The sequence below is a fragment of the Vitis riparia genome, chromosome 5 (assembly GCF_004353265.1).
Source record: "Vitis riparia cultivar Riparia Gloire de Montpellier isolate 1030 chromosome 5, EGFV_Vit.rip_1.0, whole genome shotgun sequence".
Taxonomy (NCBI): Eukaryota; Viridiplantae; Streptophyta; class Magnoliopsida; order Vitales; family Vitaceae; genus Vitis; species Vitis riparia.
Genome location: NC_048435.1, coordinates 24,376,571 through 24,447,104, shown reverse-complemented (window position 1 = coordinate 24,447,104; position 70,534 = coordinate 24,376,571). Strand labels below are relative to the sequence as shown.

General features: G+C 35.4%; 3 protein-coding genes and 2 pseudogenes across 3 annotated transcripts; 1 reads left to right on the top strand and 4 right to left on the bottom strand.

Annotated features, from left to right (window-relative positions):
- Positions 1–8,675: 8,675 nt before the first annotated feature.
- Positions 8,676–13,427, bottom strand: LOC117915328 (annotated as a pseudogene).
- Positions 13,428–23,790: 10,363 nt separating this feature from the next.
- LOC117914816 (apyrase 2-like) lies at positions 23,791–29,094 on the bottom strand. The gene is made up of 9 exons (XM_034830302.1): positions 28,273–29,094; positions 28,048–28,176; positions 27,887–27,943; positions 27,706–27,798; positions 25,907–26,112; positions 25,429–25,517; positions 24,775–24,992; positions 24,483–24,672; positions 23,791–24,356 (listed from the first exon to the last, which is right to left on the bottom strand). The coding sequence occupies exons 1-9, from the start codon at positions 28,588–28,590 to the stop codon at positions 24,241–24,243; spliced, it is 1,416 nt and encodes a 471-aa protein (XP_034686193.1). The 5' UTR covers positions 28,591–29,094; the 3' UTR covers positions 23,791–24,240.
- A 6,580-nt stretch (positions 29,095–35,674) lies between these two features.
- LOC117915399 (aminoacyl tRNA synthase complex-interacting multifunctional protein 1) lies at positions 35,675–44,420 on the top strand. The gene is made up of 3 exons (XM_034830976.1): positions 35,675–36,226; positions 37,062–37,268; positions 44,099–44,420. Exons 1-3 carry the CDS (start codon positions 35,795–35,797, stop codon positions 44,240–44,242), a joined length of 783 nt encoding a protein of 260 aa, XP_034686867.1. The 5' UTR covers positions 35,675–35,794; the 3' UTR covers positions 44,243–44,420.
- Positions 44,421–45,063: 643 nt separating this feature from the next.
- On the bottom strand, positions 45,064–66,687 carry LOC117915327 (annotated as a pseudogene).
- Positions 66,688–67,901: 1,214 nt separating this feature from the next.
- On the bottom strand, positions 67,902–69,614 carry LOC117914537 (F-box/kelch-repeat protein SKIP20-like). The gene has a single exon (XM_034829886.1). It carries the CDS (start codon positions 69,369–69,371, stop codon positions 68,067–68,069), a length of 1,305 nt encoding a protein of 434 aa, XP_034685777.1. The 5' UTR covers positions 69,372–69,614; the 3' UTR covers positions 67,902–68,066.
- Positions 69,615–70,534: the final 920 nt, after the last annotated feature.

Genomic DNA, 70,534 nt, shown 5'->3' with positions numbered 1-70,534 from the left:
GACATGAGATGGGGTTAGAGAAGGCAGAAGCTTTCTGAGAGAAGGGTGTTTCTGCCAATTTGGGCGAGAGAGAATAGAGAGGAGTTGGGCAGAGAGATCCACTGGTTCGGAATCGAGGGATAGTATTTGAGGGAGAGAAGCGATTGAGGAGTAGGGTTTGAGAAGAATAAGAAGGTACTCACCTGGTTTGATAATGGCCGCGGATTTTCTCATTGCGGAGAATCCGAGGATAGTGAGGGATCCATGCATGAATGTTTGTTGGGATTTTGGATGAATGAAGCAACTCCACCCGAACACCAGATGCCTTCTTCTGGAAGTGAGCCTTGGGAATGGGCTGCGTTTGAGGAAGGGTTGTGTTAGCTAACGTTTTTCAGCAAAAATTGCCTACATATATTTTCTGGGATTAATAAATTTATCATTTTTTTTAAATATCATATTCAAAACTTTTATTGTTTAAAATATTTTAAGTAGTCACATTTATCATATCCTCCATTATTTTCAATTGCAATTAATTTTTTTTTTAAATATTATTTATTTATTTATTTCTATTAATATTTAATAAATAAAATAATTATTTCTATACTTTTCATATTCATCCTAAAGAGGCTTTCATTTTATTTATATATAAAATAGTTCTAATGGTTAAGATGGGTGGACTAGAACCTAATTATAATGAAAACTTTTTTTTATTACTCTAGATCAACTTACTGCACTATGTTGCATGCAATAATGAAAATATCGGTTTTGATAAATATATAGATAACTTGATTTTACAGATAGATCGAAAAATATTAGTGGATATTTTAACAAAAAATATCGATAAAATAAAAATTAATCAAAACTCTAAAATATATGGAAAAACAACTCTAAAAAAATTATAAATAAGAAATAATATATATGTATTCAAGTTCTAAAAATATATATATGTATCATATATTTTGATTATTTTGTGTATAATATATTTTGTGATATTCTTTAATAATATGCCGAATTTAAAAACACATTAAATTTAAAATTGTAATATATTTGGTTTGAATAAGTTTTTTTACTATAATTATTGATATATTTTTTTTTGTATTTAAATATTATATAGAAGACATAGTAAGATAATTAAAATTTATTTGTCTCTATAGCAGACTTTGGCCTGGTGGTGGTTGTGCACCTTGATTTTATTTCTTAGCTTTAGCTTAAAAGCTATCCCACGTCGGAAATAGGAAGGGAAAAAATAGTAAATTTATTGAGAAACCCACCTTAATGGGCCATAAAGCTTCTATCAAGAGGAAATGGATTCCTCTTAATATAAGGACTCTTTTTAAGAAACATTTTGTTCTGATATGACATTAATTTGCCTGTGTAGGGAAAAATAATGGAGAGATGATTATTGTACAGCATATTTCATCCTTTACGGCACTAATTTGCCTGTGTAGGAAAAAATAAAAGAGAGACGATTATTCTAAGGCATATTTCATACTCGCTTACATGTGGGTTGCACTTCCAATGCACATTCATTGCATGTGTGTTAAATTGATGGTTTTTATGGAGTATTTTAAGTATTCTATACATATATTAGTCCAACCTAATTTTCATATTATAAAGGAGACTATTAGGACAATCATTTTTTTGTGTAGGGAAAAATAAATGAAAGGCATGTTTCATCCTTGGTTGCATACGGGTTGTACTTCTATTGCATATTCATTGCATGTGTGTGTTGAATTGATAGTTTTTTAAAGAGTATTTTAGGTATTCTATACGTATATTAGTTGGGCCTAATTTTCATCTTAAATATGAGATGAGTAGGACAAACATTTTACTATGTAGGAAAAAACAAAGGAGAGACAATTATTGTAAGGCATGTGATAACTCAGTATTTTTTTCTTTTTTTATCATAGTGGAAATTTTACAAAGGCAAAATGGACATAGTTCTTATATTGAGAGTAAACCACTATAAATCCTATTTGTGTTCTATTTATTTTCTATTTCTTGTGTGTTCTTGCTCTCATAAATAAGAATTTTCTCCTAAAAAGTGATATCAAAGTCACGTTTCAGTAAGAGCAATAGCTAGAGAAAGTGGATATCGGCTTACAATCAACATCTTTGATGGTATTGATTTCGCATTCTAAAGAATGCAAAGCAAATATTATCTCTATGGTAAAAGGTTGCATATGTCTCTCCTCGAATAGAAACCATAACTAATGTTAGGAATCATCTTATTGGCATTATCAAAGAATGTGTCACATCATGTGGTGAAGGAGAAAACCATAAAGGTGCTAATGGAGGTTTTGTCTCACATATATGAGAAGCCTTCTACAGATAACAAGGTCCAAAAAAATTATTTAATTTGAAGATGGGAGAAGATGCTCTAACGACAAAGCATCTAAATGAATTTAATAGTATTGTTAATCAGCTCTCCTTAGTTGAAATCAACTTCGATGATGAAGCATGTCCCTTAATTCTTCTGGCTCCACTACCAAATAGTTGGGAGCCAATGAGAACAAAAAATGGCATGGCCAATGTTATGACTGAGGAAGTGTAAAATGCATTACTCTTATCTATCCACAAAATTATGGAAAATTATGTTGCTATTAGCGGATGGAAAACCTTAAGACATTGTTGGTGTTGATGATGTTAGTATGAAGATGTCAAAAGGGTTCGTGTGGAGAATCCAGAGGGTGATATATGTATCAAAGTTAATGCATAATTTGATCTCAGTAAGATAACTTGATGATGAAGGCCATAATATGACATTTACTGGTACTACATGGAAAGTCAATAAGGGAATCATGGTTGTTGCTTAAAGAAATAAAACTGAAACATTGTATATGACTTCTAGTTGCAGGTATAGTTGTTGTTGTTGATGCTAGTGTTAATTCAGATCTACGGTATCATAGGCATGGGATATGAGCAAGATTGGAATGAAAGTGCTTTTTCAAAGAGAAAAATATTAAGGGAATGAAAGTGTTTTTGTGAAAGGGAAAACTACTAGGGTTCAAATCTATTAAGCATATCTTGTGTGATAGTTGCATATTTAGCCAACATAAAAGGATCAAATTTTCTAAAGTCAGAAGGGAATCAAAAACATAAAAATTGGAGTTGGTTCAAGGGGCTTCTCTTATTACATCCCTCGAAGACTCAAGTTGCTATGTGACATTCATTAATGACTTGAGTATAAAGGTGTGGGTTTATTTCTTAAAGAATGAATATAATATCTTTAACACCTTCAAAAAGTGGAGAGTCATGGTTGAAGTCGAGTTCAATTCAAAGGTGAAGTGCTTACTGTCTAATAATGGGTGAGAATATATTGATGAAGAATTCAAGCATATTATCCTGATAAAGAGATCAAGATGAGAAAAACCATTATAAGAAAACCTCAATAAAATTCTATGGTAGAAAGGATGAACAAGACCTTAAATGAATGTGCTAGGAGCATGAGATTTCATGTAGGGTTGTTGAAAATGTTATGAGTTGAAATAGTTAGCACTACAACTTATTTGATTAATTAGGGATTCTCGGCAGTGTTGAATTGCAGAATCCCAAAGGAGGTTTAAAGCAATAAAAAAAAAAAACAAAACCTTTCTTTCTCAAAAATGTTTGGTTGTGTATCCTATATTCATACTAACTCCGTTACTAGAAGTAAATTTCATGCATCCCAAAACTAAGAAGTTTGGTTTTTTTTATTGGTATGGTGATATAGAGTTTGGTAATCACTTCTAGGATGACCAAAATTATAAGATTATCAAGAATAGAGATGTTATTTTCAATGAACAAACGGTTTAAAAGGACAAGTTGTGCACAAAATTTGAAAGTGCATGTCTTAAAGTTAAAAAAAAAATTAGAAAATAGTTTAGTTGAAAGATTTCTTAATGAATTATTTATAGAATACTAATCAAGAAAATGAAACTTTAAAGGTAAACCCACATACTTTTGTGAATGAACTCGGGATATCTTCTAGGAACATCATTGTAACATCCCTAGTTTTTAATATTAATATTTTTGAAGTTTCATTTCAATTACCTCATTGCTAAGCAAGAACACCACCTTCTTGTCTATCCCTTACCAAGCATGAGGCGTTAATAAGGTAAGCAACCAAGCATAAGGTGTCTAAGGTAAGCAACCAAGCATAAGGTGTCTAAGGTAAGCAACCAAGCATGAGATATCTAAGGCAAGTAACCAAGCACAAGGTGTCTAAGATAGGCAACCAAGCACGAGGAGTTTAAGCTACTACACCTGCCAAGCAGCTATAATAATTAAGCATGTGCCACATGTCGTACCTGTTAGACAGGTACAAGGATTAAGCACATGCCACGTGTCACACCTACCAAGCAGTTGCAAGGATTATGCCAGTGACACATGTCGCACCTGCCAAACAATTGTAAGGATTAAGCATGTGCCACATGTCACCTCCATGCAATAAAATGGACACTAATCACTTCCCTTTGCTCAACACCCAACGACAAGTCACCTATGTGTTTACTTGCTTAGGTTCCTATAAATAAGGGCATTCACCTACCAAAAAAAAGGAAACTAGAGAAGTATGAAAAACTCCTATGGTGGTACTATTCCAAAGGTTGGATCTTTAAGTCCTCGTAACAGATGTAGTGCAACAATTCTGGTTTAAAAAGTGAATGATCTTATAATATATGATTTTATATGGTTTTAGAATTATGTATCTCATGTTTCAAATGTTATATATGTATTTATTAGTTTTCTTAAATATAATAAGATATGCTTTGAAAATGTGTTGGTAAAATGCTACATTTATGTTAAATATGTGTTCCTTGTATCCTTGATATGTATGTATATAAATAATTATGATGGTTCGGTGGTCATGAAGGGATGGGTACAGTTTAGGGAAGCTCTGTCTAAGAAGGTTGGATTTTAAGCAAAACCATTATGACCCCTCAAGTTTTTCTTAGGAGCCTCCCTAGTACATACTATTCATTGAATATCACTGGTACTATCATTGTGGTACTTTACATTATTATTATGGATGTGACTATGATATGCCTTGGACCTATATCGTGTCGTAAAGATAGGAGGCACACCATAGCTGATTGACCTAGTGATCTTTTGTGTCGTGAGATGAAAGGGCACTGGAACAGTTTATATGAGAAGCATGCTGAGAGATATAAGGGCACTATGTCTATAAGGCACCATGATAAGTGAGACATATGTTGTCTGCGGACGTATATGTGAGACATACATCATCTGTGGATGCATATGTGATATATGCCAATGGAGGAAAGAACAATGCTTGTAGTTATATTGCATGATATTGGGATGTGCCAAGAGTTGAGTGGCATCGTAGCCATGGATTATACATGTGTTTGATTGATTATACATCCGGTTGTCGATGTTGCATGCTTACTTGATTATTATGTTATATTATCTACGTTGAGTGTTACATGCATGATAAAACTCTTTTTCTATCTTGGACTGATCATCCTAAAACCTGCATTATATGATCATTCACTAAGCTATACTCACTTTGTAGTTCCTTAAATTTTTTAGATGAGGACCTAGTAGAACTAGATACTGAGCAAGTTCCAAAAGACGAACAACAAGGCATATAGCCATTGTTGCCATTTTCTCTTTGCTTCTTTTGGATAAACTACTAGCATGTAGCCATTTCCTTAGGTATGTACAAGTTTTGGTCCCTTAAGCCTCACTTTGGTGTACTAAAAGCTTTGTATCACGAAAGAATAATGATTGTATAGTTCCTTGAATATGCTTCTTTGTGCTACTCTGACACAGTTTATTAGATCATAAGTTAAATTCCCTTCGTAGGATAGTATCTCCATCTCAATTTTTAGACTAGAGAGGAGACACTATCTTGCAAGGATGGCGCCTACAAGGGCGAGTCGTCATAATCATACATTCATAAAGATATTATCTTTCATTATACTATGTTTTGTTAACTAATAGAAGTGAACCAAAAAGTTATGAGGGAGCAATGCAAGTTGATGAATCAATCGAGTGAGAGCTAGCCATGAAGGATGAGATGGACTCTTTATTATTGCACATTCATTGTATGTGTGTTGAGTAGTAGGACTATCATAAGTATTCTATATGTGTATTTGTTTATCCTAATTTTCCAGTATATAAGGGATTACTAGTGAAACTGTTTTTCTATGTGGGGTACAATAATTGAGAGGCTATTATTATAAGACATGAGATCACACTACATTTTCCTTTTTGTCATAGTGGAAAGCCTACATGAGGAAAGTGTACATAGCTCTCATATTAAGAACAAACCACTATAAATCTTATGTAGGCTACATTTTTTTTTTTTCTTTTATGTTATTGCATGCCCTTGTAAATAGAGATTTTTTTTCAACACTAATGATATTTACATAGATATTTCAAATGAATCTATTCACTCTCCATTATTTGTCATTGCAACTTTAAAATGATTATGTAATAGAAACCATCCTATTAGTTGTTTGGGAACATTTTTGAAAATTATTATTCAAATTTTATTTATTTTTAAATAATTTTTAAAAAACAGTTCTAATGCTTTCTAGAACAAAAGTTTGTTTGGAAACTTAAAATATTTTCAACTTACTCTTTTATATTTCCAAATATTTTTTTCAAAATAAATTACATGTAGGACTTTATTTTCAATTATTCTTTGTATTTACCCCATTGTTTTTTAAATTGACCTTAGAACAATAACTAAAAACAATTAAAATATATTTTTAGAAAAACACCATGTTTTCTATTTTCTAATTGTCAAACATGTTTTCTATTTTTTCTTCTTCAAAACATAAAACTATTTTTAAATAGGTGCTAAGATTTCCCATTTTTTGTTTTAATTTCATAAGAATATATAAAATATTATTTACCAAGAGCTTTTGTTAAAAGATATATTAAATGATTCTATTGGTGAAAAGTATTAGTCACTACTCGCCCTTTCCCTCGAATATCAAAGAAATGTGGGTCAACTTGTGATAGGATTGCTTAACCAAATATGATATACATAATATGGTAAATACAAAATCGGAAGTCTTACCACTGATGAGTGCCTCTTGTGCTTTCTCTAATCCTAGATTCCCTTTAATTCTTATTACCTAATCATGTCAAAACCTTGTGCAAGATTCAATTCTCATGGATATATAATTCACATTTTATTGTAGTTATTTTCCATTCAGTAACATCTCATATGGGGCCCATCGAGCTTTGTATATTCTCAATTAGGTTTATTATTTCCTTGCAAAGGGAAAAACGCTATGTTTGTTGGACGCGCAAGTTCTGCTTCTTGCTTGACATTGATTTCGGTTTATTCCTAATGCTTGAAGTTTGTGTCCTACTAAAAAATGTCATTAAATGTAGAATAATCTAACACTAACTGAAGATGGGCTTAAGCATAGAATTGCTATTTGGTACATGATGTCACACCATGCTCCAAATGACCCTTTCCATGAGCTTATATAGGGGGTAGGAAGCTTCTGGAACCTCTTGGAGACGTCCACTAGTGGAGGAGTGTGGATGGTTTTAAAGAAGCTTAGAGATGTCCACATATCTCTACACTAAGGTGGAATACATGGGAAATGTCTAAGGCATTCTAGAGAGTTCCAAAGATATCATGTAAATACTTGTACATAAGCTTGTACATAGTCTTTATCTAGAATGTTCTAGGGAATTCTTGATTTGTAAATAACCATCCAAGGTTCTAAAGAGTTTTAAAGGTGCCTATAAATAGGTGAGGGCCTCATTTGGCCAAGGTACCAAGCAAATGAGCTTCCAAGAGCATTGTTGCCTACGTGTGCCTTCTAAGCTTCCAAGTCATGTGCATACTTAGCCTAACTAGCTAAGTGAGTAGGTAAGGCTAATGTAGCAATGTCAAATGTCTTGACTTGCCTAAGTGTCACACATAAACTTAGGAAAAGCCTAAGTACGTGACAATGGGCTCTGGCTAGGAGCAAACTGATTCCAAATGTATGGAGTTTGGGTTGATCTTTACCAAACCTAGCACAATTAACTGGCACCCTTCCAAGATTATACTGCCTTTTGGTTGACAAGATCTGGACACAAAACGTAATCTGGGTTTAGATGTATATACTCATGCGTAAGGCTTACCTAATATGCTCTTAGCTGTTGCTATATGCTCAAAGATGAAAAACCATAACACCCAAAAGGGGTGAATGGGTATATTTTAAAATTTTATTAATAGAGAGTTAAGATTTTAACCCAAATTAAACCTGCGAGATATCTGGGATAATCAGCATAATCAAAATACTCAAATGATCAAACCTATGAGATTTTAACCCCATGTTCTCTGCATGCAACCAGAATATGAAGTGGAGAAGCAAGGCACAAATTTCGCAGAATTCCATCATGTCTACTAAGAAACAAAAGAACACTAAAAAGTAGAGTTGGGGAAAAGGGGAAAAAAGAAGAAAAGATTGATCAAGGTTACACATGAACATCTGATATTGAGTCCAGTCTGCTAGAAAATTTGACACAAGTTGGTATTTTACAAGGGCAATGTTTTTTGCAAGACTGTAATGTGTGGGAAAGCTCACCAATACAACATCTCTTGGAGTGGTCTTACCACACCTCAAGTAAAAGGGTGACTAACAGCTTTCAAAGAAAAACATGACTCCTGTTTTGGTGTTTGTTTTATATCCACTGCCCTTTCTCTCCTTTTGATACACTTCTCTAAAAGAGTGCAAGGTCTATGTATCAGTTTCTTCCATCTCACCATGATGACCAGAATCTGGAACAGATGAAGAAGCAATGTCCTTTCCCTTGCCAGTTGATGATGCACTGGGGGCCATGTCAATGCTTTCCTTTGGTTTCAGCAATTTTTGTGGAAGTTGGAGCTGGCTTTGCAGGACCTGTTGAAGAAATTTAATGGAAAAGAATAAAAACCTAGAACCAAAGAAAGTAATCCTCTTCTTTAAAGTATAAATGTTCAGAAATAAATTAATAAATAATTTGAAAATGGTGGTTTACATTGTTAGAAAACATAATCCGCAATACATAGACCTCAATTTAGTTGGTGACGAGACATGTATCACTGTAAAATCCTGTGGCTAAGAATGTGTCGTTGGAGCATATTCAATTATATTTCAACTACGAGGCGGTATGATCAACGTCTGAATGTAGATATTTCAACATTTCCGTTCCCAAGGGAAATAAATATTAGCCAAAATTTGGACACTCTTAAGAACCATGTCATGTCATTTGGCTAACCCAGAATCCACATATAATACAATCTAACCAGCACACAAGTCTTCATAAAACCCCCAACGAAACACAAAATACACAGAAAAATCATTGTGTCTTATCTAAAACGTATCAAAAACTCACAAATGCCTAAAGAAGAGCATTTGAATAACAACCAACATTGCCAATGGCCTTGATTGACCATAGCCACCCCCTTTCCCACAAAAATAGAAAAAGTAATAAAAATTGAAAACAAACTTCCAAATGAGCTCCTTACTGCAGAGTACCTTATGATTTGACCATTGCTTTTTTTGCTTTCAGTTTATTCCTTTTCAACTTATTAATCTTCAAACATGAGAACCCAACATAGGTGCTCACCTAGAAGCTTTTTTGCAATTCACATAACTTCGATACCAGCAATTCAAGATCATTTCTCTACATCTATACATATATCTGAACTTGATATCCAAAACCCAAAATGTGGGAGCAACATAAGGGAACTATATCCAAGACAGAACAAAGAGTATGTGCAAAGGAATATTGCAAGGAATGCAAAGCTAGAAAAGTATCTGATCTATGATGCATGTAGCAATACAGAGTAATCCATATATGTACCTGTGCAGGTGTATATAACTACATATTAACTAGTGAATATTAATAAGAGAAGCTCAGCAAGGTGGCATCATGTGGGTACATTCATAATGTTCTATGATCCAGAATGATGATGATGATAATAATATTAGTACATGTAGTTGGTAAATTTAAAAAACGAATCAATAATACCAGATGATGGTACATGGAATCACTACACCTCAATCTGGTGTTCAAGAAATTTCTTCTGAGCTTCCAACTCAAAGGCTGGTATACTTAATCACCACTGAGTCTCTCTCCAAAGTTCATAGTGGCACCAGATGCCTGAAAAGGGTCAAAAGCACAGTTCTGAAGCTGAAGAAAAAGATAAAGCAGGCTCACCAGGAAATGAATACTATTGACATTGGGGAAGTCAACTGGAAGCTTGTTCTACCCAGAATTTGTATTATAAATACAGAAAAAGGTTTATATACCTGATAAAGTAATGCATATGCATGGGACCTGCAAGTAAGAGGAACTACTCTGTTAAATTCTTGCTTTGTTGCAATCCTATACAATGACTCGAACAATATGGAAAGTTTAACACTATTGCATGTCAGAGACACTACCAAAGTTGTATTTAAATAGCATGTCAAAGTTTTTTTTTTTTTAATTGCCACTTTGATCACTTCATCATTCTAAACCACCAACATTCCTGGACCAACATTTATCAAAGAGTGCATAAAAATATTGGTAAACAATTCAGTATAAGGAGAGATCTAAAAAACAAAAGTCGAAGACTTTGGAACTGGTAATTGATGTCAATTTGGTGCATTGCCAATCAAAGATATTATTTTCTGTAAGTAGGCAATTCAACCAACAAAGTGAAAATGGGCTACATCCCAAGTGCCAAGCAAAGATATATCTTAGTCATCACCTCCTTGCTCTGTACAAATATTTTCACCCGGCCAGAAAAGGCAATTCTACACACCGAGGACCAGGCTCTCAGTGATCGATCTCACATTTAGCTATAAGTTATAATGCCAACAAATTGAATAGATAACATGAACATGCCATCCACAGAGAAATAGACATTTTAACTGCCAAGAAACTGCATGCCACACCAGTGTACTTGCAAAAGGATAGACATAAGACTTTTCATATACTGCGGAACTGCAGCAGCAGCTTGGAGTCTGGCCCAGATTGGATTATCATCTGTTACATCAGCACCAACTGAACCCTGTGTGAATGTACTGGCTGCACAAGTCCATGTGGCCAATCAAATGGTTAGCCAGTATTATTAAATGGATCAAGTCAACTTGGAAGTGCATCCTCTCACCTTTTGTTTTAATTCTATTTTTTCAAAAAATATATTCAGTCAGAAACAAGTTTGAATATACATCCTCATTCATATTAGGAATCACTTCATATTAGCATAAGAGAAACTCATCTCATAAAACTACTTATTCCAAGTCCTAAACTGAGCATAATTTCACACAACCTTGTTTTATTAAAGTTAGATGGAAGCAAAGAAAAAGATGTCAATCAACTCCATTTCCAAAAACACATGCACTTACAATTTGGAGGTAAATAACTGATATTATATGTAATGCAGGTATCAACATTTTGACACTCCTTTATGACTTGTAGAAAAATTGGATAAGCATCAATATTCTAGTGAAAGTTTACTTAGGACAACAAAGCTAATCCCAGGCCTTAAGTGGTTTCCTTTGTCTATTAAAAGGGGAGTACAAAACTGCACAGGCATGTTAGAATTATTGCTTCTGAACTTCACTCCTACAAGTAATTCACAATAAACAACATGTGGAATAGAATGGCGTTTAAATTTCAAAATGGATGAAGTAAATATATTTGAAACATAATCTCTTTCAAAATGGATGAAGTGAATATATTTGAAATATGATCTCAAGTCTAAATACCAAAGCCCACAGTTGTCAACAATGATCTGAAACCCAATACAAATAACAAGTACTGAGAACAACTAGCTCTTATAATGGAAAATAAAATATCACCATTACCTTGTTGATGAAAATCATACCATGATCCATGTTCCCCTCCAGCTGTACTTGTCCCGTTCTCAGGGGGTACAACTAGGGCTTTACAAGTAGGACAATTATGTTGTCGCTCTAACCATGAACGGAGGCAATGCACATGAAAAAGATGTCCACAAATGATTTTCTTGGCTGTAGTCATCTCCTCATGACAAATAATGCAGGTTGCATCACTTCTGCACACCAAACAGAAACTATTAAACACACCACTACAACAGAATATTTAGAAATAAAACAACATAGCAAAAGATGGATCAAGTACTCACGCATTGAGTTCTTCAGGTGTTGCATATGGAAAACCAACATTCATGTTGGAAGTAATCTTTCTATAACGAATGTAATCAGCAACATGGACCTTGAAGTTACGAAATGTTTCATAGAGCTCCCGAATCAAATGCAAAGTCAAACCATAGTTCCTAAGGATGCCAAACAAACATTGACATAAAAGGATAATGCTAAGCCAAAAAAAGTTGACAAATGAAATAAAATAAGACAGAAAAAATCAATAAAAGTCACTAATGATATAAAATAAGACAACATTCATTCACAGAACAGACAAAAACCACCAATTAACTCCAAGGCAATGAAAAGCACAGGAATAGAAAGCATACCATGCCACATGGAATCTATTTTAGCCTTTTCCATATAGAAACATATTGTATGATCAAGTAAATCAACACTAGTAGTCTAGACACTCTGGAATTTGGAGAACACCTTTTGGTCATGATCAAGAGTGCCAGTCAATGTCAAAATCCTCATTATATAGCAGAAAGTGATCCTTCTTGAAATAAACAAGAAGATGGTATTTGGCTACCAGGAGCAACATAAAAAGGTACCAACCCAAACTCATCCACCATCATCATCTTTAATCAATAGTATAACTTATATGAAATGCAAGATGACAGTTGTATGGACCATCAGCCTGTAGATTATTGGTAGGCGCTATGTCAGAAACAAACATGAACTTAATTATCCAACCAAAACTTCATATAAACACCACATTTTGATACTTTCAGTTTTGTGCTTCCCATTAAACAACTAGTTGCCCATGAAAGAGCCTTACATGCATTCACTAATTCCAAATTCAATTGAAATATTATAGTTTAGCCCCAGGGTGCAGCCTGTAGGAATTTTAAGAACGGTACATGTTTAAAACATTATTTGATCCAAATACTGACTAAATGTATCAATTAGCGCAATTCAGCATATATGGTTGCTGAACTACCTGTTTGAACTTATTTTGAGACTTTAGGAGACCCACACCATATAACTGGAAATAAATGATACATTAGTTTATACATACATGTGAGAACATGTTAGACATACATATATAAAACCTACACGCATACACACACACAAATATATATATACAAATATAACAAAGTTCATGCCATGCACATCGCTTGACATCCATATCTATGCATATGAATGTGCATGACACTTCACCAATAGAAAACAGGGGTGAATGAATTACTTACGATAAAAATCACAAGAAAGAAGCACAAATACATAGACAAGTGAAGCAAGTCTCGTATAAGTTCCAAGTAGAAAGTGTAGACAACCTTTTTCTCCCACTGTCCTTCCATAAGCATGTCACTAACATAGAAGACCATATTTTACGAATTAAGGTTGATACGGTTGTCGTTGGAGTATCATGTATCTGAGATAAAAAAAAATTGCAAACATTATTGCAAAAAGAAACACCCCGTCTGACTAGAGAAACTACATCCAGCTATACTTTTGGTCTAACCATAAAAATAGGAGAGAAATAAATAACTTTCCTAATGCATACATCAAAATAAACAATATTTTTGGTTTTTTCACTGAACAGTAAAACATCCGTGGTTAAACTGCAGTATTATAGAAATGCTATAGACATTTTGAGAAGTGAGAATCAAGGAAATGCTTATCTAGAATCTTTAGTGCTAAATATTAGAGAATTCATTACAATAGATTTATTTCTATTTTTAAATTCTTCTAATTAGTTGTAATTTTCTATTTTTGTGTTTTGGGCTAATTCTATGATTGTTCCCTATTTTTGTGTTTTGGGTAGATTGTTTCTTATTTTTGTGTTTTATGTTTGTGTATATATATTCATTCTTAATCAATGAAAAAGTCAAGTCATTGTTTCTCAATAATCCTCTCTCTACTTCAACATGATATCAGAGCCTCTTGGGTGTATTTTCTCTTTTTTTTCCCCAAAAATACCATAAGAACTCTACAACACTATCCTCAATGGCTTCACTCTCAAGATTCTCATCATCCCCTCCTTACAATCAATCTCTCCAATATCACCAAATTGTCATCCACCAATTATCTCACATGGAGCCTTCAAATCCAATCTCTTCTTGAAGGTTATGATCTTCATCACTTCATTGATGGCACTCATACTCCACCACCACCCACCGTTACGATCACTAGTGTTGCATCTCCAAATCCGACATACACAACCTGGAAGCGTCAAGATTGTCTCATCTTTAGCGCTCTCCTTGGTGCTATCTCCGTTTCACTACAACCGTATGCCCACACCCACACTACATATCTCATCTCCTTTTGACAAACTCTTTGATTCTCTACCCAACTACACTAAACTTTGGGTGTTCGGTTGCTTATGTTATTCGTGGTTTCATCATTATTCTCAACATAAACTTGACTCTTGTTCCACTTACCATTCAAGCATCACGTGAATGCAAGAAATAATAAGAACAAGAAGGGTGTAAAACATCAAGGCTCAAATGGAGAATATATAACCAACAATAACAAGAGCAAAGCTGGAAACAAAAAGGAACCCCATCCTCCCTGTCAACATTGTGGTGGAAAATCTCATCCTCATTTCAAATGTTGGAGAAGACCTAATGCCAAGTGCACTAAATGCAACAGGATGAGGCATGAAGTTGTCATCCGCAAAAACAAAAATCAGCAACATGGTGAAGATGCACAAGTTGATGATCAAGAGGGTGATCAACTGTTCGTGGCTACATGTTTCTCTGGCATGGAATTAAGTGAGAGTTGGCTCATTGACAGTGTTTGCACTAACCACATGACACAAGACAAAGATCTATTTAGGGAACTAAGAAACACAAACACGTTAACAGTTCGAATTGGAAATGACCAGTACATAACCCTAGAAGATAAGAGAACAATTGCAATTTCAAGTTGTTCAGGTACAAAGCTCATTTCTGATGTGTTGTATGTCTTCAAAATATATCAAAATTTGTTAAGTGTTGGACAACTAATTGAAAAGGATTATAAAGTTGTGCTTGAAGACAAAAGTTGTTTGATTAAAGATGTGGTTAGCCAAGATATTTTCAAGGTAAAAATGAGAAGGAAAAGTGATTACTACTCAAAAAGTGTTTTTTGATAGCTTGTAATTAACTCTTTTAAGCACTTTTGAGTAGTAGTTATTGTCTTTTAACCCAATTAACATGTTAAGGACCCTTGCAATCAATTCTAATCAAATTGTGTTAAGTTTTGGTGTTTTGATAGCTTTTTGATCACCAAAGCAATCCGAGATTGAGGAGAGTTATTTGGAATCCATGGCAAAGCAATGGAAAGCTCAGAAACATAGAGAACCAAAGCTTTGAAGTCCTTTACCATAAGCAAATCCGGAATGCAAGGAGGGGAAGTAAAGAGAAATCTGTCATGAAGTATTTTTTATGACAGTCATGTCAGCCACTTTTGGAGCACTTCCTGAAGTCCAATTTATGCATGCTATATGTCGTTTCAAATCTTAGGAAGTCAGAAATCCAATGCTTCAAATAGTACACAATTCAAAGCTGAAATGAAGGAGTTACAGCCGTTGGAAGCCGAACACCGCAAGCTGAAAGCCAACTTCGCAGCGCTGCGGAATCAGCATTTTGCTGCGAAGTGATTTCGCAGCCCTTTTTGTGCGTCTGCGAAATCTCGTAGACCTCGTTTTCACCTGCGAAATGGTCCTTAGTGCTTCCCGATATTTGCGATCAACACTTTGAGATATTTTTCTTCAGATTTTTGTTGTCTAAATCCCCAAACTCTCCTTGTAAGCCACCAATGATAGGATTCCTTAGCTTTTAAGTTAGGAAAAAGGGTAAATATCCATGTAATAATTATTATTGTAATTTTCATATAAATAGCTCTCGGGAGCCTGTTCTCGGGGGGGACGAACCTTTTGTAAAAGTTTGAAAGAAAGTAAAATACAAAGCTTGTGCTCTGCCTTACCTTTTCACTTTGATTGTATTTTTCATTTACTAAGTTATGCACTCTCTGAGGAAGTTTCCCCAGAGAATGAGTAACTAAACCTTTAGTTCCTTAGAGCTAAGGTTGCCGGGAAAGGTTCCAAATGCAAGAATTCGTAGCTTTGTGGTTTCAGCCATGAATGAAGAGAAATTGTGATCCTTTAGTGATTTCTATATTTTTAGTTAACTTAAAACGCCTTGGAGTCACCTGGGCCAACACTTGGTAAGGCAAGTGATCTCTATCCATGGAGATGCACTAGTTTACCCCTTGCGAGCCTCTGGGAGGTGACTTGAAGGTATGATTTTCTAGAATTGCCAACACTTGGTAAGCTTTTGGACTCCAAGGAGACATCCATTAGTTATCTCTTGCGAGCTTTTGAAGGGAAGTCCAAGGTTAAAGATCACCTTGAATGGTAAAGGCAAAGTGAGAGGCTCGAACCATTGCAAGTTGCATCAGTGAGAGAGAATTAGAGCTGAAATCCAATTAAGGGATGTATTTGTACAACACCGGTTAGAGAATTGACTATATGTTAATTTTCTAATGCGAGGAAATGAACCAACTGACCGGAGCTATGTTTTTGCATGAGGAACCTCCCCTGTGAACCTAAATCTCCAAGGAATGTTTTTCTTCATAAGTAATTTCCATTACTTGTTGTGTCGTTAATCTAAATCTAAACCTTTTTCAACCAAAGTTTGTGTTTTATTTCTTAAGCTAACCTTGAAATTAAACAGCACCAATTCACTTTGAATTGGTATCATTTGTAATTTGAAAACCCTTCCTAGTGAACGATCCTAGAGCCACTATGTTATAGTAGCTTTTTCTTTGCTACCCTAGTATATGGTGTAATAGGTTATAAATTTTGTTGATTACTCCCTCAATCAAGGAGCACCAGCTGGACACAAATCAGCTGAGACACCAATTGGGCATGAATCAAAAAGTTTTGCTCTAAATCCATTGGAGGAGGAGCAAATCGCTTTCCCAATCAAAGAAAATATCACAGAGGTGTAGCACAAAAGGCTTGGGCACTATCATCATCAGGGGATGTTACAAATGAAATCCAAGATGATGGTGAATGACCTTCTAGACATTGATGATCACATTCCAAATTGCTAAACATGTCAATTTGGTAAGCAGAATAGAAAACCATTCCCTAAGGTGACATGGAGAGTATCAAAGAAGCTGCAATTGATTCATTCAGACATTACAGGTCCTCAAAGAACGCCTTCTCTAAAAGGTAGTCTTTATTATGTTGCATTTATTGATGATTTTACTCGGATGTGTTGGATTTTCTTTTTCAAGCATAAATCGAAGGTAGCACAACTTTTCTGGAAATTTAAAGTCAAAATTGAAAATGAGAGTGGTTGTAGAATTCAAACTCTCATATCAGACAATGGTAAGGAATACACATCTGAATCATTCAATCAATTCTGCGATGAGGCAGACATTCAACATCAATTTACCACTTCATATACTCTGCAACAAAATGGAGTAAGTGAGAGACATAACAGACACATTTTGGAGATGACAAGATGTATGTTACATGAGAAGAATATATCTAAGTAGTTCAAGGCATAAGCAACACACACAACTATCTTCTTGCAAAACAGACTTCCCACAAGGGCAGTGAAGGATCAAACACCCTTTGAGGCGTGGTATGGCTATAAACCATCCTTGCACTTCCTTAAAATATTTGTTTATTTGTGTTTCACTCACGTTCCACTAATTAAGAGAGACAAACCAGATAAAAGTGCACTTCCAGGCATTTTCATTGGCTACAGCTCGGTTATAAAAGCTTATAAAGTTTTTCAGCCACAAATCGGAAATATTGTTATAAGCAGGGATGTGCACTTTGTGGAAGATGAAAAATGGAACTAGGAAGATGCAAAACAGAATAATGGAGATTGACAGAATGACATGGTAGATGATGTTTCGGTTAGAGGCACGAGGTTGTTTTCTGATGTATATCAGAGATACAATATTGTTGTATGTGAACCTGTAAACTATGAAGAAGCAATGAATAATCAGAATTGGATGATTGCAATAAAGAAAGAGCTATCAATGATAGAGAAAAAAAAAAACATGGATTCTTGTTGAAAGACCTAGAGACAAGAAAGTGATTGGAGTTAAATGGGTGTATAGAACTAAGCTTGATGTTGATGGTTCTATTAACAAAAATAAAACAAGACTTGTTGTGAAAGGTTATAATCAAATTTTTGGCGTGGACTACTTGGATACGTTTGCTCCAATTGCTCGATTAGATACCATCAGGCTACTGTTTGTTGTAGCTACTAAAAAAGATTAGAGAGTGTATCAACTCAATGTCAAATCAGCATTTTTAAATGGTTACTTGCATGAAGAAATCTATGTTGAGAAACCTGAGGGCTTTGTGAAGAAAGAAGGAGAAGACAAGGTTTATCTTCTCAAGAAGGCTCTTTATGGCCTGAAACAAGCTCTAAGAGCTTGGTACAATAAAAGTGATGAACATTTACTGAATTTAGGATTTGCTAAAAGCTTATCTGAATCAACATTGTATGTCAAGCACAATGGAGCTGGCATTCTTATCATCTTATTGTACGTGGATGATCTGCTTATGACTGGGAACCACACAAGTCTTGAGGAGAAGCTTAAGCTAGAGATTATGGAAGTTTTTGAGATGATGGATCTAGGTTTGATGACTTTTTTTCTTAGAATGGACATCAACAGAGTGAACATGAAGTTTTTATTTGTCAGAAGAAATACTCAAGAAGTTCAAATTAGATGAATGCAAGGAAATAAGAACTCTTATGAATCAAAAGGAGAAACTCAATAAAGATGATGGAACTGATAGGATTGATCAAGCATATTTCAGAAGCATGATTGGTTGCCTGATGTATCTCACAGCAATAAGGCCTGGCATCTTGAATGTTGTAAGCATTTTGTCTTGGTTTATACTTTGTGCAAGTGAAATGCATCTCAAGGCAGCAAAAAGGGTGATTAGATATGTTAAAGGCACCTGTGATTTTGGCATCAAATTTACAAGAAGCAAAAAGTTCGAGTTGGTTGGTTTTTTAGATAGTGATTGGGGAGGCTCCATTGATGATATGAGGAGTAATTCAGGCTACTATTTCACTTTTGGTTCTAGTTTTTTTCTCTTGGTGCTCGAAAAAACAAGAAATTGTAGCCCAATCTACAACTAAATTAGAGTTTATTGTTGCCACAACTACGGTTAATCAAGCTATTTGGTTAAGGAATATCTTAAATGATCTTAACATGGAGCAAAAGGAAAGCACGAAGATACTTATTGACAACCAAGTTGCCATTGTTATATCTCATAATCCTGTGTTTCATGGGAAAACCAAGCATTTTAATATTAAGTTATTTTTCTTAACAGAAGTGCAGAAATATGGAGATGTAATTCTTCTCTATTGCAAAACAGAAGATCAAGTTATGGATGTATTCACCAAGCCACTGCAAGTTAACAAATTTGATTTTCTAAGGACAAAACTTGGTGTTTGTAGTTCCTGAAGCAATGAGGAGTGTTGTTGAAGACGTGCTTAGGATTGCTGATGTGGTGTCATAAATTTTTAGTTGTTTTGAATGTTTCAAAGTTGTTGTTGCTAGCTTTTAAGTATTGGTTTGTTTTTCTGTTTTGCATGTTTTGGTCATGGCTTAATCCTTTGTCCACGTATATAGTGGGTAGTTGTTGATTAAGTTTTTATTATAATTTCTGATGATTAATGAAATATTGTTGTTCTAGTTTGTTTTACTTCTGCAATATCTTTCTGTTTTTCTTCATCCTTGTTTCTTTAAAAAAATTATAGATTAACAGAAAAATAGTAACCATAGCAAAAAAAAAAAAGTAATTGAAAAGTCCTGCCATAATATCGTTAATGCAAAAAGGATTTCCATGACTTCCCTCCATGACTGCTCATTCAGTCTCTTAACCTCAACTTCTCTTAGGGACCTAAGAAAAACACATTTGGTTAGCTGCCACAAAATGTACATCACGACTAAACCCATGTTGAGGTGGAACACCAAACTGATTTTGGATGTTAATATATAAACTGTGGTTGGGTAGAATTGGCCTCTACTATTAAATGCATGATAAATTACAGTTAGAGTAGCAATTAAACTAAGCCTCACATATGTTTGCAACTTCTTCATTTTCCTTAGTTTGTTGTTACACAATAGAAAACCCCAAACTTTAATCAAGTTGAATTCTCAAATTTGTTAATCTTCTTAGTTTTCTATCTATGATTTCATGAATAAGGATTCAGATTAAAACAAATAATTTTTTTTGATAGGTAAGAACATTTAATATATAAATAAAAAATGAGAGGCCAAAACAGCATCCCCAAGTATACCGAAAATATACATTAGTTGCCTAATGACTCACCTAAAAGGGAGAGGGAGAGATACAAAAAACATCACATGCCCTTACTTAGAACCAAGTCAATCAATAAAGCTAACAAATGGAATAGATATCATATTTATAGACACCCTAGGCTAAGACCACAAGTTACAAATGAAAGAATTTTTTATTCTATGAATCAAAATCTCCGCATTTGCAAAAGCTAGCAAGTTCATTTCTTTCCACACCGTCCAAAAAATACAAAAGGGAGCCACCTACTAAGCCTTCTTGTGGGCTTGACCCACAAAGGAAGCATGTCACCCAAGGAGTATCTCCTTAACCAAGGACGAGATAACCTAAGTCACACCAACAAGACTTTGCACAGTAAAAAAAAATGTGATCAACAATTTCTTCTTTAAAGTGGAAAAAAAACATCTATTCGCCAATAAAAACCCATTCTTTTGGACCTGATCCAAAGTTAGGATTCTCCTCTAAGTGGCTTCCCATGCAAAAAAAAAAAATGTTGAAGGCCACCTTAGGTGGAACACAAGATCTCCAAATGATGCTTCTTGGAAACTCAAGAGGGTCATCAGGCCCCAAAGCATGGTAGAGAGATTTAACCAAAAAACTCCCAATCCTCGATCCCATCCACGCTACCCTATAATCTCATCCCTATACACTTTTTTACCTTGGAGATTCAACAGAAAGTGTTCTGCACTTTCCACTTCTTAATCATTAAACGACCTAGAGAAATAGGAAACCCATGATGCCCTTCACCTTCAAAATTCCAAACATCCTCCACCCATTCCTCTTTAGAAATGGAGAGGGTAAACAAGAAAGGAAAAGAAACATAAAGAGACTCGTCTCCACACCACTTGTCTTTCCAAAATCTCATTCTCTAACAATTTCCCATTGAGAAAGAAATTTTGCTATTCAACAGATCATCTCACTCTTTTCTTATGAATTTCCAAAGGCTAATACCATAATTGTCTCTCACCTCACAAGATTTCCACCCACTTCTTCTTTTCTGTACTTCTGGCTAATGACTTGCTTTCAAAGTGGCATTCTTTCATTAGCAAAACGCCAACTCCACTTACAAAGATGAGCTTTGTTCATTGTTGAAAGACACCTCACTCTCAAACCTCCCTTCTTCCTCTTCAAACAAATAATTTTCCACCTTACTAAATGAGGTTTTTGTATAAACACCCCACCACCCCACAAAAAGTCCCTCTAAATCTTCTCCAATCTTAGTTTAACTTGCATTGGCATGCAAAAGAGGGACATGAAATAGATGGGCATACTAGAGAGAGTACTATGAATCAAAGTAAGTCTCTCTCCTTTTAAGATGTACTGTCTTTTCCATATGTCTAGCCTTCTACAAAATCTCTCTTCCACCCGATTACAAATTGCCACAGATTTACAAAGGGCTCCCAAAGAAAGACTCAAATAAGTGGAAGGTAGCCTACCCACCTTACAACCCATATCCCAGGCCAAAACATCTAATATTGTCCACCCTCCCCATAGGAATAAGCTCACTTTTTTCCAAGTTAATTCTCAATTCATAACAGGCTATTAGTTCAATTATTGAGGGGAATGGGAAAATAGTGAAGAAAGTAGAGTTGAAAACTATATTTATTGTTTTCTTTCTTTATTTGAGACATCAAAAACCTCCCCTCAACCAAAATTATCACAAGTTTACAACCACTTGGCTTACTTGAGGTCAGAATTTCACTCCTTAAAAACCAGCAGAATGCATGCTTAAGATATTGACTTCATATTATTTCTTCCTTTTCCACGGTTTTCTCAGCACCGAATGCTAAGTAGCAAAGTTCCAGCTTCCAAAAAGAGAAGATGGAAAAGAAAAAAAAAAGTAACTAATGATCCTATAGAATTCAAATATTTTACAAGTCCAGTTTAATCATACTATGTTTAGCTGCTGAGAAAATAAAGGTAAATATTTTAAAATATTATACAATTATAAATCCTAATTTCAAACCCAAAGAAACAAAATTCTACTTACTCCACTTAATTTTTTTCCCATAACCCAAAATTATCTTTTCTCTCCTTCACTTTTTTTTACCTTTGTTTCTAAACAACCATCTAAAGGCATTACATTTAAACACACAAAAATAAACAAATAAATATATAAAATCTAAACAAAACAAAAGCAGGTCGCACAAAACAAACACGTCCTTGTCCTTCACCCCTTCAATTGCAAAGAGTCATGAGTTTAGAAGGCTTCTTTTTCTTTGAATATTTTTTTATTTGCTTCATCATATAGGCCAATCATGTGTCCCGGCATGCACTCTAACATATGTGTGCTAATAAATATAATTTTTAAATTTTTGTCCAAAATATTTCGCATATTAATCTTAAAAGAAATAACATGTCATGTAAATTGTATAACTTTAAGTTTTCAAATTATTAAATTTATTTAATATATAGAAATTTGAGAAGTTAATGGAATAATTTTTTGGGATAAAATTGGTGTATCTAATTTAAATTTATTTTATCAATAAAACATTTTTATTTTATCCTTCTTTTATATGTGGGCCATCGTTTTTATCGTTCTTTAATTTTGTACATGGTTTGAACTTTGTAGTATGAAAAAGAATGGCAAATTTGTATAATTATTAACACCGTCATATGTGTGTTTGACATCATACCAAAACAATTGTTTAAAAATAAATTTTCAAGAGGGTGGGGACGAAGCACCCTCACCAAAAAGATAAGGGCGAAGCCACTTTAGTGATACTACAAGAGCCATATCTGCAAACTAAAGAGAAGAGTGGTACTTTAATCGGAATTGACATTTCGTTTAGGATGCTTTATAATTAAATGAAAATGTTTTTTTGAAACCAATTAGATTGAAGCATAATTTTCAGTTTCTTAGGGAAGACTTTAATATTTTTGGACTTTAATATATGTGGGAAAGTACCGCTCTCAAACTCTTATTTTGGATGTATTCATTTTTTAACCTTCCAGTCCACAACCTTATTTGGGTACCCTCAAGTGCCTTCTTTCAACGAATCATTTTGTCTCCCAGTCTGAAGCAAAAAAATTTGGCTTCTAAAAGAACGCCAAATCAAGAAATGAAATTTGGAATGACAAAATTCATTTCCTAATCCCGCGGGCTCAAAATAAACCGTGTTTTTTTTTTTTTTTTTTGTCGTGGAATTAACTTGTCTCAAGCTTTTGAAGCATAATTTTTGGCTTATTGAAAAACACCAAATCTGGGAATGACGTTTCAAACGAACATAAAGTTTGAAAATGAAAATATATATTTTTTTTTTTTCTCCAACCAGCTTATAATCATCACACTCAATTTTTGGGTTGAACTAGAATCAATTAGATCCATGCTTAGAACCGCACAAAAGGAGTGGAGCGCTAATGGTCTAACGGCCATATTACCCTATTTTAATGAAAAGGCACAGAGAAAAAGAAAAAATCCACACTATGCCATACTTTACATGAGTTAAACAAACAAAAACAAAATCAGAAAAAACAAAATAAATCTAAAAACCCAGTTGAGTAGCACAACATGTAAAAGAATTTTTTTGGGACGACAAATTCATCTCCACTCCGATTGTTCAATTGTTGAGCAGCACAAACTAGTGATCTCATTGCTTTAAATCATCTTAGAAGTTATAAATGAGCACATCCTGTAACACAATTATAAATGAAGATAAATGAATTTCTCTTTTATTCCCAAAAGATTAGACCAAAATCCAATTCGCAATTCAACTTGATAGCCGAAAGTAGTTCTCTGCCTTCTCACTATATTATTGAGTGTGGATGCTCTACACGCTCGAAACAGCTGATGCTAAAGAACCACATTCGACTGCAATTTCCAATGGGCAATCAAGTTAATTCCATGGTATGTAACTATGTTAATGATGACACGGCATCAATGGCACTCCCTAATGGCCATGCTGCTTCAACAAGGGCATCGCCATATTTAACCTGCTTCACCAATGTAATTTCTTGCCAGGGATCTAGGCCTGTCCAAGAAACACAAGCAGCCAAAATGCATGGTTCAGAATTCTAATATGAATGTTAACAAGCAACATCAATACCACTTCCAGTTAAGAGGATGCATGAGACACTCAAATGGGCGTGGAGCTTACCAAATCCATCTATTAGCAATGTGAACTGATAGACGAGATCCATGCATAAGTATGGCAGGTTGGCCTCCTCCACAAGTGGAAATTTAGATTTGGCATCTTCAAGTTTAGTCTCGCACACTCGCTTGGCTGCATCCTCAAAATCCATAGGCTGAACTTTGGCTACAGGCTGGTTGCGATCAACGAATCCAGCCTATATGTGAAGATACATGGTCAGAACAGCCATGCAGGCATAGAAAGAATTTCAGCTTTCATTGGTTATTCTCTATCATCTGAATCAGGAAGGATTAAATACCTCAGCAGCTCTGTCAAAGAAAAATGAAGCAACAAACAAATTCTTCTGTCCATCCCCCCCTCCTCCATTCCATATCCCACCGAATGTGCATTTCATGTGGGTACATGTTGATTCATTAACTTTGAGAGCCCTAAAAGCCACCCTCCTGCATCTTTCCATGCTTGAGCCGCTTGGGTGAGCTGATGCTTCATAGGTCACTCCTCCATATGTGTATGTCCCTTTAAGAAAGCAATGTATTAATCTTTAGTGCTTTGTTTGCTAGCAAGGAAAGAGTAAATAAAATTTCTGAAGAAAACATATTAAAATTATAATCTCAAAACTACCACTTGGAAGTAAAAAAAAAACATATGCTTTTGATGCATAAAACAGAAGTAGTTAATTTGGTGCAGAGGCACAGGCTTACATGTCGTTAAATTATTTTTTTTAGAGAATAGCATGTTGGTAATAAACCAAATTCAGCACAGTAAAGTTAAATGGCAGATAATTCAAGTAGATAATTTTTAATTTCAGATAGCCTTTTACTCGTGCATTTTATAAAAACACTATGATCCCTTTCATCAGACAAAACATTATAATAACTTGAAAAGTGAGGAGCACACAAAATACCATGACAACACACCATCAGATGTTAAAAGGTGGAGGAATTCAACATACCATGAAAACCACCCAACAAGCATGGATTCTCAGAACTTTCAACCTTAAGAATCTCTGCTCGAGCTGCTAATAGACCATAGTGCAAATAACTGTACAAGGGACAAAAAAAAAAAACCACATTAATTGAAATATGTATTTACTGCAAGGTGAAATACCTTTTGGTGTCTCCTCTTTTCTTTTCATACATCTTTTTTATCAATCAAAAAAAATTCCTTTTTTTTTATTTTTTTTTATTTAGTTTTTTTGCTTTTCCTGGATGTCGGCAACCATATGATACTTCTAGTTAGAAAAACAATACGCTGATAATATTTTGACTCGTAAAAAGGGAATTTTTTTTTTTTAAAAAAAAAAAAGGTTATAGAACTGTGGTATTTCCAGGACCACAGCAATGCAATAAATGGCCCTTATGCTTTAGTAAACCAACACAACATTGATTCTAGAATCGAAGCATCAACTCCTCAAAGAGGATGAGAGAAACCTGTGAACATAGAGGAAGTATTTTGTTCCTTTGAGGTACATTTCCTTAACATATGTGTCCTCTCCATCTGAGATCTTTGGAGCCTTTTCAGCAGCTGTCTCTGAGATGGCATATGCCATTTGAACAGAACCACCTCCAAGATCAACCACTCCAACTGTATGAGAGTATTTCCTTCCCAAATTCCCTAATAGATAGTTTATGGTCACCTGTACAATAAGAGGCAATTTCAGACAAGATTCTTCTTTTATTTTGTGTTTGTATGTGTGTATGGGTTTGAAATGTGTGTTGCAGTGGTGGTAATGTGGGGAGAAGCAAGCAATCATATTAAGCAGTAACAAGGGGATGCATTCCGGACAGATATGAAGTATACGAGAAACACCCAGGAAATAAATTTCCCAGCTATATGCTCATTTTTTTTATTTTTTTTTCCTGAAAGTAATCCCAGCTATATGCTCATTAGAAGATGACATCGAAGATCTTAGTTATTAGAAACTACAAATGTAGCCAAAGTGATTTCTAGATGCTCAGATTTTGTGCCTTCACATTTATCTAATTTCTGTAGCCAGAATTAGAAAATCAACATTATGATAATTGGTGCAAACCATATATCATTAGCAATTATCTATAAACACCATAAAAGCATTTCGCTTCCATGCACAATCCTATAGCCTTTGTCTTTAAAGGCAACGATAGAACATATTAGTAGCACCTAATAAAAAGGCACACAAAGGTATACACGATATATACAAAGAAGCCAAAAGGCCAAACATTGCTAAGGGAAAGCAAAAAACAACCCTCCTACCTCCCTTAGAGGTCAACCAATAGTTGAAGTCCCACATGGACCAATAGCTATCACCTACTTACATTCTAACCCACTTTTGTTTATTTTGGACAATTTCAAGCAAAAGAAATAGAAGAGCTTTTGAAAACACTGGAGAAGGGGACCAAGTAATCAATACACACATAAGCATAACCCAAATAGATGAGAAATATGCAAGCTACACCCAAATGGACTCCACAAAAACAAAGAAGTGGAAAAAAAAAGGAACAGAACAAGGCTTAACAGAGTTAAAAGGGCAACTCAGAGTGCATCTTACATAGTGTTGGGACAGATTGGCTGACCTCCAATGAGGTTACAACTTACAACTATTCAAAGCTCATTTAGAAGGTCATAAAGAGGACATAAAAGGAAAAACTTTATAATCATGTACTTTTCTCATGCTCATCTAGTGATTTGGTTGGAAAGTAGTAGAACTTTTTAAGGGATGAGCATCACTTGTTTAGACAATTCAACATAGGGTCCTTATCATGACCACTCTTTGGGCTCAAAAGTACTCTTAAGGCATCTCTTTCACTCTGAGTAACATTATAGCTGATTGGCAAGCAGGTTGCTCATTAAGCATGAAGCCTTAGATAAAGCCTAGTACTAGTGTCTAGCTTGGATTCCTCCCCCCATCAGCACATCAAACAAATCTTGATGATTGTTCAATCACCAGTCTGAGCCAAATAGCATGGAGAGAACCAGGAGGGGAAATTTAGTGAAGGACTCAAAGATCTTATTTAGCTTTTCCAAGTTCATGGATTTCAGACACACTCTTGCTAGGTAAGGAGTTTCAAAGGGACAAATCCTTTTACCCTTGAGGTGTTCTTTCTTGAGGACACCAAGCAATGGTTCCTTTTTGTTTAATCAATTTCAGATTTGTATGGCTTGGAGCCTTGGATTTTTCCATTGTTTGATAAAGTAGGAATTTTGAGGCCACACTATAAACACAAAAAGATAGCAAGTTTGCAAGACTTACCCACTGAAAAGCACCTTCTTGCGATCCATCTAAGACGGTGACCCATTCTGGCTTGGATTTCAGGGTGCTTTTGTCTTTAAGAAAATTCTTGACCTTTGGAACGGAAAGCTTAAATTTATAAGTATGAGGCAAACAAAGTGTCAAAACACGAAGAAAAGATACAATAGGAAGCAACATTTACCGCTTGCAAAATTCTATCAGATGCATCAATTCCCAATGCCCTTAAACCAGCAGTTGCCTGCATAAACATTGAAGTTATTTTTTTCCTTTTAGCGTGTTTAAGAAAATATGTCGACCATAATTTACAGTATTGGATTGATGAAAATGCGGAATGCATATTACCCCAACTTTGACCGGTGTCTTGCGACGCAAATCTGCTGGAACAACATTTTCAGCTTCATCTAGAAGGGGCAGCAGAGATTCTGCAGCTTGCTGGGGTTCCGTTGGATATGCGCTTAAACCTGGTTTTCTCTGCAAAATGAACCAGAGAACTGTACATGATGATGTCTACTTTAATTGCCAAGGGGAAACAACATAGATTCAAACTTTTAGATGGGATGGGATCACCTGCAAGAAGAGCTCGAGATCTTTTCCAATGTGGACAAGATTCAAATCGCTGTCGAAGCAGAAAACGTGGACACGGCTGCCAGAACTGCCCGCATCGAAGATGACGGCGTAGGTCCTAGATTGGGAGTGAGGAGAAGCCTTGCGGTGGACTAAGGGGTATTGCTGGAAGGCACCGGAGCGAGAAGTCGTGGTGGTGGGCATGAGGAAGAGAACAAAGGAGATAAGTAGCAGTGGGATCGAGATCACTAGGATTACGCCTCGAAATCTGTAGATCTTGTCAGAGAGGGATTCGTATTGCCTACTCGAACGCTTCAACATTTTCTCAAACTCCTGATCTGTATGTGGCGGAGAAGTTGACTGCCCCTCAAGGAGTTCCGCTGAAGATGGTGATCGGTACCGGATCTGTCCGTTTCCGGCCGGGGGAGCCTTCAAGGATTGGGTTTCCTGAATGGACTCCAGCTCGACACTCCTCTGGTGTTATGATTACTATTAGTATCTTTGGGTTTTCGAGGCTTCACAGATCTGAACAAAGCAATTGGGTCCAGAAACGGCTTTTGCTATCGATTGAAATTGAGAGAAGGGTAAAAGGAAAGAAAAAACGATCAATAGCTAAGGGATGAACAATGAGTTACAGATCTCACAATGGCTACGTGTTCTGCACCCACCGTGCCCACATTGATACAGAGTGGAGCACAATCTGTTTGTGAAAATAACTGAACCAATAACACCACACCTCGCTTCGGAATCCTATTTCTCCATCTCAATTCTCAAGCAATTCCCTTACGACTTACGACTCAGTGCACAATGGGAGTTGTTAACTTCTAGTGGAAGAAACAAATTTGTATTCCCATACTCCAGGTGGCAGGTGATTATATTATATTTTTCTTTTTCTTTTTCTTTTTTTTTTTTAAATATATCTATTTTTATTATTATTATTCCTCTGCTTCCCGCAAACATTCTCAAACATAAGAAAATAAAAAAAGTTGTAAAATTAATAACTAATAATTATTACTTGTCAATACCAAAACTCACTCAAAACTTAAAACATGGAAATGGGAGTTAAATTTTAATAAAATATTTATTTATACAAATTGTAGTTAAAATTATTTTGCAGTTAAAAGAAAGTTACCAATCGAATAAATAGTTTCAGTATATTAAAATTCTTTTTTAATAAAATTAATTTATATATAAATTCTATATTTGAAATTACCTTTTTTTAATTAATATTCTATGCTAAAGGCCTAAAACTGAAAAGAACTTTCTGATCCACTTCTCATAAACTACTTTAAAATCCCAACAACTAACCCTTTGCATCTTGGGAATGAAAAGCAAGTTAGCAGAAAAGGATCCCTCTTTACAAAATTAATCTTAATATCTATTGTTAGGAAGTCGGTTCGGTTGGAACTTGGAAGAGGTGCTCTAATCTCATGGAAAATATTTTTATTTTTCTTTTCTAAATTAGTTCATATTTTCATTTATTTGGTATGATTTTTACGGATAAAACAATTAACAATGAGTCTTTAAATATCCCTTTGATGCACTCTTATTTTTGGAGGCTTACATTATAAAGATAATTATAATTTTTTTTTTAAATTCGGTGTTAAAAAATTTCTACTAACTCAAAATTTAAAATAAGATGAACTTATACTTTTACATGTATAAAAGTTATTTTTACTTTCTATTTTTAAAAATAAAAAATAGGAAATAAATCCAAATGAAACCTGAAAAATAAAAACTAATTATAAAAAGAAATTAATTAATTTTAAATAAAATATTTGAACCTTTCTCCATTTATATAAAAGTATTGTGATTTTAGAGTTTTCTTTTGGATGCAAAATTATTATCATTATATTTGTATTATTATAAGTAGTCTTGATAAACTTTAAATAGGTTATGAAAGTCCTACTTTTGTCATCAACACTAAGGTGGTGTTTGTTTTTTTACTTAATTTTAAATAGAACCTTAATACTTAATAGTATTAAATATTAGGTTGTTTGTTTTTGTAGTATTTTATTTCTATTAAGTATTAAAAAGTAAAAAAAAATCATTGTGTTATTTTTTCTATTTAGAAAAAGCCACATATTTTGGCTTTTTCTATTTAGTAAAAAGTTTATAATAAGTCATGAAAAAGTAAAAAAACAAACAACCTAAATCTAAAACTAAATGGTTTTCAACAAAAAGTCAAAAAAACAAACACCACCTAAGACTTGCTTACAAACAACCAAATTAGGGGCTCTCTATCCTTGCGACCTTGATTCTTCGGTAAACACTTAGCTTCATCACTGATTTTATAGTTTGTAATTTTTTCCATTTTCATGTACTATCGGAGCTCATTCTTTGATACCAATCCTTCTAAGTAGATTCTTAAAACTCGATAATGATTTGTTATATGCCCAATAACATTAATTAGTTTATCTCTTCTTGTTAATTAGTGTGGTCATAGGGTATGGCCATTTGAAATCAAGGTTATTTGTGGCCTTTTCGAGGATTTATTGAAGACAAAGGGAAAAATGAGTAAATTCCTAGTTATTTAAGAGTATTTAACTTGTGAGTACTTTTATTGTTGTTGGAATTTGAGGTATCCCAGATGTGGTCTTGATTGATGTATACTATTTGCCTTGTGGTTAGGAATTTCTAATTCCTCCCCCACATTGTAACGACTGTTCCATGAATGTTGAGTTACTTTTGGCACATAATGTTAATAGTGTGTGAATTTTAACTAATACTACCTAATTATACACCTAAGAGGGGGAAAAGAAAGGTTAATTGATTTGAATATTGGTCAATTTTTAAACAATGCTAAAAATTGTGACAAATTAAGCTTAGATGTAATGTAATAAAGTAAAACATAAAAGAAAGAGAAAGTGAGAATGACGTAAATAAAGATATGTAATTTTAGAACCTTATATGCTATCAACTCTCCTAAAAGCAATTGTTGTCAGGTTCATTCAAATGTTCACGACATTCGAACACTAGGGGAGTTGATGGACGCGGTCAACCCTCTGATCTACTAACAATCTCCCCCCGAACGATACCCATGGGGTTCAAACCCGTGACCTCGGCTCTAATACCACTTATAGGACCTCAGGAGCTACCAACTCTCCTAAAAGCAATTGCTATCAAGAAAAACACATACCCTAACCTTATAATGCATTCACTCAAGCGCCCACGACATTCAAACACAAGGGAAGTTGATGGACACGGCCAACCCTTTGATATGCCAACAATGATGGTTGGATAACTATGTATATCTACTCCCTCTAACTTCTTAAGGTTGAAAATTTTCCCACTATTCTAAGAGTTTTCTCAATCAAAGTTTTTCAAGTTTTGTACTTTGATTTCAAGGTTTTAATGGATCTTTACAACATTCTAAGTATTTTCCCAAACACTTAAAATCCTTATCTCATAGAAAATATAATAAGGGTTATTAATAAATACATGACCTAGCTTGAAGTTGATTACAATGAAGATGATAGTTACACTTAAAGGTATATTGAGTAAGATTTATAAATAGATGAACTCAAAAAGAATTGAAATCTCTTTTATGATTGATGACTTGATATTCAATGGTTGAAAATTTCATAATGAAATTTATGTGCCTTAAATACGTTAGTTTTGTATAAACTAGCATTATAAACAAATTTTCATGCTACCTTATGATTATGCAATGAACATGGAAATTAGCTATTGAGGTTGCGAGTGGTCGATCAACCCTGTATATTGGGAAGCTTGCCATTTGCGATCTTACACATCCAAACAACCATTTTGGGTTAAGCTTGCCATTTGCAATCTTACACATCCAAACAACCATTTTGAGTTAACAACTAGTGTGTTTTTTCTTATTAAACTTGAAAACCATTTTTCTCTTTAAAAAAAAGCAAAAACTCTTAGAAAATGATAGATTTTCATCAACTTTACCAATAGAATTGTTTTATCCAACTTTATATTAAAAAACCGATTTGCCTAAAAAAATTGGATGAAGATTTTTTTTATAAAAAAAAAACCCATTTTTTTAATAAAAATGTAAATTATCCTAACTTATTGTTGTTTGACGTAACTAAATTCTATTTTGCTTGAGCCACTTCTTTGATATTTGAATGATGCCATGGCTTGATTTTTGAGCTTCCAAAAAAAGAGCCCTTCATTTTGTAACATGCTGAAATAATCTCAAACACAAGGTTAATTCAGAATTTTTTGTTTTGTTATCATCAAAATAGATTTTAAGAAACCTTAATGTTGCTCAAATGATCTTTCCTGTGAGCTTTTAAAGGAGAGCATGAACCTTCTAAAATCTCTTGGAGTCATTTACACTTATCTATTAGTGGAGAAGTGTGGAAGCTTCTCCTAAAGATGTCTACACATCCACAAGACTGAAAGACAAGGGAAGTGTGTGAGGCATTCTAGAGAGTTCTAGAGTACTTTTGTACATAGCCTTATATAAAACATTTTATAGAATTGTAGGGTAGAATGGAATCTTTATGAGTTCTAAAGAGTTCCTTAGGTGTCTATAAATAAGAAGTGACCTCATTTGACCATAACACCAAATAAGTTGAAAGTTTCCTAGTATTGTTAAACATTATTGTGTAACATAAAACTTTCTTTCTCAAGTGTTGTCTTTGTTGCGCCATGTGGTATTGCTTAGCTTAGCAAGTTAAGATCAAGAAAAGACTAACTTAGCAATATCAAGTGGTTTGAGTTGTCTAATCACTGCATATGAGCTTAAAAAAAAAAGACTAAATTCATGATATTAAGCTAACATATTGGACCTTTGGGAAAGTAATCCCTTCTAAATGTTATTATAACTTATTTTTCACTACCATTACTTTATCACCTTGTTTATGAAGTGATCTACAAATATCATATTGACTATCCTAAATTTTGCTTGAGATTAAAGGGATTGTCAACATTCTACTTGAGTCCATTTTATATGAAATATTACCTCGTAAAAATGTCACACAATTGGATGTAACTTTAAATTGTTGAGGCAATAGCTAGTACAATCATACCAATGCAACTCCTTCTATATTGGATGTGAAAAAAATTGTTGCATGAAACCAGTTGTCAATAATGGTAAAATTACTTAGTAAAATCCCTTATTGGATCATAGAAATTGAATTTTGAAATTGTGAAGTGCTAAAGTCAGTAGTGGTAAAGCTACTTAGTCCAATTATATATTTGATGATTGAAAGCTACAATTTAGGAGCCTTTATTAAGGTATCTCATATGTTTGACTTATTAGAGTCATTGTGAGTTGACTCTCAGCGAGTTCCTAATTTATGATTTGATAAGGAAGATATGAGAGCTTTAAAGACATTACAATTAAGGGTTTAAGCCATAACGGTGAGTCACTTAAAAGATGTTTAAGCATCACTTGTGTTCAATATCATTTAGTTGAGAATACATTGAGGGAGGAGTATTTAACAAGAGAAAGAAACCCAAAGGATCTTCCTATGCTCAATTATTATTGCAAAAGTACAAGCAACACATTTTTAAATTAGGCTTTTGTTCAATTTCTCCTCATTTTCCCTAAAAAATAATAATATTTATTTATTTATTTATTTATTAAGAAACAATCAATTGAAAGAATTTGCCTTAGACTTTCCTTCTCCTTTCATTTCAAAATAACCTTTTTCATAAGATGACATCCTGTTCACTAGAAAATTAAAATTACAATTGACTTTTTATGCTTAATTTCATAAATTGACATATATATTAGAAAACAGTTAAAGATTTAGAGTTTTATTTATTTATTTATTTTTATATTTTATTTTTTATAGAAGGATCATTCAAATAGGAATAAGTTATACTTAATGAGGAGTTGAATTTGCTAGCCCAAGGGTTCTCCTAATCGGGTTTTGATGATAACAAACCATGGTTAAGTGACTAATTAATTTGAATGGTAAAGAATCTCATGTATAAATTTGGAAATTCATCAAAAGACTAAATTGATACAAGACTGAGACTTTTAGAAGACTTTTGATCATAGGAAACGAATGTAAGATGAATGCATGAGTGCATTTAGGATTTTCATACCGTTTCATGTATTTTTGAAAACTCGGTTTATCCTTTAAAATTTAATTTCATTAAAACCCGAGTTTTATCAAATGTACCTTAGACAAAATGTTTTAAAATTGGTATATTAATTCATCTAAAGACCTTGCCTAAGTGTTAGAAAAGAAAGGAATTGAAAAAGATAGGTTTTTGGGGCCAAAAGACTGAACCGGTCGAGGCCTTGGCCAACCGGCTCAACCGATTGGAGAACCGGTCAACCGATTGGAGAACCGGTCAACCGGTTGCCCTTGTCCTATCGAGGTCCGATCAAGGAGTGTCAAAAACACTTTCTCTCATCTAGTAGCTTCCTCTTCCCGGTTGAGGTTCACCCATTCCCGGTCGACCTCTAGTAGAGGTAACGGTAACCTGTCAAAGCATTAAATGCTCCAACGACTAGTGAACCGGTCGACCCCTAGCTCGATCGGTCAAGGCTGCCTTTTGTTGTTTTTTTCTCCCGAGCTTAGTAACCTATAAATCGAGAGCTCCACTTTATTTATGATATAGAGAACACTTGCAATCAATTGTCTACCTACCTATTCTTGGCCTAAAAGCTCTCATTTATTTCTTAGTGCATTAAATCATCACTTGCATATCCTTTAGTGCACCCTTGTGAGTCATCCTAACTTTATTTTGTATTTGAGCTATCTTTGAGCTAGGTTGAGGGATTCATTCTTGTAAAAACTAAGTGTTAAAACTTTCAAGAGGTTTGAATCTTGAAGAGATTGTGTAAAAGCTCATTGGAGTCGAAATCCAAGTGTAAGAAGATTGGAAGTTTGGTTGAAACTTCAAATTAGTGGAACCCTCACTCAGTTAGGAGATTGAGGAGAGTAGACGTAGGCAAGGAAGTGTCAAACCACTATAAAACCCGAGTTTGAATTCTCTAACTCCATCTCTTTATTTTTTTTATTATATTGTGCTTGAACTTGTTGTGTTGAAAAGGTTTTTAAAAATGCCCAATTCACCCCCCCTTTTGGGTGTTTTTATTAATTAAGTATAACCTTTATTTTCTTAGGATTGTATGCTCAAGGGTTGGGAATAAGAAGGATGAGAAATGCATTATGGTAAATTTAATAATGTGAAGTAGAATTGTTTTTCATAATTTGAAGAAGCCTTAAATACATATATATGCACGAGTGTTGTTAGCCGTGTCCTACCGCACATGGTGGAGAACCATAGTGGGTAATGTTGTCAAAATTTGTATTATGAAAAACCATTTGGTTTAGACTAACCTATGATCTCAGTTTCTATGCAATTGAACATCTTAAATCCGGGGTGAGACCCGTGGGCCGATTGAGATTTGGGCTGGAACCGATCGTGCTGCCTTCAATTAAAATACCCCTGGACTTCACAAAAACAGGATAATAGACAGTGATACGAAAGGCTAAAGAGGAGGCGACGCTGGAAACGATCGCCGCAGCACTCATGCTTATCCAGGAGTAGCCGAATAATACCCTATTGATTTGGAGTTCTGATGGCGGCCGCTAATGTTCTGAAAGGCGGTGGCGCCCTCCTCGTTTCCTGCCGCAATCATGCCGGCAATGTGCTTTCCACGAGCTCATCTGTCCCATTTCGCACTGGCATTAAGACTGAAGGATCAAAAAGAGGAATGTTTTGGCGACATCTCTCCTTTTGCGCCGTGACCACCTCTTCTTCTACTCCAGCAGCAGCACCACCACCACCACCTGCAGATGCTTCCTCTCCCCCTCCTCCTCTCTCATCCGATGACGGTGATCCTATAAAGGATGCGGCAAGCATGTTGGACATTAGGGTTGGGCTCGTCCTCAAAGCCTGGAGACATGAGGAGGCCGATTCTCTATATGTTGAAGAGGTTGATGTTGGAGAGCCCGAACCTAGAATCATCTGCAGCGGCCTTGTCAAATATGTTCCTCTTGACCATCTTCAGGTACAAAATTATTGTTCCGGCATGTGTTTACTGCGCATTTTGAGCGAAAGTTTGGCGAATGCCCATTATATCAAAAACCTCGTTTCGGTTGGTGAGAGGAAAATAGTTACCCTCAAAGAACATAATTCCTTTCAAAAAAGCACTATAACCAGAGACGCATATACTAACAATGGTTTCATGAGAAAAACCATCCTCAGTGAAAAGAACATAATTTCTTGAAAAAAATCACCCTCAATGAAAAGAACTGAACCATTGCATGCCATATTAAGTTTATAATTACTGTGTTTTTCAATTAAACCTAGAGAATTACATTGATCAATCTAATGTAATATGGTTCTGTATAGATACCGAATACAAAGTTAATAATGTTTATTGTATGCTCTATGATTGTTTCAAGAAGATCTATAAATTAAAATTATTATTTTAAATTAATTATCAAATTCTCCCACTTTTTCTAGATTGGTTAATCAGGATACCTGACCCCTTAGCCAAGAATGAAGCCTCTTCAGTTGATTTGTTAATGTTGAGGTTGTTGTTTTATACCTATCCCCTTTTTCCCTTCCTCACTTTATCTGAAAGTACCTCGTCCTTCAAAAAGAAAGGAAAAATAAATAAATAAATAAAAGAAGTTGAAGAGAAAGCAAAGCAATGCATTGTTTCATTTCAGAGATCGTCACCATTGTTGGTCTAGAGTATTTACAGCAGCCAAGTTTGGATTTCATAATATTGAAATATCCAAACTCTATACATTTTAATCTCGGAAATAGTTTTTAAGTTGAAATTTTAAGATCATGGTTCATGTCATTGTACTTGATACAGATGAAAACCCATGCAGGATAAAAAAGTAGTTGTCCTTGCCAATCTAAAACCAAGGAACATGCGGGGTGTCAAGTCATTTGGAATGCTTATGGCTGCTTCTGATGCATCACATGAGAATGTTGAGCTTCTTGTGCCTCCTGAAGGTTCAATTCCTGGTGAAAGAATATGGTTTGGCTCAGAAGATGAAAAGCAGAGTCAACCTGCTGCAGCCTCTCCAAACCAGGTAGTGGTTTTACTCTTAAGGATGCAGTCTAGACTGTCCAAAAAAGCAAAATAGAAAGTTTTGCATGCACTTATTGTTTGATGAATTAGTTAATATTGCAACAAGAACTTGCCCATAAAAATATTGCTGCAACAAAATTTGCCTGCTAAAAGATTACTGCTAAGATCTTGCTTATTGATGTTATGTGTGATTATGTGGGGAATGGGCCCTCCTTTGTTGTCCTTCTTGGATTTTGTAGATGGTATGGGGATTGGTAAGCATAGTTGTGATGTAGTCTGTTTTCTGGTCATTGCTTGTATACATCGTGTGTACATGAGATGTGGCCCCTCTTTCTGCTAAACGCCTTTTTAAATGTATTCTGCTTATCTTCCTATTAAAAGAAATAAAGAAACCTGCTTATTGATACTCAATTGGGTCTTTTTTCATAAGCTTTTATGAAAGTGTCTAAAACTCTAATTGTCATGCATTTAAAGTTATCTCACTCATAAGAACTTGCAACTCCAAATATTTGCTAGAATTCTTATTCTTTGTTGCTCTTACTATTATTTTGTTAGAATTCTCATTCTTTATTCCTCTTTATGGTTCATAGAACCTAGTCTTTATATGAATTGATTTCTATTAGAAATTTGATTACACAGACACCTCTGAATTTGATTTTAATTCCTTATGAGATTTACTCATGCAACTTGTTAGCCATGCTACTTATTTGAAGGACTGCTCTACTTATTGATTCAAGTATCTCATGCTGGAATTTAAATGACTTTTGTTACACCCTAGAAAGAGATGCATTGGTTGATTTGATGGCAAGTTGAGACTACCTTATATGGAGATCATATTTTCATTAATTTGGTGTGCTACAAATAATATAACTTGATTAAGACCTGTGCCAAAATTGGTATGCCTCTAATGAACTATTTAGGAAAATATGTTCTTCCATTTCCATTATTTTCATCTTTGGTGTGCCTCTAATCAACTTTTTAGGAAAATATGTTCTTCCATTCTCCATTATTTTCATCTATCCGTTATTTATTCATTTATTTAATTTTCTTTTCCTTGAATCTTGTTGCTTAATTCTAGGGATTTGAATCCAAATGTTTGGAAAATTTGCAAGAAAAGAGTCTCTATATTGTGAATTCAAATGGAGTTTATTTTTCTGCTTCTTTTCTCTCTTCTATTTTGAGGCTGACAGGAAACCATATGGAGACATGGGTTAAGGGGAGTCTCAAGGTGGGGATTCTTCCTGTTTGTTGGGCTTGATTTTGAAGGAAGGTCATGTAGTGGATGTGTTGAGAACTTCTTTACCCTTTTATAATGGCAAAGTAGGGGTACCCTTGGCTCTAGGGGAGTTGGTGGAGTTTTCTCCTTCTAAACCTGCAGGGGAACTCTATTTCTTTTGCTGAGTTTCAACAATACCCAATGAGCATGGAACCAGAAGCTATGTTTCATCCAAGATCATTAGAGCAGGTTGAGTTTGGTGTTAAAGGTGAGGAACCAAACTAGCTCAAGAAAGGAAAAGGGAGATCTGTGAGCTTTGATTCTCTGTGTAATGATGTAATAACCTGGGAATTGTGAACAATGAGGTGATGATTTGGTGTACAATTGTCCCAATTGATCAATGAAAATTAGCATAATTTCTTAGAATTTGAGAAGGCTTAATGATGTGGATAAAGAAAAATCATAAGGCTTTTCTGAGATCCCAAAAGGTGGATTTGGTCTGTCTTCAAGAAGCAAAGCTAGATGTTTCCTTACATAAGATGGTTAAAAGCTTAGGAGTGGGATGCCTTTTGGAGTAAAAGGATCTGGATGCTACAGAGGCACCAGGAGGGGTCAATTTTTTGGGACAGGGGTGTTGAAGTGGTTAGACAAAGAGGTTGGGCCCATTTCTCTCTATTGCAAGTTAAAGAATCTGAGGAGGGTTTCTATTGAGTGTTTTCAGGGGTTTATGGCCTGGTGCTAGGGGCAGAAGGAGGGGGTTTTTGGAGGAGTTGAAAGCTATTTAGGGCCTGTGGGATGAGCCTTAGTTCATTAGAGGAGAATTTAATGTAGTTCACTTCCCTCATGAGAGAAGTCCAGGTGGCACGATCTCCTCACCAATGAGAGTTTACTTAGACTTCATTGAAGGTTGTGATCTCTTTATAGGTGGTGCATTCACTTAGAGTGCGGGTGAAAATAAGCTGTCTTTGTCCAGGTTGGATTGCTTCCTAATCTTTTCAAAGTAGGAGCATTTCTCATCAATGTCCCAAAGATTCTCCTAAGACTTGTCTAAGACCATTCCTCAATTTACTAAACTTTGGGGGTGTAAGGAGTGGGAAAACCACATTCAGGTATGATTGTATGAGGCTCGAGACATAGGGATTTCCAGAGATGATCTCAAGGTGGTAAGAGTGCTATGATATCAAAGGTCCTCTAGCTTCATCTTAGCTAGGAAACTGGAGGCTTCTAAAGACAGTATTAAAAAGTGAAATATAAGGTGTTTAGTAATGCTGACCAGATCAGAAGTTGGACTAAAAAGAAAGGGATATATGTTTATTAGTGGTGGAAAAGGAAGCTAGGAATTCTACAATCTGGGGCTTTAATGCTAAGAGACCATGTGACATCATAAATTCGAGGTTCTTTGGCTTAAGGAAGGGGACAAGAGCACTAAGTTCTTTCACAGGATGCTAATGCCCATATGAGGAATTACATTAGCAGATTGAGGATGGGTGGCCCAGGACATTCCTTATTTCACTAGGCATAGCTTTGCATTGTGCCACTCAATTCATGGTCTGCACCATGACTTGCTCATCCTACTCATACATTGTGCCCATGATGCCAACCTATGTTGAGGCTTGCCAATGCCTTGTCTTGTGTGTGTTGCGACCATGTCATGCACCATAACTCTTGGCCTCCACACTAATACAACCCCATGTCTAGCCTCAGTGTGCCATGACATTATACCCATGGCACACCAATCCATTTTGTAGAATGCGGTGTGCCCTTGTGGTGGCCTCTTTAAGCCTTGGCCTTGTCTTGGGGTGTCCTAGGGTTTGTCACATTGCTTTGGGATGCCAGCTTAGCTATCCCTCCTTGTTCTTCTTCTTTTGAGTCATTTTCGTATTTTCTAAAGAAAACATGATATATGCTTGGGTAGATATAATATTTTCATAAAATCATATCTAATCCTTCCATATGACATAACTTGGAGAATTCCTCTTAGGGTGTTCTCTTTGAAAGAAAAATTTTAAACCACTGAAAATCCCAACTTCATTATTTATCCAAGTCAAGCCATCCACGTGAGGCACTGCATGCTATACCGCTTGTGGGGTTGCTGCAGCATGTCATGGCTCCAAGGTCAACCTATGGGCTAGACGTCCTCCATTTTCTGCCTATTCGAGTCAAGGCATGCTTCTCTTTATGCCTTAGGCCACATTAGTGCAAGATGGAACCACAAATGCCTATCCTTAACATCCAAGTAGTGAAGGTGCTAAGACTTTACCACCAAGCCAATTTAGGTTATATACAAAGGTTGAATAGAAATAAATTATAATCAATCTATGCAATCAGCCAAAACTTAGGCCCTGTTTGAGAATGTTTTTTAAAACAGTTCTCAAGATAATTTTTTGAGAACAATTCTAGAAATAATTAACAAAAAATAAGTAAAAACATCTGAAATTTGTTTTTAAAATCACCTTGTTTGCAAGCAAATTCTTAAAAAATTATGTTCATTGCAAATTTGCCAAATGTGTTTTTCACTTTAGAAAACTCTTGTTTTTTTTTTAAGAATAGGAAACTCTTTTTAAAAACATATTTGCTAAACAGGCCTTTAATTTCTTCAATAAACTTCAAATTGATGAAATCAACAAACAAGCAATCCTTGGGGCCTTCAAGGCTTTGGACAAATTTTGAAAATCTTCTAAGAACATTAATCAAACATGAATCATGATTTTTTTTTTTTTTTGATAAGTATGAATCATGAAATTGTCAACACAACACAAAAAACTTTGCCTTTGCAAGGCTTTAGATGATTCCCATTGAAGAAAGTTGTAAATATTCAAGGTTGGGACTATGTGTAGGCTGTTTTGCCTAAACATCATGTTGCAACTATGTGAACAAACACGGTGAGGGATTGGTCCATATGAGATTGTGAAGAAAAAATTGACAACCCTACCAACTGAAGTTGCTTAGCCATATCTGCACCTTATATGTATTCAATATTATGCATCCTGTTGAATGGATATTAGCAACTTGAGGTTGAGTTTTCAACAGGGGGCCTAAAGAGTGGCTAGATGTCTGGTCAGCTTTTAAGTAGTTGGCAACATCCAAAATGCTTGAAAAGTCTTGTCTACAATTAAGATGGATGGCTGAGGATTAATTTTTTTTTTATAGGTAAGACCAGAAAGTATATATATAAAAAAGGAGACACCAAAACTGTCAAAGGATAGCTTTGTTGTCCACACTTCTTTCCTTATTTTAGCCCACACTTCTTTCCTTATTTTAGCCCACAATTGTTTCCTTATTTCTCCATTTATTATTCTGTACAGTTAGCATACATTATTTGACAGATTATAGTTTACATATATAGGGCTAGAATCATGCTGGAATTTATTTGCTTTTATTTGCTTTCAATGTATAGCATCCTTGTAAAGTCTATATATAATATACAAAACTCAAGGCCAAGGTATTTGGCCATTCACACAATATTTTGACATGGTATCAGAGTTTGTGTTCTAAACCTAGAGTTTACATGCTTTCTAGTTTTTCTTTGGGTTTTCTCGGATTTAGCCCTAAGGGCTCTCGGATTTAGCCATAGGGGCTCTCGGATTTAGCCTTAGGGGCTCTCGGACTCTAGCCCAGCTTTTGGGTTCTTTTTTTTTTTTCTTTTTTCTTTTTTTTTTATCTGGTGATTGTGACAACACATCTGTGGTGTGATCTTGGAGTTTTCTTTAGGTTTCTTCGCTTCTAGGCTCTTGGAGATCTTCGATTATTTGGAGGTTTGTTATCAGATTTAGGCTCTTTGACGATGTTTTTTTTTTTTTGTTTCCTAGGCTATTTCTGTCTTCATAATGTCTGGAGAATATTCTATTGTTCGTTTCAATGGCAAAAACTATCTTAGTTGGGAGTTTTAGTTTAAGATGTTTGTGAAAAGTAAGAAGCAAGATAGAGTCTCTAAGTCATCTACGGAATTTGAGTACCGGGCGATGTCTCTTGATTGTTCTGAAATCATTTGGCTTCGAGGTTTGCTTGTGGAGTTAGATTTTTCTAAGACCGATCCTACACCTCTACATGCCGATAATACAAGTGCTATTCAGATCACGGCCAATCCTGTCTATCATGAGCGCACAAAGCATATTGAAGTGGACTGTCACTCTATCCGTGAAGCCTTTGAAGCTCGTGTTATCACTCTTCCACATATTTCCACTGACTTACAAATTGCTAATATCTTCACCAAGGCTCTCCCTCGTCATCTTTTCTGTCCACACTTCTTTCCTTATTTTAGCCCACACTTCTTTCCTTATTTTAGCCCACAATTGTTTCCTTATTTCTCCATTTATTATTCTGTACAGTTAGCATACATTATTTGACAGATTATAGTTTACATATATAGGGCTAGAATCATGCTGGAATTTATTTGCTTTTATTTGCTTTCCATGTATAGCATCCTTGTAAAGTCTATATATAATATACAAAACTCAAGGCTAAGGTATTCGGCCATTCACACAATATTTTGACAACAACAACGTCCCAAAATATACAGGAAGTATACACTGCCCGCCCAAAGGCTCACCTAAGTGGGAGAAAAAGAGAAACAAAAAACATCACCTGCCCTCACTTAGAACCTAATCAATCAATAAAGCTAACAAGAGAAATAGTCCATATCTACAAACACCCTAGATCAAGACTACAAATTACAAACAAAAGAATTTTTCATGTTTTGGACTGAGAACCCCTCATTATCAAACACTAGCATGTTCCTTTTCTTCCACACTGTCCAAAACATACATAAAGGGGCCACCTTCCAAGACTTTTTGTGGGCTTTACCCACAAAGGAGCCATGCCACACTGTCCAAGATTTTTATTTTTAATTTTTTGATGGCTGAGGATTATTGTCATCATAAAGGTTCACTAAACAGTTTTTCTTTCTTTTTATTTTATGTTCTTGTAGGTAGATAAGAAAAGTTTTATAGTATTGGCCAATTCATTCTTTTATCTCAACTGAAAGGGTTAGTTAGATGTACCATCCAGTCCAACACACACACACAGCCTTTGAAGTCCTGTCAGGCAGAAGATGCAATAGGAAGTCCCAATTGAGATGGCTGTAAGTTTTTTATGTCTTTTTCACAAATCATCCTGGAACAGGCTTCTCCTTGAATCTATTGTTGCCTCCTGTGAACAAAAGGTAGCATATGAAAGCTGATATTCTTTTTTATCCAAACATCAATTAATACCTGCTTCCTGTGCGAATAATCTGAAAAAGGTAACAAACCCCATCTTTCAAAAATTAATGATATGGTGGTTATTATATTATCTTAGATGTTCATACCCAAGACATAGGTTTTTCTCTTCAAACTTCTTTTGTTTTCTAACTAGTTTTCAATAACTGGAAGCCCAGTGCTTACAATAAATAAATACCTGGAAATGCCTCTATTTATGAACATAAATAAATGACTGGAAGGCAAATGTTCCCATAGAATCTGGTTTTTGCAGATTCCCTTCCCTTATTCTATATATTTCAAAAGAGATTAAAGTTCTGATGTTGTTATTAGGAGGATACTGCTGTAGGATACATTAAATTGTTTCTGCTGGTGCACTTTTATGTACATTAAATCACTTTTTGGTATGACATTATGCAGGTTCAGAAGAAAAAGATATGGGAACTGGTGCAGCCCCATCTCAAAACCGATGCTTCTGGCATTGTGGTGCTTGGAGTACATTTGATGCGGACATCTGCAGGTGTGGTGGTGTCTAGATCTCTTAAAAACGCAAATATATCCTGATTAGATTGGATTCTGTGTTACTGATACAGTTTCTTTATACCTACCTATATGTTTCTTTGGACTAATCTGGAGTACTGTTGTAGTAGTGAATTATCTCATATATATTGCTGCAATTTTAGGTTACAAATTTTAATTGTCTCATTTTTGTTCTTAACATGGTATGTTGCCTTACCTTTCATTTTGATGCCAGTAATAATAGGCAAATTGGTACTCTTTCTGTTGGCTGCTTGTAAGTTGTAACTGATCGGTAAATGAAGAAATGCCACCACTTATTAGGAATTCTTTGAATGCAAACATACCATACTTTGGCTGAGTCTTACCCAATTAAAAACATGCATTCAACCAACTCTTTGAGCTTAAATCATCACAACATTCTATTTCAAATTCCCATGCCACTTGACTAACATTGTTGCAACACCCCTGCATATAAAATAAATACATGATTAAATAAATAAAATGGAAAAAGAAAGCAAATAAACAGAAATTGCCATGTTTCAAAATGATGTTATTAGAAGTTCCTAAAACAAAATCAAATAAACAGAAACAATTTAGATTGTTTCCGCACCCAAGCCTCATCCTCTGGTTCTTCGTCCACAATGTGCATGCCTTGTACCAAGGATTCCTCAAATGTGCAACCCTCACAGTTTCCTTTGAAATCAAGTTATGAATGGCACAATTGGAAATACGACAATTTTCCCATGAATGGCACAAATGCAATTTGCCCTATAAAGCAGGGAATGTCAAAACCTAAAGAGATCACATTTATTGCATCAGAATAAGAATATAAATAACATTTAATTCAATAAAAGGCCACTGACAAACTATACAGGCAGCAAATCTGTAAAAACAGCAAACAGATCACCATGGATATAGTCATTGTCTACCAGGCTGACCAAGAAATAACTGCTCTGTACCTGAAAAATATCAGTGTTATTTAGTTGCTGTCACTAAATGAAAATATCTGTATGTGTATATACATATATATATCAATTATAAACAACACCTTTAACACCAACCTGCTCCAACAAAATTCTTGATGGGTCTGCCCCCTGGGTACAAACGGGCCCACCTCTTGACAACATCTCCAATGCCTCATCCTTCCACCTCAAAAAGCTAGTAGGATCCACACAACAGTCGGTTGAATGATCTCCTTCACTGGGAAGACTCCCCGTGTCATTGCATTAACTTCAGTTTGGCGGACGTTAGTTAGACATCCATGCCCTTCTTTGTTCATCGCCATGTATGTTAGAGATGGAAAAGCCTTGCATTTCTCAGTTAGACCATTCAGCTTCTAGTTAGTGCAAAACAACTCTGCATTAGCCTTTTGGTAAACATACCCACCTGCCCCACCCCACCCCACCCCACCCCACCCTGCAAATTCACTCCAACAAACAAATTAAACATAATGACTTTTTTAAGATGATGTTAGTCTATGGTGAATTCACTATATCATAGATGATAGATCTACGTCTCAATAAAAAAACACATTACTAATGAAGAACTTCTTTAGCCCATTAAAATATTATTTTCCTTAGAAATAAATGATCTCATATAGTTCTGCCATTTATCTATTGAAATAGACATTATCTGGTAGGACTTGAACCCGTGACCATGGATTGGTCCCTTGAGCTAGGATATTCCTAGAACCATTGGAGTAAGGCCCATGATTTGTTAGAGGTTGCCTCCTCTAAGCTTAAATCTTGGCTCTGTCACTGTGAACAACTTGTATACATTAATTTTTTATAAAGTAGTATTTAGAAACACTACTTATATTTGTTTACCATTGATTTTGGTAATTTTTGATGGCATACTAAAGTAATATTTGATTAATTAAGTAATAGCCACGACATTCTTGATTATGATAATGTTATGCGATAAAAGAAAGTTTAATTTTTGTCACATTAAATTAATTACATCAATATTTGTAAATAATCATCAAACTAATAATTTTACCCCATAGGGTAATTATTATGTTGTGTTTATTTAGGATGGGATGGTAAAAAAAAATTGTTGCCCATAGGCCTAAAATTACCAGTCCCATTATAAAGTAATTTAAAAAAAAAAATCATTTGCGCGTCTATTTCCATAGGAAAGTTTATGATCACGTGTTGATTTTTGTTGATTGAATTAATTTACATGAGTAAATTTTAATTTTTTGCTTCATTGCATAATAGTAAGCTTTGCCATTTATTTTGCAGTTCAATCTATATCTGTTCCAAATTTCATTAATCTCGTATACCTTCCTTGAATGGTGATAATTATGTTGATTGGAAGAAGAAAATTCTCCTTACATTGGGGTGCATAGACCTTGATTTAGCACTTCGTGTGGATGAGTCACTCGTTCCTATGAAATCAAGTACCCAAACTGAGAAAGCATCATATGAACGCTGGGAGTGATCTAATCGCTTAAGTTTGATGTTTATCAAGTCTAGTATCGGGAAAAGTATCCATGGTTCAATTTCTGAATGTGCTAAGGTAAAAGAATATCTCAAAGCTATTGAGCAACAATTTGAGACTTCTGACAAGGCTTTGGCTAACACCCTAATGACAAAGATGTGTTCTATGAAGTTCAATGTATATACCATAAGGTTAGTGGGAGCAAAATAATTTTCTTAGTCTTATATGTGGATGATATTTTGCTTGCTTCAAATGATTTAGGCTTGCTTTATGAGGTGAAACAATTTCTCTCGCAACAATTTGACATGAAAGATATGAGTAAAGCTTCTTATGTCATTGGCATAAAGATTAAGAGAGACAGATCTCAACAAATATTAGGATTGTCTCAAGAAACTATTGAGCTATAAATAGAATAGGAGAATTTTTTTTCCCATTATGTTAGTTTCCTATTTCTGTAAATAGATAGGTTTATTAGTTTCCTATTTCTGTAAATAGATAGTTTTATGATTTAGAAATAGGTTAGTTTAGGAATAAGTTAGTTTCCTATTATATCTCTTGTTTCTTATTTCTTCTCTTGTAATCTCCTATATAAACCGTGTGTATAGTCAATCTAATAGAGAGAGAACTTATTATTTTTCATCTCATATTTCGTGTCATGGTATCAGAGTTGTAGGTTTTTAAGACCTGGACATCATTCTAGCCTTCATCGCCATTTTTCTGACCTTCATAGCTGAATTTTTTTTATTCACGTGTTCTTTTACCAGCCTTCATTGCTGTTGATTTTTTTGTTTCGCGATCTGCCTTAATTCCAAGAGATCAGGTTTTTTCGTGGAAGATGTTGGAAAATTCAGGTACACCTTCATTCTCTTTTTGCATAAATGTCTCACATAGAGTTTATGATGACTCTTGGATAATAGACTCCAGTGCCACAAACCATATGACCTCCAAATCTCAACTTTTCAATACCTATACCCCAAGCCCAAGTAACAAGAAAATTGTAGTGGCCAATGGCTCTTTAGTTACCGTTGCAGGTTCGGAGACATATATGTCACACCTACCCTTATTCTTAAAAATGTCCTCCATGTACCAAAATTGTCGGCCAACCTTGTTTCCATTCAAAAGCTTACCCATGATCTTAAATGTTATGCTATTTTTTTCCCTTCTTATTGTGTTCTTCAAGAACAAGGCTCGGGAAGGAGGATTGGACTTGCTAAGGAAATGAGCGGTCTTTACCACCTTGAATCATCTCAAAAAACTAGTAATAATTTGTCGTTGTCTCTTCTTAGTTCCTCAAATAAAGATACCATTTGGTTGTATCACCTACGTCTAGGTCATCCATCTTTTAGGGTTTTAAAGGTCATGTTTCTTCATTTGTTCCAAGGATTAGATATTTCTGATTTCATTGCGAAACTTGTGAATTGGCAAAACATACTCGTGTATCTTTTCCTATTAGCAATAAAAGAAGTTCTCATCCTTTTCATTTGATTCATAGTGACATATGGGGTCCTTTGACTATACCTAATGTTTCTGGGGCTCGTTGGTTTGTATCCTTAATTGATGACTGCACTCGGGTTACATGGATCTTTCTTCTTAAACAAAAATCTAATGTTAGCATTGTTATACCTAATTTCCACTCAATGGTTCAAAACCAATCTGGGGTTAAAATAAAAAGCTTTAGGACAGACAATGCTAGAGATTACTTCAACCAGATTTTGTCACCCTATTTTCAATCACAGGGCATTCTCCATGACTCATCATGTGTTAACACACCCCAACAAAATGGGGTAGTCGAGAGGAAAAATGGGCATTTACTCAACACAACCCAAGTTTTACTCTTTCAAGGGAATGTTCCTAAGTCATATTGGGGGGAAACTGTTCTTACTGCCACATACATGATAAATAGAATTCCCTCAAGAGTATTAGACAACAAAAGCCCCGTCGAGATACTTAAGAGTTTCTATCCACACTTCAGAACCTCAAATGGGCTCATTCCTAGGGTATTTGGGTGCATTGTATTTGTTCATGTCCACAGCCAACATAGAGACAAGCTAGACCCCCGAGCCATAAAATGTGTCTTCCTTGGTTACTCATCCACTCAAAAAGGATACAAGTGTTACAATCCCTCAGCTAGAAAATTTTACATCTCTGCAGATGTCACCTTCACATAAAATAAACCTTTTTTCCACAAGTTCTCTCTTCAGGGGGAGATTTCAATGATGGAAGATAATCCTTATGAGTCCTTTGAACCTCTTGATCTTCCTCATGTCTCAACCCATGGTGATGAAGAACCTGTGTCATCCTCTATTCCAACCAGTGTCATTCACAATTTTCCACAGTTTCCTAAGGAGTATTCAAGGGCAAAGGCCATTCCAGAACAAAAGCAAGTCCAAGAATCCAACTCAGACCTTGGGAATGAAATCACGGTAAGATCAGACCCACCTTTACATACACAACTTGGTGAAACTTCCACTGACTCAACAGACAACCTAGACCTAGACCTTCCCATTGCTGTCAAAAAAGGCACAAGAGAATGCATTAATCGACCACTTTATCCATTATCACACTATGTGTCTCTTAAGCACCTATCATCAGCCCACAAGAATTTTATTGTGAGTCTAAACACCACTATCATTCCTAACACTGTTTCTGAGGCATTGACAAAAATGGAATGGAATGATGCTATGAGAGAGGAGATAAGTGCATTAGAAAAGAATAAAACATGAGAGATTGTTGAACGATCGAAAAAGAAAAACATTGTTGATTGCAAGTGGATTTTCACATTGAAATATAAGGCTGATGGATCTCTAGAGAGACATAAAGCAAAATTGGTAGCCAAAGGGTACACTCAAACTTATGGAGTTGATTATCAGGAGACTTTTGCTCCAGTTTCAAAAATGAATACTGTAAGAATCCTGTTGTCACTGGCTGCCCACTACAATTGGCAACTCCTACAGTATGATGTTAAGAATGCATTTCTTCATGGTGATTTAGATGAAGAGATTTACATGAACATCCTACCAGGATTTGAGGAAAACACAAGTAACAAGGTGTGCAAGCTGAAAAAGGCCCTGTATGGGCTAAAACAATCTCCCAGGGCTTGGTTTGGGAGATTTGCAAAAGTCATGAAAGAGTCTGGACACAAACAAAGCCAAGGTGACCACACTCTCTTCATCAAGCACTCAGCTACAGGGGGAGTAACTGCTCTTCTAGTCTATGTTGACGACATCATAGTGACTAGAAATGATGAGAGAGAAAAGCATGAAGTGAAGCAGAGATTAGCAACAAAATTTAAGATAAAGGAATTAGGGAAACTGAAGTACTTCCTCAGTATTGAGGTGGCATATTCCACACAAGGGATCTTCATCTCTCAACAAAAGTATGTGACTGATTTATTGGCAGAAACAGGGAAGATTGGGTGTAAACCAGTCTCTACCCCAATGGATCCAAACCACAAGTTGGGAGAAGCTAAAGAGGAACCAATGGTGGATAAAAGAATGTACTAGAGACTAGTTGGTAGACTCATATACCTTGCTCACACTCGGCCAGACATCGCCTACGCGGTGAGCGTGATTAGTCAATTCATGCATGATCCAAGAGAACCTCATCTTCAAGCTGCTTACAGGGTGCTACATTACTAGAAAGGCAACCCTGGGAAAGGAATTTTGTTCAAGAAGAACAATACTCTTGCTTTAAAAGCATACACCGATGCCGACTATGCAGGTTCCCTAGTGGATCGAAGATCAACTACAGGGTATTGTACTTTTCTTGGAGGAAATTTAGTAACATGGAGAAGTAAAAAGCAGAATGTGGTAGCAAGGTTGTCTGCAGAATCAGAGTTTAGGGTCATTGCTCAAGGGTTGTGTGAACTACTTTGGCTGAAGATTATTCTAGATGATTTGAGAATCAAGTGGGATGGTCCTATGAAGCTCTATTGTGATAACAAGTCAGCTATCAATATTGTTCATTACCCTATACAACACGATAGGACAAAACATATTGAAATTGATAGACATTTCATCAAAGAAAAATTGGAGGAAGGAGTAGTGTGTATGTCCTATGTTCCATTAGAACATCAATTATCTGATATTCTAACAAAAGGCTTGAACAGTTCAATGTTTCACGATCTTGTATTCAAGCTGGGAATGGAAGACATCTATTCCTCAGCTTGAGAAGGAGTGTTGAGCTATAAATAGAATAAGAGAATTTTTTTTTCCTATTATGTTAGTTTCCTATTTCTATAAATAGATAGGTTTATTAGTTTTCTATTTCTGTAAATAGATAGTTTTATGATTTAGAAATAAGTTAGTTTAGGAATAAGTTAGTTTCCTATTATGTCTCTTGTTTCTTATTTCTTCTCTTGTAATCTCCTATATAAACCGTGTGTATAGTCTAATAGAGAGAGAACTTATTATTTTTCATCCCATATTTCGTGTCAGAAACCTATATCAATCAAGTGCTTGAGAGATTTCACATGAAGGATTGTTCACTTGGTACTATACCATTTTTCAAAGGTGACAAATTTAGTTTGGACCAATGCCCAAGTAATGATTTGGAGAAGAAAGAGATGAAAAACATTCCTTATGCTTCTGTAGTTAGGAGCTTAATGTACGCCCAGGTTTGTACAAGACCTGACATTTCTTATGCAGTAGGAATGTTGGGTGGATGTCAAAGAAAGTCATGTGATACCTTAAGAGGACTAAAGACTACAACCTTACATACAAGCGATCTGATCCTTTGGATATGGTTAGATATCAAGATTTTGACTTTGTTGGCTGCCTTGAGTTTAGAAAGTCGACATCTGGATATGCCTTCTTATTAGCTAAAGAGGTCATTTCATGGGGAAGTGCAAAGCAAACATTGGTTACTATTTCGACCATAGAAGTAGAATTTGTTTCATGTTTTGAAGCAATGTCACATGCTATTTAGTTGAGGAGTTTTATTTCAGGATTTCAAGTTGTTGACTCAATTTCTAAGTCATTGAGGATTTACTGCGATAACTCTACTACAATGTTTTTAGCTAAGAATAATAAGAGTGAAAATCGCAGTAAACACATCGACATAAATTACTTAGCTATTAGGAAACATGTTAAATCAAACAAGGTGACTATTAAGCATATTAGAACTAGATTGATGATTGTGGATCCTTTGATGAAGGGATTGCCATCTAAGGCTTATAAGGAACATGTTGACCATATGAGACTCAATTATGTTGTTTTGTAAATTTCATGTAATTGAGATACCCTTTGTGTTTTATCTTAGTTTTGGTCGATATGAAAACTCCAATTATTTCAATTTTTTTCTTCTCATTTGGTTGTATACATAAAGTTTAGAGAATGACGGTATGCATGTTACAAATGTTAAGTAAACCATGAATTAGAATTTTGAAAGCTCATTCATAAAGGAATAACTCACATATTGTTCTTATTCAAAGAAAAAAGTTACATTGTAATACATGGAAGATAATACTCGTTCTTAGAGGACTTACCACCATGATTCATGTGCTTTAAACTCTTTTGATTAAGTATAAGGATTTAGGAAAAAATATGTTATGTATTAATTTAATTAATACATATTAAGTAATTTTTATGGGTCAAATGGGAGAAATGTTGGAAATGGTTTTAATAAAATAAAAGATTTTTAAGTTTGTGGCCCATTTAAATATTATTTTCCCCAAAAGTAAATGAAACGTGGGGTCACATCTCTAATGGAGTAACCACCCATATCTACAAATGTAAGGCATATTACTCGATCTGCAAACTACCCTAAGTCTTCTTTGATGGGAAGAAAAGAATATATATATATATATATATATATATATAGATACTGTATTAATTCCTGCAGAGGGATAAAAGTCTCTAGTCTACAAAATAAGATATGTGAGTTCCATTGGTGCATGGACATAAGGTCTTGGAAGGACTAGCCAACTAATCAATATTTTGTATGAATCTAATTGTCATGGCTGAAGGTACGATCTTGGACTTTCATTTTATTACTTGCAACTTTAGAGATTTTATCTTACAGATAGTTTATGGAGAATTCAGCATATCATAGATCTACAAATCAATAAAAAAAACACATTGCTACTGAAGAACTTCTTTGAAACATTAGATCTCCATGCCCTATGGCACTTAACAGTACCACTCATATGTCCTCCAAAGCAAACAATTTTTGTATAAGAGATTGACTTATATCAATAAACTAATTTTTCACAAGAACCTGACTACATAGTACACACTGCACTTACCAACAGATAGAAAGTCCAATTTTGCCCCATTTACTGCTAGTTGGCTATTGATGGTAAGAAAACCCTTTTAAGTTGATGTTCCCTATTGGTTCATCGATGATCTTTGTGTTTGGCTGAAGCCCTTCAAATTCTGACCAAGGACCATTTTTCAGTTTTCCACGACAGAATTTCATGAACCTCTGATATTTACATGTGAAATTATATTTAATTATCTTTCAAAGACCAAAGACCAGAGACTAGAAAAACCATAAGATGGAAGTTGTACCTTTTGAATATCTTCGACACTTTTCAAGGGGACTACCCACTCTTCTTGAAGTTTCTTGTCACGTGCATGTGGTCGCATGAACTGTTGGGAAATACAACTTGGGTCATATGCAACAAACACCAATAGGAAAGAAATCAATCAAATGAGACATTTCTAAACTAAAAAATGGTTCAAACTTACAACAGAAATAAAGGGGGAGGCCAATAGTTATCACTAGTTCAGTAAAAACATTCGAGGAGTCTCTTCAACTACTAGAAAAGCATACTGCAGCGGAACAAAGTTTATTAGGTTTACACCTAGCCAATAGTGTGTGGAATATGATAAGTAGAGGTAAATGCTAGATAGAACTTAAGAAGAACATGTTATGGATGGAGTGCCTCTTTAGGCTTTTCAGCCCCCCTGCCCCCACAAGCCACTACTGCAATACAATATTCCAAATAAAGAAAAGTCAACCTGTTCCTGCAACTGTGTTTAATCTTATTACTTTATTTGATGTATCATACTTGCTGATTTTGCAATTTATTACCATATGACAGAAGTCGGTATCTCTAAGGGGGCTTAGTGTCACGGACTTAGTCGTTTACTAAGCTCGTGTAGCACTTAGACAAGTCCAGACACTTGATCTTGCTAAGTCAGCCTTACTCCCAATGCTTAGCTTGCTAGGCTAAGACGTTCGCGACTCAGAAGTTGTAAAAGACGTAGTAAGCAACTCTTAAAGAATAGAAGCTCTTATTACTTAAGGAAGCCTTTACAAGTGCTTTGAGGACTCACTTGCTTGGTTATGAAGTGATTTGGGTGGTGCCTTGGCCAAATGAGGCCCTCACCTATTTATAGGCACCAATGGAACTCTCTAGAACCTTGGAGGGTTTCTTACAAATCAAGAAGATTCTAGAATACCCTACACAATTCTATGTACAACCCTATGTACAAGAGATCTCTAGAATTCTCTAGAAAGCCTTGGACTCCTCTCATGCCTTCCACCATAGTGTAGAGATGTGTGGATATTTCTAGGCATCTCTAGAACCTTCCACACTCTTCCCTCCAATGACTTAGTGCAGGCAGATGGCTCCAGGAGTCTCTAAAAGCTTCCTGGGCTCTATATAAACCCATGAAGAGGCTCATTTGAAGCATCCTGTGACATTAGGCACTCTGCAACTTTCTTAGGTTATTGTGTTTCAAACTTCTTTGAATGATAATAAGGCAAGCTTCAGCTTCAACCTAACGAATGGAGCACTGCCTTTTATTGATTCTTCAATTGATATGCCCTTAGGCATGAAGCTAGAGCAGTGGCTACTGTAGCAAAACTGACTGCAAAAGATATTAAAATTACCTTTTGGGGAGGTCTGTATCTATCTATCTACATATACAACCCAATCCCCTATTGAACAGTGTGTGAAATCTAAAAAGGAAGAAAAGTCACAATCAGAGAAACCTTAGTCCAATAGTATAGAATATATAATGAATTCTTCTTGGTTATTCTTCAATTTTCTAAGGTTATTTATACACACATATATATAGATGGATAGATTAGATAGATTAATTGATTGGTAATGATCTAGAGAGAGAGGACTTGTGATTCATGGCAACTATTCTTTCAAATTATGCAATTACATAGTATTATGTAATTGTAAATAATACTCAAATAATCATTTTCTTCTAGTTTCATTTGCATCTAGATGTATGTTATGCATCAAGTGTTTCTATCAATCTCAAAATCTTTTAGCCATTCTACTGGCATTCTGAAACATTTATGAAAATTTTCTATTATTTGGCAATACATAGAAATGGCTATCCACATGTTTTAAATCAAAAAATAAAAATAAAAAACAAAAACATTGCACAAATGAGTGGCCTCAAGCAACATTGAATTACATTATTACTTCTCAAAAAAAAAAAAAAATGATTTAAGAGAATCATCCTACCTCTCCAGTTTACTCCACTAGGAGTCTTGAAAACATTTTTTGTAATCGTAAGATTTTAAATTGATTTTAGGTTAGAGAAAAATTCCATGATTTATCACTTACCTTTTAGCACTTTGATTTCTCTTCTTCATACATCAAAACCATGGAAGAACTGAAAGGGTATTTTCATAAATATGAAGCGAAAATTGCCTTGACGCTTTGGTGTTCTTTCAAGACTGGCGGTATTTCCACTTATTTGCTTCCAGTCTCCCCTCTCTTTTTATTCATCTCTCATTTGTCTGTTCATCTGTGGACACTAATAAAGGGACAGAGAGAGAATATGGTCACTGTGTGAGGGGAAAAAAAACCTCTTTACTATATCAATCAAACATGCAAGCAAATAATAAAATGAAATGGTGACAGCATGTGCACACATGAAAAGAGATCATAAACACACAGCAGAAAATGATTTAGATACTTCACTGGTATGTAATGTCAATCACACCTAAAATAGGTGAGAGAGTGAAGCTATAACAAATTGCAGGGTAAGAATATGGCAGGCTGGTGAGTATACATCAACTACATTATAAAGACAAACATAACTGCAAAATGTATATATGACACAAATCAAATACATCAGGAGTCTTGGTGGATTTTATAGCAAGTAAAAGAAAAAGTAAATATTTTCTTTTTAGGAAAATAACAATTTGTGTTCAGATAATCCTCTTTACCTGGTAGTCAATCAATGCTCCATAGGATGGATTACAAGAATGCATCTATCATATTGATCCCAGCCAATGGTTCTTGATATATAGCTTCTTGGATGATTAGCCCTACTGTGTTAGCCCCTTGACACAGACCATATGGCACCGAAGCCTCATGGACAGCACCTTGGCCCCATGAGTGACCTATGACTAAGGCAAGGTGGCACAAGGGCACAATGCCTTGTGCAATGAGGTAGCTCGGTGAGCCATGAGCGCAATGCTATGGCATGTTGCAGCACCAAGAGGGATTTAGAAGAAGCATAGCGCTGCAGCATAACAAAGACGATTTAGAGGGGATGCCTAATGATTGGCACAAGGGCACAATGCATTGTGCACAAAGACGAGGAGTCATGGGCACAACACCATGACTCGTTGCCCCACCAATAGGGAGCTTGGTCATAGCACAATGCCGTGGCAGCAACAAGATGGATGCAAGAGCATGTTACCTCGACAGGGATGCAATTTAGATGTGCATGACAAGAAAGGGCTTGGCATGCACATGAATCACACAGAGATGCACACAGCAGCACACCAGAGTGACGTCTTGGAATTGGGGGAAGCCCAAGGAAGACATGTTGCACCTTGAATCAGAGGCTTGAAGGGCTGGTATGTGAATGGATGCAAGTGGCAGCAACATGAGGAGTTTTAAATGGATGAGGAATGAGCCAAAGACATTTGAAAGATCAGAGTTGGACTCAAAAGAGGGATTGCAATTGGAGTTTGAGTACGAGTTTGGATTGTGATCGTGATTGTAGTCAAAGTAGGACTAGGATTGGTTGTCCCTAGTCAAAATAAGAGTGGTTGGTGAGTAGGACCCGGACTGTGTACTCCTAGTCAAATAAGGAGTGGGTGGAGCCACACCTATAAAAGGAGGACAGGAGAACCTCCTTAGGAGGTATGAGAGTAAGCATTAACCCACCAAAGATAGTGGGAGTCTTGCTAAACAAGTGTCCATGTTATTTTTTAGTGAGGAAATAAAATACAAGTTAGGGCTTGGACCCGTAATCTTGTGTGCCTTCTATGGGTTATCTTTGCTACCATCTCAAGTGGGGTAGTGCAGGCTAGCTTAGAGGGCTTTTAAGTGTCACACAGACACGAAAATTTGTGGGAATTTCATACCCATGACACTTACCATCATTGGAGAAATATTTGAATTTTCAAAAAAGTAAGAAGAAAGAAAATTAGTGTACTTCAAACAAAGGATCCATCTTCAATCAACAAATAACTTTTAGATCATGACATTGGATTTTCATAAATTCTGAGTACCAGAATATTGGCTGAACATCTTCTTTAGCACGGAAGACATTTGTAGGCCATCTCTCCATGGTCAAAACCTTGAAATTTTGGCCACTTCTATTAACCCAAGATTCTGCCGATGCATATCTTAGTGAGACAAACTAGAACCTTCTTGCACATTTCAGTTCCAAGATGAATTCCATAGGTGTTGACTGCTTTTTCATTGTCCTTGATAGGCTCCAAGGCAGCAATAACCTCAGATGGTACATAAAATGTGTAATTAGAAGCAAAGTGCAAAAGTTACGCACCATAATGTCAGCATTAATGGCAGCACCATGGAAACAATTCTTAAAATGCCCCCTTTTTTCATAAGTGAATCCTAAGCTGAAAAGGGAAATTCAAGGCAAAACTTCGCAAGCAGGCTTGAGACCAAATTTTAACTCAAGTGCCTTCGTCAAATTCTTTCCCATGTATTCAAAGCTTCAATGATGTTAATTTAACATCTTATGTTGCAGAGTTCAGGCAACAAAATCTGATCATATGAGTTGTTAGGTTTGGACGAAACTAAAAAGGAGGAAAAACAAAAAAAGAATGTATTTTAATGCAAGGAGGGGGGGTGGTAAGAAGAACAAAAGAACCAAATAACAAACAAGAGAGAATCAGATTGGGGAAAAAATGGGACCACCCTCACCGATTTTCATAAGTCAAAATAGAGAAAATGGAAAAGCTTCCCTTCCTCTGAGACATATCCACCACCTCATATAATTTACAGCTACTACATCTACCAGAAAAACAAACAGTTAAGATATTTCAAACTATACTGAAAACTTAGAAACTGGTTATACTGAAAAAATAAAAACACAACTTATTAGGTACTGGTTACTAGGATAATTGAGTGTAATGATTCCCAGACAAAACACTAAAAATGCTACCTTCTTCCCAAAAGCACATTAAGTTTTGTCGAAGTCTCAATCATTTCCGATTTCTGATGTTGCCCCCTAAGTGCTAACATCTAGATGAAATGATGTCGCAAACACTTATCATATTTATTACTCTTTTAGTTTTCATAATAAAATGATAATAGTCCACAATAAATAAAATCACTACAAGAAAATGTACTTTTCGTGACAAAAATTTAGGGGCGAATTCTAATTTTGTCGCTAAAAGTAACTTTTACCGATGAAATTTTAGATGTTGTCAATAATGCCAATTTTCTACAAACTTTTCCTAACGAATTTGAAATTTTTGTCGCTAAAAGATGTGGCGGGAAAATTTGGCGCTTTTTTTTTTGCGCAAACACTTTTGTGACAAAAATAAACTATTTCCCTACGAAAATATTTATCACTAATTATAATTTTTGGTGATGAAAATAATTTCCTCACTAAAAGTTACAACCTTTTATCTATTTTTGCTTACAAAATGGTTTCGTCAGTAATTATATTATTTCCTGACAAATTGAGTAATTTTGTCACCAAATAATGTTATTAAATTGTGATATTAATAAAGAATATTAATAAATAAGTAGATTATTTATACTATGAAATAATACAATATATATTTGTTGACACTTAATATTTATACTATAATATTTTATTTATATAAATAATAATAAAAATTAAGGATCCACAAAATTAAATACTAGAATGTAGATTTATTTAAATTTAAATGTTCTATTATGTAATAATAGTATTGTTATGAAATAACAAAAATGTAAATTATTTAAGCAATTAATATTTATAGTGTAATATGTTATTTATATATATATATATATATATATATATATATATATATATATATATATATATAAATAATAACAATAGATAATCCAAGATATGTAAGATTACATCCTATGATATAAATTTATTTAAATTTCAATATTATTATACGGTGCTACACATACATAAATACTACTAAATGATTTTTATTATATTAGGTAAAAGTTATCCATACAAGTCCAATGTAGTATTAAATTTATGTTAGCTATGAATAAGTAAATTTATTCAAAACCATACCTTATCCACTCAAGAAGTAAATTTATACTAACATTTACTTACCTAGTTTAAATTAATAGATTTTTTTTTTTAATTATTACTTGGTTTTTAAATAATTGGTCAGAATTAACTTTCTCAAATAATTTGTCTAGTATCTATAAAAACATTCTATCTACATAAAATTTCAAATATTATTTATGTGTACGAAGATATCATATATTATTAATAAATAAATAAGTATAAGTTAAATATTATATGATATAATATATTGTAAGTACTATATGCCTAGCTCTATTTTCATATTTACAAAATAAAAAATGTATGATATATATAGCACATATGAAATTCTATATAAATATAAAGTTTTTTTAAAAGTTTTCAACCACATCTTTATTAATAATTGGTTATTTTATTTTTTATTGATCAATTATATATTTATTATTTTTAATTATTAATTACTAATTTATCAAAATTGATTGGTTATTAAGAATAAAATCTTAAATTATACCGCAAAATAGTAACTTCTATGACTACTAACTTGTAACGGAGTTTTTATACTTGTATGCATTTTTAATCAAATATTTAAAACAAATGTAGTTATAAAAATAATTGAAATATATCATAAATTATTATATGATTTATATTTATAGTGTTTCATTATGTTTGATATTTTTGTTTGGAATAGATGAGAAAGAGAAAGAAAAAAAAAATGATGTAGAATCCTAATTTCATTTTGATCATTATTTTATTAATGTCAATATGAGTATTACACTTTGGCATTCTCCTAACACTGTCTTTCAATTATACTTTTATTTTATATTTCAAATTTATCACTTTAATCCATAAGTCTGGAATTGAATTTATTCTAGCTATTAATAAACTATAGTCCTCTAATTTGTTCTCATTCAACATTAGGTTTGTTTAGAGGTGACAAAATTTGATATGACTTGTCAATATGACTTGAATCTAACACCCTTTCATGATTTTGGGTTGAGTATAATTGAGTTCAAGTCAAATTCATGTCGACTATGGAGAGTGACCTTAAATAATATAAGGTCCCAATTCTAATCACCAATTGGTTTTCAGAACAAATGGGAGTCTTGTCATAAAATACTCTGTGGTTAAGCGTGCTGCAGTCAAAGAAATCTTAGGATGAGTGACCCATTGGGAAGTACGGAGCACCTCGATCTACAAGTGGTATCAGAGCTTGGTCACATGTTTGACGGGTGAGTTAGCACTGTGGGTGAATGGCGAAGGCCTGGGGTGTGACCAAGACAACTAACAAAGACGGTAGACTATCACCGACGAAATTAATTTGTTACCAAAAACATTTGGCAATAAAAATAAAATTCGTCGGCATTAAATATTGACGACTTTTGGGACAAATTTTATTTTTTTCGTGACAAAAATTCTTACTTTTGTCGATGAAATATTTCGTTGGAAAACACCTTCAGTGACAAAATTTTATTTCATCAAGGAAAACTTTGGGCGACGAAATAAGATTTTTGTCACGAAACTTTTAACGACGGGTCTAGGGCGACGAACAAGGCACGAAAGAATTTTCGTTGGGGAATGTTTTTGTAGACGAAATTTAGACTTTCAATGACAAAATATTTTGTCGCTAAAAGTCAATTTTCTTGTAGTGAATATACATGGTATTTGTATTAGGGTTGTTAGTAACAATTTTATTTAGTAAGGTTTAATTTAGTCTTTCATGGTTTTAAAGACTATTGATTACCCCTTATTAAATAACTACTAATAATTCCTTAACAACTATAATATATATTTTGTGTTATTTTATTAGTGAATAAAACAACTCTTTTGTCAAATAACATAGTATTAGAGCCTTGTTTACAAGAGTTCATGAGTCCCTTACCGATGGTACTAGGGAAAGAAAAAAAATGTTAAAGAAAATGATTTTCTCATGTTTTGTTTTATCATGGAAAATAAGAAAAAAAATCAATATAATTAAAATTATTAAGAAATTTATATATTTTTAAATTATTTAATTTTTATGTAGAAGAGTTAATAAGTGAAAAAAGTTTGAGATAATATATAAAAATAATTTATTGACTTTAAATCTATTTTTTGTTTTTCTTCATTTTTTTCTTTTCTTCTATTTTCTCTTTTTTTTTTTTTTTTTTTTTTTTTTTTTGCATTTTCCTTCCAACTTTTCGAGAACCAAACATATCCTTAGGTAATTTGGCAGCCTCCATGATATGATATCAAAGCCTTATTTTATATGAGGTCATGTGTAATATGTCACATCGGATATGAGAGAAAGTAACTTAGACTATATATGTATGAATTTCTCTTAATCAAGTAGACACATTTTAAAGTCTTGAAAGCCCTTTTAGGCTCAGAGCAAACAATATCTACACAGTTGGGTGCGAGTTGTTACAAATAGTATCAAAGTTGATCCCTAACCCTGGTGTGGAGGTTTGTTTGGCCCCACAATCCCATGGGACATAACGAGGACGTTGTGTTTGCATGAAAGGGGGTTGTTTGTGATATCCCACATCAGATAGGAGAGAAAGTTATTGAAATTATATATGTATAGGTTCCTCTTAACCAAGTAGACATGTTTTAAAACCGTGAAAGCTCCTTTAGGCCCAGAGTGAACGATATCTACGTAATTGGGTGCAAGTCGTTGCAAATGTTTATGATATCCCACATCAATTAGGGGAAAAATTTTATGGCGCTATATAAGTATTAGTTCCTATTAACCTTGTAAACGCATTTTAAAGTCGTAATGACCCATTTGAACTCAAAGTAAACAATATCTACACAATTGGGTGTAGGTCGTTACAAATGGTATCAGAGTCAATCTCCGATCCCGATGTAGGGGTTTATTTGGCCCCATAAAGGATGTTTGTCTGTTTGATCCTGCAATCCCATGAGACACAACGAAGAAGTTGTGTATGCATAGGGATTGTTTGTGATATCCCACATCGGATAGTAAAGAAAGTTCCTAACGCTATATAAGTATGAGCTCATCTTAACCTTATAAACAAGTTTTTAAACCATAAGGGCCCCTTTGGGCCCAAAACGGACAATATCTACATGATTGGGTGCAGGTCGTTACATTATACACTCAAACCTCATCATATATATTTCTTCTTACAATTGAGTGCACATGCAAGCCCAAGGAAAGTAACCAGTGAAGTAGAAAGTAAGGGCTTTAGCCAAATCTCATGTTTGCATGATATAAATAGCAAATATTCCAATTACTTAAAAGAGTTTAAGCTTTGGGATTGAATTGGTAGCTTAATAGTATATATATATTTTTTTTACAGGTAAATTAAGGTGTTGTTTCTTTTTTTCTTTTCCTTTTTTTATTTGAAGTCTTGAATAAGTCTAAATTTGTCTAAAATTTGAATACAAAGACCATTTTAGATTTTCGATAAAATTTAAATTCTTAGACTTTTTGTATCCAAAATAAATATATGCCCGACTTTAGAAAAAAAATGAACAAGGCCCCTAAGTGCATATTTTGTGTGATGGTGTGTGAGAGAAACTAACAAGCTAACCAAATGAGGCACAACCGAGCATACAAGATACGAAAAAGGTCCATGAATGACAAAAAGAAAAAGTTAAATATAAATGTGACCACTTCTTTAAGGGTGTGTTTTCTTGCTTGGGAAATGATATGGGGAAAGATTATAACCTATACAACCTGATTAGGAGGGTTTGGTCGATGGTGATTGATATGTTTGTTACAAGTACAGTGATGCATTGGCAAACCACATTCTAACTCACTGTGCTAAAACTTGGTTGCTAATTGGACTTTTTATTGACGATTTTTTGAAATGCAATTGGAATTTCTAGAGCCAATAAGGAGCATCTTATGGGATAAAAAGTTTGGGGTTTGGGTAAGTGGAGAAGCAAGGTATGCCAAATAGCTCCTCAATATTTGTTTTGATGCATTAGGAAAGAGTGTAATAGCAGACCTTTCGGGAGGGGGAGCTTTTGGGTCAAAATTTGAAATAGGCCTTTATCAAGTACCCTATGAAACTGATATTTCACAACTAACCCTGACCACTCTACTCTTCAAAGATACTTCTCATTTATTGATTCCAAGTAATCCAAAACAAACATAGGGAAGTTATTCTCCTAGTTGAATGTGTCTTTTTTTTCTATAAAACTACATGCCATCCAACAAAGACTGGAGACAACCAAAAGAGAGAGAATGCCAAACACTATAAACTGAACGTGCAGTTCAAATGGATTAGAAGGTGATCTGCCAACTCCTTTATTCGTTGTTGTGTTTTTTTTTTTTTTTTGTGCGCAGGCAATACCAGGTAACTAATCCATCATGTCTATCATCAGAATTCTCTCCACACTGCCTCCCAGTCAAAGAAAGCCACCTTGGAAGGTACTGTAAAGTCCCAAATCTCTGACAGAAAATGATAAAGTTGGACCTGGAGTCAACACCTTGTACAGGGACCCAACTGTGAAAATTCCTTTCTGGAAATCCTTCAACACCGACATCTGACTTGTCAGCACCTTCATGAACAGTCAGAGTTTAGAATTTGCAAAGACGTTCCACTAACTCCAACTCCCAGTCAAAAAGGCATCTTGTGAATCTTCTCCTCATCCAAACAGTCCGCTTCTGGCTTACTGCTAGATTAAATGAGACCAGCAACAATAGATTGAAAAAGTCTCTCTCCACCAGACTTCAGTTCAAAACTTGGTTTGCCTTCCTAATCGCTTTCTGGAGGTCCATCTCAGAATCCTTAACGTCCCTAACACCAATTTCCCTCTTACTTTCCATACTTTTCCATTATAATTCTTCTCCATAAAATATCTCACTCTCCTACAAACCTCCATGACCATTTCTAAGTAAATTTTATCGAGTCTACAGACTTGAGATGCCCAAACCACTTCCCAGTCTGTTCAAAACAAACTGTTGGCTACCAAAAACCCTCTGTATCTTTTCAGGCTTACTTTGAGTCTTTCTAGTAATAAGAAAAAAGACATAAAATAACTTAGGAGACTAGAAACAGTGCCTTTTAAAAGTTTCATTATTTCACCGTTCAATGAGTATCATCTCCTCTAAAAGGCTGAGATTTTCCTAAAATTCTCTTGATTGGATCCCACGCTGAAGAGGATGTAAATAATAGTCACAAGGGCCAAACCAAGTATGTAGTATGGCCCCACTTACATCTAAAACCAGAGTCCAAAGTCTCCACATCATCCACCTTTCCCACCTAGATTAACTCAAACTTCTCCAAGTTTACCTTAAGACCTAAAACTGCTTCAAAAACAGAGAACACCCATCTCAAATGAAGTAACTACTTATGTTTGCCTTACAAAATAAGAATCATCAGTTCCACTTCAAAAATCAGTAGTGTAACCCCTTCTACTATTCATGAGATAAAGCTACTTGAAGCCTTCCATCACTGAAATGGAAGGCGACAAAAAAGGTTAAGAGAATAGGTCCCATAACTCAACCTTCTCAAGCTCTAAAAGTTTCCAATTGACCAAAACTAAAAATTGAATCATGAAGATGTAATATAATCTACCCCATTCATTACTACAAAAAGCCTAATACAACTCATCATTGATGACAAAACAAATCTCAATTTGCACGGTCATAAGGTTTCTCCATATCTAGCTTGCAAGCCAGCCTAATCGTCATGCTTTTAGTTTTAGAATCAATGGCTTTGTTTGTAGTAAGAACCACCAAAGTTTGCCTACTTACTGAAAAAGCAATCTGCACCCTAGAAACCACCTTCCTAATAACTTTTTTCAGCATATCCAGTATCCACTAAAATTTTCTATCTATCTAACAAATCAGCTAAATTCCATAACGTCTCATGCCTCTCTTTTATTGGAATCAACATTCAGAAGGCAGCATTTAAGCGCCTATGAAGCATCATAAACATACGGGTGTCATTAGAAATTGAAAAACATAAACCAAGGCTCAACAACTCTACCAAAGTTTATAGCGAGACCATTCACCAGAGGCTTTACCCCCATCTAGGTCAATTGAGGCAGCTATTGCTAAAAGAACCCTCTAAAACTCGCTTGATCCATCTCATTCAACTATTCAAAAACCACCCCCTCAATTCCAGAACAAAAATACTCTGGATCTAAAAGTGACCACTAAAAAGTCAGTCCCATTTTTCAGCTTTAAGTTCTCTGAAAGCCAAATCATATCCATATCCTTAAACTGCAAATGAATTTCCTCTCCCATGAGCATTAACAATTTTGTGAAAAACTTGGTGCTTCTATCCTTTTCTTTAAGCCATAGAATTGGGATTTACAATCGCCAAGAAGTTTCTTCCATTTCCACCAAAGGATTTTAATCCCATCTAGCAAAGTTTTTTGGTCATCAACTCATCCATCAATAAACCACCCTATTTTTCTTTCAAACCCCAACACCTAATCTAATGCTAGGCAGACCCTTTCTGAACTACAACATTACAAACACATTTTTTTCTTTTTCCACCTTTTGAATCCTCTTTTAAGTTACCTAGTTTACTACCTACCATGAAACCCCAAAACGATGCAACTCTCTCCCCAATTAGAGACTAAGCCCCTAAAGTCCTCCTCCCTAAGCTGCATCTTTTCAAGGCGAGTAAGTAATAGGGCATACCATGGTTAGTTTGGATCGATGGATGATGGGGTTGCGGTGGCAAGTAGAAGAGGTGGCAGTCCCCAAAAAAGAGATGTCATCGTGATATTTGCAATGATGGTGTCTTTTTCAAGAGATGTTAGCTAGGCACATTAGTTTTTTTCTCCTTTCTAATTGCCTAAGGTATTTGGAAGGAAAAGAAGTATAAGAACTTTGTTTAATGGGATCATCTGAACCCGGATTCTATGCAAATTTCATAAACCATGTGCTTATGAATATTGATAATTCTCCCATCAGAATGGTGGGGTATTCTGAAATTTTCATCTTAAAAAGCTACTAAGATTTTCCTTTCCTTTTTCACCAAACTCATTCATGATCTCACTTAATTAATTTTCTCTGAAATTAAGATGTGATGTATTAGAACAGAAGGACTTTTCTAGAAACCTTTAATTTAACTATCAGTTGACACCTCTATCTAATAATGAACATAGCCTACTTAAACTTGTTCAACTTATTAAGCACTAAGCAACTTGAGGTATAATACAATCAACAACTTAAATGCTCTATGGAGAATAATCAGACATCTGAGATGATTGTTTTAATAAGAAATATCTGAGATGATATTTATCCTAAATATAACCTGAAATGTTAATGAAGATTCCGTACCTTTGTTTTGCAAAAACCAGTCATGCCTAAGAACCCTTTAGAGTTATTAATGGGCATAATGCCTGGAACAATAGGGCAAGTTATTCCAATTTGGTGAGAGCCATTCACAAATTTGAGGACAATATCAGTATCATAGAATAGTTGAGTGATAATAAGATCTGCTCTAGCATCAACCTCTTACAAGTTCATTGCAGTATCCTTCCAAATTAGCCACGCCATCTCTTTCTATCACATTGGGGTGGGCCTCTGAGAAGAAGATTGATTAATGGACGGAAGAAAGAAAAAAAAAATCAAGAAATGAAGAGAAGCGGCAACCTGGATAACCAGCAACAGTGATGCTGAAGTAATCACCATATCTGGCTCGGATATGCTTCGCCTGCATCAACAAGAAAGAGGCATCTTCAGGGTCCAATGAGACTACTTGAGCCAGGTAATGTCGCAGAATGCTGGGTTGTGGGACACCATTCTGTCCATCCTCTCCAACAGGTTGTCAACTCCGTCCTCTGTCTCTGGCGGAAAGAACTCCAAAGAGAACACCGCCTTCCCCACTTCCGCTGCTTCCCGGATCTTCTCAATTACCTTCATTCCTGACACCCCCAATCTCTTAAATTTCAATCAACGGCTTCTGTCCCTGTCCCCCCCCTGTCCTCACTCATCACTGTTCTCAAGCAAACAACCGCCAACTCCCATCCACCAACGACCGCCACTGCGTAGCGCACCAAATCAACCATGCTCCTCCCATATGTCCACCATTTTATATCATCGTATTACAAGCGTTGAGCAATTAGGCACTATTATGATTTGAATACGTTTTTAAAGGTAAGTTTCTATTCCTTTCCGCATACACAACAAAAACAAAAACAAAAAATTAAAAAAATTATTTTTAAAATAGATTATTTTTTATTTTTTAAGAGTATGTTACCTTCATAGAGAATATAAGGCGCAAAAAGGCTATTCTCCATGTTTGAATAAAAACAATTGAAATTATTTTTGAAAATTATGTTTTATGTTTTGATAATTGTTATATTAAATTATTAAGGTAGGAGGTCATAATTTTCATGATTAATTTAATGATAGTTCAATCTGTAGACCCTATTATTTTTATTTCTCTTTAAAAATATAATTTTAGAAAAAGGATAGAATGTATTTACCATTTAGACTTTAGTTATATTAGAAGCCCTATAGAGTATAGAGCAACTCAGGCCTGAGTTGAAAATAATAAGCTGAGAAGGTGTCTCTTTCGAAGCCGCATGGCACCTACAATCCTACATGCCCATGATAGCCCATGATAGGACAACAGAGAGAAAAAAAATGCCATTTTTACCTAAAAGTCTTAGATATGCCCAAAGTTTAAAAAGTCTACAGCTCAGAACTTCAGTGTTGGTTTTTATGAGCAAAGTTTTTGGTCTTCGCCTCTTAGTAATGTTTCTCATATTAGATACCTGCCTAATACCTCCACCATGTATCATGAGGATGCTTGGACGTTTAAAAAAATAGAAACAAATTTAAAACCAAAATCAAAATGAGATTATTCAAGCTAGCGGCGGAACTTACTTTTCAATCCTAGAGGCATGGAATCGGTGTGCTGGAGCCCGGTAGCAGCAGTAACATGATCTACTCCTCAGAAAGTCAGAATTAGATAAATACCATATTCAACTTCATACAAAGGACATTAAGTTGATTCTCAAATTCAATTAACCTTCAAAACAGGGAGGAGATGAAGACTGACAACAGTAGAACTGAATTGTACAAGAGGGAAAAATTCAATTAACCCTGCAGCTCAAACATGGAGATGGGCAGCAGAGTACGGGAACCCCGTGAATTGGGGAGGAACATGGACGTGGTTCCACTTGGTTTTCCCTTTATCATTCCTCTCCAAAATGAAGGCCCCTGCTTTCCCTTCCCCACCACTGCTCATCACCAACATTCTTCTACTATTGCCATCCCCACCTCCATCAAGACTGACGACACACTTGGATGATCTGCCTAACCCAAATTCTGGATGTGGAAGTGGAATCGAACTAACCACTCTCCACCTTTCCGCCTCCCTCTCGTACTCCCTTATTTCCCCTATCCCAGTTTGTTGCTGCTGTTGCTCCTCTCCCGCGATCCGCCACCACTGGTGTTTAGATTGTCCTCTGCCGCTGGCGCTGTTGACACTCACACAACCTCTGGGGCTGCTGCTTGGAAATGGCCAAAGCCCTTCCACCTTGGACCAACAACCAGTTTCCGGGTCGTAGCACTCTGCGTCGGAGCGGAACCGACCTTGGTTCTCTGTGCTGTAGCCACTCACCACCCAAAACCTGGAATCTCCCTCCCATGACAGCCCCTGGGATTCGTCCCTCTCCTCCCACATGGATGGCAGCGTCCTCCACTCATCTGCCTCCGCGTCGTAAACCTCCGCCGATCTCAGAGCGTTTTTGTGGCTGTCGTGCCCCCCGGCCACATACACGGTGGAGCGTCCCACCACGGCACAAGCAAAGAAAGATCGCGCCACCGACATTGGGGCTGCGCGTCTCCACCTCGCCCCGTCTTCGCCAATTAAATTGAGCACATAGACATCGGGAACCGGGTCGAGGGTGGTGGGATCCCAACCTCCCAGGAGGAGCAGCTTCCCTGATGAAGGAAGCGCGACGCAGTGGCAGAACATCGGAATGGAACTGGGCATCATTTGGTGCCATGTCTGATAGGTGGCATTGAATATGCTGAGCCCATATTGATAGGGAGGCGCAGAGGGATGATTATATTGGCAACCCTCCTCCTGCCGTTGCCTCTTGTCATCCCTCTCCTTCAACACAACATCAGCGTGGATGGTAGAGGGAGTTGGGAGGGCTTGAACAAGGCAGACAAGATGCTCTGCAGTGCGGGCCTTTCTTCTTTGTTCAGAAAATGAAGGATGAGAAATGAGGGTACGCCACCCACGGCACACCGATTTCATGCGTGAATGGGATCCATAGGGAACTCTAACCAAACACTCCATCCCTATCTCATCAGGCAGACCCGGAATCAACTGCTGCTGCTGCTGCTGCTGCCGCCGCCGTCCACCCGCTTCATCAATGTAATTACAGGAATCGGCTCCTCCCATTTCTACTCTCGAGTCTACTCAGGTTTGAGTGTGAGATTGGGTGTTAGAAAAAGATGTATCACCATATAACACTCACGGTACTTATATACTAGAAAAAGGAGAGTGGCAGATTGGGGTTTGTTTGGGCATTGGGATTGCTTAGGGTTGAAGTACAAAAGGTTGGGTTTTAGTTTGTGGGGGAAATTGGGTGAAATGCAAGTTGAGCATGCTGGGGCAGACGTGTTCCTTGCTCATGTATGGCAATTTGTTACCTCTGAAGTCTGAAAGCCAAAGCAAAGAAAAACAAACGAATTGGATTTTACATCTCTATAAATATTGAATAAAAATTTAAAACATAAAACAATAAGTAATAACATCACACGTAAAATATAAAAAAATTAGATATAAGATAATAACATTGATGGTACCTTCTGCAGTAGATTATTATTAAAAAAAAAGACACACACCCCAAGGTGTAAAAATACGGTACGAATTCACAACTTATGGAGAGGAGCGACCTTGGAAAAAGGTGCCATCTTCTAGAAGCAAAGCTAGAAGGCTGAACCCTAGGATTTCATATCGGCAAGTGTCATGCATCTTTGTTCTTTTCTTCCACGAATATGCTGGGCTGGCCTTCCGTGGGCACCACATTTGACTAGTGGTTGTGGGCCTTGTGGCCACTAGTGAAGAGGTAGTGGGGCGCCGGATATAGACAGCAGTAGGCGGCCGCGTATGCCTTGCGTTTATGCATTCCGAATGCCAAAACTATTATCAATAGTTGGATAGGTGGCACGTTCCAGTGTCTCGCAGTCTCACCCACACTAACACACTGCTTTACTCTTCTATAAAAAGTTTAAATTGTATTAACTACAGCAGAACAGATTTGGATTAGATTCCCCCCGGGCCCCTGGGCCCCCCACCACAACATGGCCCCAAATTCATCAACAAGAGGAGAGTCCCCACCAAAATTTAAATAATAGTCCACATCATTAATTATATTTTATCACCTTGAAAACTTCAAATCAATGGAGGGCTCAGGCTCAGGCTCAGTCTCAGTCGTAGGTTATATGAAATCCAAAGATACAGGCTTTTGAGTCTTATTATATGACATCAAAATAATTTTTCTATACCAAAAGGATATCATAAATTTTATTATTTTGACTTTATATATATTTTTTTATTTG

What these genes read in the sequence shown, in the direction of transcription:
- LOC117914816 (XM_034830302.1), bottom strand. Translation starts at nt 28,590, where the DNA reads ATGTTGAAGCGTTCGAGTAGGCAATACGAATCCCTCTCTGACAAGATC. An exon ending in AGACACCGGTCAAAGTTGGG is followed by an intron (nt 27,944 to 28,047) that starts GTAATATGCATT and finishes ATGTTTATGCAG; the next exon opens with GCAACTGCTGGTTTAAGGGC. An exon ending in ATTGCTAATAGATGGATTTG is followed by an intron (nt 24,357 to 24,482) that starts GTAAGCTCCACG and finishes TTTCTTGGACAG; the next exon opens with GCCTAGATCCCTGGCAAGAA.
- LOC117915399 (XM_034830976.1), top strand. Translation starts at nt 35,795, where the DNA reads ATGGCGGCCGCTAATGTTCTGAAAGGCGGTGGCGCCCTCCTCGTTTCC. An exon ending in TTCCTCTTGACCATCTTCAG is followed by an intron (nt 36,227 to 37,061) that starts GTACAAAATTAT and finishes AAACCCATGCAG; the next exon opens with GATAAAAAAGTAGTTGTCCT. An exon ending in CTGCAGCCTCTCCAAACCAG is followed by an intron (nt 37,269 to 44,098) that starts GTAGTGGTTTTA and finishes GACATTATGCAG; the next exon opens with GTTCAGAAGAAAAAGATATG.
- LOC117914537 (XM_034829886.1), bottom strand. Translation starts at nt 69,371, where the DNA reads ATGGGAGGAGCCGATTCCTGTAATTACATTGATGAAGCGGGTGGACGG.